Raw genomic sequence first — 72,089 nt, 5'->3', positions numbered from 1 at the left:
TTATTTATTTATTTTAAATTATATATATATATATATATATATATATATATATATATATTATTTATTTATTTTTATTTATTTTATTTTATTTTTAAATTTATTTTTATTTATTTTATTTTATTTTTATTTTATTTATTTATTTATTTATTATTATTATTTTTTTTAGATCAGTCATTTGATTTGCATAAGAAGAAGGTAATTTATGATGATCATCATGAGGATGATGACAAAGAATCACATCTTGTACAAACTGCGTCAATTTTGAAAATTGATTTATTTCATGAAGATTCACATGCTTTAATTTTGTCTCCTGAACACAAACTTAGTTTTGATCATTTTGATGAGTTAATTTTTGCAAGTTCCTAATGTATTTCATTTTGATTCTCTTTTAGAAATTCACATTTTTAAATTTTTCAGGGAATGTCCTTTTAGTGGCAATTCATTGACTGAAATCCATGATAGGTTCCAAAATTGGCTTGTAAATTATTTTGCAATTTTAGCTTTCATAACAATTTAATTGTTGTTCCATCCTTTTATTTTCTTTTCTTTTCTTTTTGCAAGCATGTTAAATTTTCAATATTAAATATGATCAATATTTATTAAGTGAAAATGAGGAATTTGTTTTTCATAATTCTGAATATCAAAACTTATTTCGTTTCCAATTTAATTTGACATTCAAAAATTCATTCCAATCATTTCATCATCAGTCAAATTTAAATCTTAAGAGTGTTCTTCCTTCACAACTTGCTTTGCCATCATCTCCTTTGGAAAGTTTTCATTCTCTAACAAATATTCATCCATTCTTTGATGATCCCATTGATATTTGTTTAGAGCATGCTTTCCAAAAAAGATGGTTACTAACAGGTTAATTGTAAATAAACTTGATTTTGTACATAATTTTACATTAGATGTAAATAATAAATTTTATTTCATTTTGATTGTTTTCTTTATCTTGTTACTAACGTTTGACTTGTACATATAGGTAGGTAATAAAATGAGAGAATGGTTACATTGGAAGTATGATTATACATAGTCATGTTTCCTTCATTAAGTTAGAATTAGGAGTAGATTAGTTTAGATTAGATTCAATAAATAATGATTTTGATTTAATTGCCTTGCATTGGAGAAAGTTGTATTTTTTTGGTAATATTAAATCAAATTCTTCAATGGTAAGTGTCTTATACTCACTTTCATTCATTTCTTTACTTTTTAGATTTAGTTTAGTTTTCTTGTTTTTCGCTAATATGTAACTCTCTTTTGCAAATCTTCACAAACATTTTTACAACTTCACCAGATCAAAACTACGAGCTTAAAGAAATAGTAACGCCTTTTCATTGAATCAACCAAAATGGGGAATTTCTAAACCTTAATCTTTTTCTTTAAAAATCATTACTTTAATTTGAAAATGGTTTTTTTTTTTTTTTCCCTCAAGTTTTTCTTTTGAGAAAGATAAATAAATAACAAATTTCCTCAATCAAACTGAATTATTACTAAATGCTTTTAATGTTGGCATTATGATACATATGTTGTACTTGATGGCAACCCACTCATCTCAGATAATAAATTATAGTGTAGAGAAAAGTTCACGCACTTATATGCAGAGAAAAGTTTATTTCATGAAGATAAAAGTTCACACACTTTTATGCAGAGAAAAGTTTATTTCATGTAGAGAAAAAGTTCACACACTTTCATGCAAGGAAAAGCGCGTATATGTTGGAGAACTTACCTTTGGTCCATGGTAGTTAGTCCTTGGTATTTGAACCTATGAGGAAAAGCGCATATATGTTGGAGAACTTACCTTTGGTCCATGGTAGTTAGTCCTTGGTATTTGAACCTATGAGGAAAAGCGTGTATATGTTGGAGAACTTACCTTTGGTCCATGGTAGTTAGTCCTTGGTATTTGAACCTATGGTTTTGGACCATGGTACGCACTTTCATGCAAGGAAAAGCGCGTATATGTTGGAGAACTTACCTTTGGTCCATGGTAGTTAGTCCTTGGTATTCGAACCTATGGTTTTGGACCATGGTACCTCGTCAAAAGTGTTGATCTCACGCAATTTCATGGTTGGTTCATGGTATTAGTCCGATAGTTTTTGATCCTATGGTTTTGGCCCATGGTATTGCATCCAAAAGTGTTGATCTCACGTACTTTCATGGTTGGTTCATGGTATTAGTCCAACAGTTTTTTTGATCCTATGGTTTTGGCCCGTGGTATTGTGAAAGGCCTAAGACTATAAAAGAGAAAGGAGATCATTTGGCAAAGCATCTTCTGAATTATCGAATATCTGATAAAGTGCTAGATCTGGAATATTGTGATTGGGTTTTGGTGCAGATCTGGATCTGAATGAAGAAGGAACCTGAGCGTAAGGAGAAGGATAAGTTCTATTGATGGGTCAAAATCTTAAGGCTGGAATAGTGGTATCTCTATATGATTTTGATCTGTGATATGTGGCATATGCTTGATCTATAAATCTAATAATCTGGGTCTGAATTATTGATGCATGTTTTATTTTACACATGTTATGATCTGGGTATGTCTGATGTAACAACTACAAAGTTATAAGGAAATATTTGCAGATCTGTATGCGGGTTGGATTTGGTGAAATTAGAGATTGATGATGCAAGTATAGTTGATGGGTTTTTGATGTTCTTGGATCCAGTTTGAAAATTTATGAAAAGTGGTCCTTGAAAGAAAAGAAGTAGGGGGTTGTAGCTCCCTTCCAGGAGACACTGGAAAACGAGAGAGAGTTGTAGCTCTCTGCAGGTTGCAGCCTGCATACTGGTAAAGGACTGCACCAGTACAAAACCATTGTAAAAGGAGTTTCTAATTTGAAAGAAGATAGAGACATATTGCAGCAGGTGGTTTTCACCCACATTGGGTTTCCACCTTACATCTTGTGTTCTTTGGTGTGACTATCTGTTTTCTTTGTTCATGCTTATTATTTTATGGTACTGACATGCAAAAATAATTCAAAGAATAAATAAGGAAGATTTATTAAAGGAACTTGATAATACTGATTCACCCCCCCTCTCAGTATTATTTCCAACAATTGGTATCAGAGCAGGTCCTTCAGAGAAGCTTGATCGCTTGAAGGAAGATCATTCATCATGAGCAACTACGAGAGGGAAGCATCAATCAGGCCACCAATTTTTGATGGGACAAACTTTAATTATTGGAAGGTAAGAGTTACTGCCTATCTTCAATCTCTTGGTACAGAAGTTTGGGATATGATAGATACAGGCTACACTTTTCCTTCAGCTACTCCTATAGATACGGCCGAAAAGAAGAAATATGAAACAAATGCTAAAGCAGTCAATACTCTGCTGGGATGCTTATCTCAAACAGAATTCGTGAAGGTTATGCAATATAAATCCGCAAACGAAATATGGGACAAGATTGTCTTGAGCTACGAAGGAGATGAACAGGTAAAGCGTGCTAAACTTCAAACCCTCAGGATTCAGTATGAGAATCTCAGAATGTATAATGATGAAAGTGTGGCTAACTATTTCCTTCGGGTAGATGAGATTGTTAATTGCATGAAAAACTTGGGTGAAGAAATAAAAGAGGCTATTGTGGTTGAAAAAGTTCTAAGATCACTGTCCCCCAAGTTTGAATCTAAAGTGTCTGCAATAGAAGAAAAGGAAAATCTACGAATTCTTACTATGTCTCAGCTACACAGAATTCTAACTGCTTATGAAATGAGAAAGGGAGGTCCATCAGACAGAAGAGAAGCTGCTTTCATGGCTTCAGGCAAAGGAGACTATTATGAAGCAAGTCACGCGCCAGAACAAGAAGAAGAAGAATCAAATTTTGTCAGAAATCTTCAAAGGGGAACTGGAAGGTTCAGAGGTAAGTTACCTTTTAAATGCTTTGCTTGTGGAAGAGTAGGTCATTATGCTGCAAAATGTCCTCATAAGGATAAAGGAAAGGAACCTGCTAGATGGAACAAGAAACAGATTGCAAATAAGAAAAGCTACTACACTCATGAAGATAGTGATGGTCTATCAAATAGTGACGAAGATGAACGAGGTAATGACTATAAACTCTTAATGGAATTTGAAGATGATGATTACATGGATGCTATAGATGTGGATAGCTTTTGTGAAGAAATTTCTAGACTCAAGACATGTATAGAAGAAAAGAATAGGATCATTGATACTCTACAACTTCAAATTGATGAAAAAGAAAAATATCTTGAAAATTTAGAAGGCGAAATTGTTGGTCTTAGAAAAGAGATTGAGAAAACAAAGGCTATTAATCTTAAGTTTGTCAAAGGATCTGAAACTCTGGATGAGATCATCAATGTACAACGCTCTCCTCTAAACAAGACAGGTCTGGGCTATAATGGAGAAACTTCTCAAGCATCCACCTCAAAGAGTTATCTTGATGCAGCAAGAAGGAATGAGCAAAAGCACAATGGAGATCACCAAGTAAAGCAGGGACCAATTACAAACAAAGACTATCAGGTAAATCAGGGGCAATCTGTCTTAAGGATGAACAAAAGCTACAACCAGCCACATGTAAAATCCTCTCAATTTGCTTCAAGAATGAATGACAATAGAAATTACAATCGTTTGGCCGAAAGATTTGATAACCGTAGAAATTTCTTCAATGGAAAATGTTTTTTGTGCCATAACTTTGGTCACAAAGTAGCTCAATGTGTTGCATATAAAACGATCATGACTAGAGAAGCTCAAAAACAAAGAAGTATGACCGAGATTACAAAAAGGACCTATAAAAACTTTTCGGTTCTTGAAAATGAAGTTGAATGTTCTATTTGCAATAACTTTGGTCATGAAGATTCTGAATGCAGGAGCAGGTTTCAGCAGACAAAGGAACAAGCCTCAAGCACCAAAACATGGAGAATAAAGGAACCACAAACAGAAAGATGTGGGATAGCATTTTATGCAGAGGGACAGGAAAATCTATGGTACATTGACAGTGGATGTTCAAAGCATATGACAGGTGATAAAGAAAAACTTGAATCATATTCTGCTCTAGAAAAAGGAAAGAAAGTTTCTTTTGGAAATGATACTCCTGCAACTATAAAAGGAAAAGGCACTGCTCAGTTAAAAGAAAAGGTCAAAGTTGGAAATGTTTTGTATGTTGATGGATTGAAACATAATCTTCTAAGTGTCAGCCAGATGTGTGATCAAAGAACCGAGGTGATATTCAGATCAAATGGATGTCTTGTTCGTGATCTTGATACAGGTAAAACAGTGATCAAAGGTAAAAGAACTCCAAATAATCTATACATATTTGAAGAAGGACAACAACAATGCTATCTGAGCAAGGATGATGAGCACTGGTTATGGCACCGGAGGTTGGGGCATCTAAGCTTTTCACAAATAAGGAAAGCATGCAAATATCAGGCAGTTCGTGGTCTTCCAGATATCAAAGTTCCAGACAACATCATATGCAAATCATGTCAGTTTGGAAAGCAAACCAGAACTACCTTTCCGGAAAAGGAAGGATTAGCTAGCATGCCTCTTGAGCTAGTACATACAGATACATGTGGTCCATTCAGGAAAAGGACACCTCGAGGAGAAGAATACTTGATATTATTCATTGACGATTTCTCCAGGTTTGTCTGGTTAGGACTTATGAAGCACAAAGATGAAGCATTCGAAAAATTCAAATCCTTTAAAGCCTTGGTTGAAAATGAATCAGGATACAAAATTAAGTGTCTTAGATCCGATAGAGGTGGGGAGTTTACCTCAAATGAATTTTTCGATTTTTGTGAAGAACATGGGATAAGAAGAGAATTCTCTACAGCTAGAAATCCTCAGCAAAATAGAGTGGTGGAAAGAATGAACAAAACTATCCAGCAAATGGCTCGTGCTATGCTTGATGAATTTGGAACTCCCGCAACTTTCTGGGGTGAAGTAGCACATGATGCGGTTATTATTCTCAACAAAACAAATGTCCGAGTGAACAGCACTCAAACCCCTCATGAGCTCTGGTATGGTGAGACTCCTTCGGTAAAGCACTTCAAAATCTTTGGGAGCAAATGCTATATTAAAAATACTGATGAGCAACTTGGCAAACTTGAACCTAGAGCAGATGAAGGCATCCTTCTTGGTTATTCTCCACACAGCAAAGCATACAAGTGCTATAATAAAAGACTTGGAAGAATTGTTGACAACATTGATGTAGTGGTTGATGAGAAGGGATACATTCCTAGGCAAGTAAATCATGAAGATATCGAAGAAGATGAAGGCCATCCTCAAAGATAGAATGATGAAGAAGAAGAACCTCAAGAAGAACCAGAGGAGAAGATAAGGATAGAAGAGAAGACTCCATCCAGATATGTTCAGAAGAATCATCCAGAATCTCAGATTTTGGGACAGAAAGAAGCAGGTGTACAAACAAGAAGAACAATTGCAGAAGCTTCAAGCTATTTGGCATTACTCTGTTCCACTGAACCACAAAATGTGAAAGAGGCATGCAAAGATGAATGTTGGGTCAAAGCAATGGATGAAGAACTTGAGCAGATCGAAAAGAACAACACTTGGGAGCTGGTTCCTAGACCAAAGGATAAGAATGTTATAGGAACAAAATGGGTCTTCAAAAATAAATTGAATGAAAATGGAGAAGTAATTAGAAACAAGGCCAGACTTGTTTGTAAAGGGTATGCGCAGCAAGAAGGAATAGATTTTGAAGAAACTTTTGCTCCTGTTGCAAGACTTGAGGCCATCCGAATGTTCCTTGCTCTCTCAAGCTTTCAAAACTTCAAAGTATTTCAAATGGACGTGAAATCAGCCTTTCTGAATGGAGACTTGGAAGAAGAAGTATACATTGAGCAGCCAGATGGTTTCATTCTTGGAAATGATCCAAATCTTGTATGCAGATTGAAAAAGGCTCTCTATGGTCTCAAACAAGCTCCAAGGGCTTGGTACTATTGTTTGGACAAATATCTTCATCAACAAGGTTTTTCAAAAGGATCAGCAGACAACAATCTTTATATAAAAGTTGAAAATGACAAATTGTTGATACTTGTTGTGTATGTAGATGACATTATCTTTGGCAGCAATGAAGAAGCTATGAGTCAAAGCTTTGCCTTGGTGATGCAGAAAGAATTCGAAATGTCCTTGCTGGGAGAACTGACATATTTTCTTGGTTTGCAAATCCAACAAAATGAAGGAGGGATCTTCTTGTCTCAAACCAAGTATCTCAAGCAGATTTTGAAGAAATATGGTATGGAAGAAGCAAAACCAGTATGTACACCCATGGTCATAGGATGTAACCTCAGTGCAAATGATGAATCGGCAGTAGTGCATCAACCAACTTACAGATCTATGATTGGAAGTCTACTTTATTTGACAGGTACCCGACCAGACATCATGCATGCAGTGGGAATAGTTGGAAGATTTCAGGCAAATCCAAAGGAAACTCATCTTCAGGCAGTAAAGAGAATCTTCAAATATCTTCAAGGGACTCAAAACTATGGCTTATGGTATCCTAGAGATACAGATCTCACACTTCATGCTTATACAGATGCAGATTGGGCCGGAAGCGTGGATGACAGGAAAAGCACAAGTGGTGGTGCATTCTTTATGGGTTCTAGATTAGTATCTTGGTTCAACAAGAAACAGAGTTCGATTGCCTTGTCTACAGATGAAGCAGAATATGTTGCTGCTCCATCTTGCTGCACTCAACTCCTTTGGATGATGCAGACCTTGCAGGATTTTCAAATCACTTGTACACCACCCATCTCCATCTTATGTGATAATACAAGTGCAATCATCATTTCAAAGAACCCAGTCATGCATTCAAAAACCAAGCACATACCAATCAAGTATCACTTTCTGCGGGAACAAGTGCTTGAACAAAAGGTCAAGTTGGAGTATGTTCCTTCTAAGGAACAGGTTGCTGATATACTCACCAAACCATTGCCTAGGGAGACCTTTGAATACCTCAGGCAAAAGCTGGGGGTTGTTGATGCATCATCTTGTTGTTGAATCTCTTCTGATTGTTGGTTGTACGCAAGGTTCATCTGAAGTATATGCGTACATGTGCTGGGTTGCGGATTGGTCAAAGATCGAATGGCACAGGTTCAGGGGGAGCATATCATGCATTGTTGGCATTATGGAGGAAGTACAGAAGGAGATCATGGATGCTGGTCTGAATATTGCTGCAATACGTCTCTATCCCTTTCATGGTCATGGATTATGGTTCTTCTTTGCAGATCTGGTTTATAGTCATGGGGAGCATGTTCTTAGGGGGAGCATAACCCTTTGCCCTTGATGTCAAAGGGGGAGAGTGATTGGTTGTTGTTGCCATCAAGTCCAAAGGGGGAGATTGTTGGCATTATGATACATATGTTGTACTTGATGGCAACCCACTCATCTCAGATAATAAATTATAGTGTAGAGAAAAGTTCACGCACTTATATGCAGAGAAAAGTTTATTTCATGAAGAGAAAAGTTCACGCACTTTTATGCAGAGAAAAGTTTATTTCATGTAGAGAAAAAGTTCACGCACTTTCATGCAAGGAAAAGCGCGTATATGTTGGAGAACTTACCTTTGGTCCATGGTAGTTAGTCCTTGGTATTTGAACCTATGAGGAAAAGCGCGTATATGTTGGAGAACTTACCTTTGGTCCATGGTAGTTAGTCCTTGGTATTTGAACCTATGAGGAAAAGCGCGTATATGTTGGAGAACTTACCTTTGGTCCATGGTAGTTAGTCCTTGGTATTTGAACCTATGGTTTTGGACCATGGTACGCACTTTCATGCAAGGAAAAGCGCGTATATGTTGGAGAACTTACCTTTGGTCCATGGTAGTTAGTCCTTGGTATTTGAACCTATGGTTTTGGACCATGGTACCTCGTCAAAAGTGTTGATATCACGCAATTTCATGGTTGGTTCATGGTATTAGTCCGACAGTTTTTGATCCTATGGTTTTGGCCCGTGGTATTGCATCCAAAAGTGTTGATCTCACGTACTTTCATGGTTGGTTCATGGTATTAGTCCAACAGTTTTTTTGATCCTATGGTTTTGGCCCGTGGTATTGTGAAAGGCCTAAGACTATAAAAGAGGAAGGAGATCATTTGGCAAAGCATCTTCTGAATTATCGAATATCTGATAAAGTGCTAGATCTGGAATATTGTGATTGGGTTTTGGTGCAGATCTGGATCTGAATGAAGAAGGAACCTAAGCGTAAGGAGAAGGATAAGTTCTATTGATGGGTCAAAATCTTAAGGCTGGAATAGTGGTATCTCTATATGATTTTGATCTGTGATATGTGGCATACGCTTGATCTATAAATCTAATAATCTGGGTCTGAATTATTGATGCATGTTTTATTTTACACATGTTATGATCTGGGTATGTCTGATGTAACAACTGCAAAGTTATAAGGAAATATTTGCAGCTCTGTATGCGGGTTGGCTTTGGTGAAATCAGAGATTGATGATGCAAGTATAGTTGATGGGTTTTTGATGTTCTTGGATCCAGTTTGAAAATTTATGAAAAGTGGTCCTTGAAAGAAAAGAAGTAGAGAGTTGTAGCTCTCTGCAGGTTGCAGCCTGCGTACTGGTAAAGGATTGCACCAGTACAAAACCATTGTAAAAGGAGTTTCTAATTTGAAAGAAGATAGAGACATATTGCAGTAGGTGGTTTTCACCCACATTGGGTTTCCACCTTACATCTTGTGTTCTTTGGTGTGACTATCTGTTTTCTTTGTTCATGCTTATTATTTTATGGTACTGACATGCAAAAATAATTCAAAGAATAAATAAGGAAGATTTATTAAAGGAACTTGATAATACTGATTCACCCCCCCTCTCAGTATTATTTCCAACATTTAACTTTGCATTCAATTTATCTAGATTTCGACATAAGATGGAATGTTTTCATCATTATCTTTTTCCTCTTTTGTTAAGAAATTTGTATAAACAATTTTGTAAAGTTTTCCTTTTAGATTTGGTTTCGAATGGTTATATAATCATAGTTGTGAATGGTCATATCTTGAGAATTCAATTATCATACCACATTTACTTTTTTATTTTAGATAATAATGTTAAATGACATACTCTTGGCCTTTCATCAATATCTCTTAAAATCAGTTTGTGATTTTTCAATTTGAAAGTAGGTATTTTTTAGGAAGTGGTTATGAAAATTGAAAATTAGAAAAAAATTATAGAGCTCTGAAAATATGTTCCATTAAATTGTAAAATATTTTAAACCTCAAAATCATAAGATCCTTTTATTCTAATATTAGTCAAGAAAGATTATCTTTAAAAAGTAAAGACTATCTTACAACCTAGCAACTTCAACTCTAATTTGTCATCGAGAACAATGATTCTCCCCATTCATTAAAATGTCATTTTTAGAGTGTAATTCTAAAATATAATAAATCTAAAAAGATAAGAGGTCTCATCACGAGGCTACTTACCATGATCATAGGGAAATAATAAAACTAACATTACCAATACTAAACACCAAATCAGGGTAATGGCTTATGATTGTTTCAATCGTAAGACAATGGGTCTCATCACGAGTCATCTTGTTTAGTTTAATTACTACCAGTGAATGGCATTGTCATTATCTGACCACCAAACCATGACAATGACTTTTATTGTTTTTTTTATTTATGAATTTACCTCTAACTTTTGCGCTCTTAATTGGATGGGATACTAAATCATTAATGGTTAAAAGGCTTTACCTATGACAAATGAGTACATCAAAAAGCTAAGTTGTAAAAGCCCCCCTACATTATGTTTATAACTTATTAATGATTGATATGGATAAATAAGTATTTTCATTCATGAGAGTTTCTTAAGAAATTACAATTTAATGAATTTTTATGATCAGAGTAATTTTATTTATCTAATGTTTCAAAAAGCAATTTCCCATTCCTGAATTATTTTTACTTAATTTTTGAAATTTCGTTTTCATTCATCAGAGATAACTAGTTCTTTTAGTGAATCACGAATTTTTGTGCTATTCAACAACCCCCATTTTTCTATTTTATAAATTTCCTATGAAATTTATTTGATTAAAATGGGGACCCTTAATAAAATTTAAAACATAAAAATTAAAAAGGATTTTCTTTGTCTTAAATAATTTTTTTTTTTAATATCCCCTGAGACCAAAACTATACTTAGGCCTTAAAAAATCCTTAAGTATTAAATAATAGGGTTTATTAACAAAAAATATGAATAATCAGAGTCTTATTCCTTATCGCTTCCTCGCATCACAAAAAGCACCATAAGGTAAAGAACCCTCCACAACTCCATTGTGATTGTGATATCATCCTGGAGCCGATAGTAAAAATAATGAAATTTTATTGTCCCTCACGTCCGCAGATCACAATGATCACAAAACTTAATTCTTAGCCTTAACCAATTGTGATATGCAGTATAGCCAGATTTGTTAGGATTATATATTTCAATCCATAAATCTCTTGTGTTCACTAATCGCAAGTTCCAAGGGTCATGTCTCCTGCCTCATGCCGATTGCGATTGCGATTTGTGACGTAACCCGGACCCAACAGAATGATTAACTCCATTAGATAATCCGTCCCACCTCCATCACATCGCAAGTTCAATAACATCCGCCACACCATAACCCTTTGCGAAAAGTGATTTGTGATTTCCGATGAGAGCCATCTCTACCACGTCATCCATGACGTCATACTCCATGCCATCTGCCACATAATGACCACTTCATCTAGCATGTCACATGCCACATCACCCACCACGTCACATCATGATGTCATTCGTGACATCACTGCCACGTCACCCTAGGACTTCGTAATCACAAGTTTCAATAGGACACCACTTATAACAAATCCTTCACCCCATCTGATTTGTGATTTTGCAATTACCCTCATGACATCATGATGACATCATTTTTTATCACAAAAAAATGATCATTTAGCAATAGATTACTAGATGGATTGAAGTACACCATGTAAGGCCAATTTTACCATAGTAAAATTGCTTTCACTTTGATAAATTACTTAATAAGCCACATTTGTTAAGTCATTTATAATTAAACCCATGAAGAATAATTAAATAAATCACTATTTATTTAATTATCTTCTAGGAATAATTAATTAAACCATTGTTTAATTAATATTCCTTGTCATATTTGACCTAATTATGAGAAATAAATAGATAAATCATTAATTATCTTATTTTTCTCTGGGAATAATTAATTAATCACTAATTAGTTATTCTTCCTTGTCAAGTTTGACCAAATCCCTAAGGAATAATTTAATAAATCATTATTTGTTTATTATTCCTTAACCATATTTCTTGAGATGATAAATAAATCATTTATTTATTTATTATTTCTAAATAAAAGTTTAAATATGTTTTCCCTCTAACCAAATATAATAAAATATTCCAAATGGTTATTTCTAGAATGGGGTTATAATATTTTATTATTGCTCATTATTCAAAGATAACCTAATATTGCATTATAAATAGAGGGGTTTTCCATTAATTATTCACCTTCGATTATTTTCATTGTTGCACTCGCTGTTGCAGCTCTGATTATTATCACCGTCACACTCCATTTTTCTTTTCCATTTGAGTTCTCATTGAGATCAAACATTTTATTTGATGGGTTTACACATTATAGAGGTAAGAGACTCTATAAAAGATGAAGACATTTAAGGATAGCCAAGAACCCATCCCATAGAGGGGGTCTGGTAACATTATTTGTTCCCTTCACAGGTGTTGTTTAATAAAATATATTTTTTATATATATGGTTTCCATTGGATTACTGGAGTTACTTGCACTTATTTTACTATTCCATTTTGCTGTTCAGCTATGATTGTGGCATAGATTAGGGCTTCGGCAACTTTTGTTTCTATGATTTGCTATAGATCTACAATGTTTAGCATCCATTTTCATTGTTAGGATTGTTTATCATCCACAACCTTAAGTGATTTTTTTTCATACACATTCGAGAGGAAAACACAACAACATCATTCATGACGTCACCCCGCATATCGCAATCACAAAAAATCATAAGGTTCGTTTCATAGCACTACATAGAAAATTACAATTTGCAATTACGATTTCTTGCATCACGTCATCATCACATCACCACTCAAGATTTGTGATTGCGATTATTATGCTTCTATATGTTGCTATGATTATGATTTAATTAAACAGCATAGGCCTTTAGCTGCTTTCCACTTCACACCCATTCCTTTGTCTCCGCTCCATTAGCCGATTGCTATATAACTCCACCATATCCCTATTCATGAGAAGAGACATAGATAATACTCATCATATAACCAACATATAACCAGAAAATAACCAACATAGAAACCATGGCAACTCAAACATAATACCATCAACATAAACACTAGAAATGCACATAGATCATAATAGAAAAATGTCTCATATTAACACGTGAAAATACAAACCAATTCAGGGACTTCCACGTACCACCCGACCATAGATTGGGCTAGACCAAATCTCTCTTTCAGCCAATCACCCCCATGCTATATTCCAAGAATGAATGCAGCAGGATCTCATGGAATAAACCCAAGATAAAACTAAACCAAGGCTTCCAGAGGCCAAACAACGTCAACCCTCAACCACAATGATTCCACCTCCATGGTCAGACATCACTAACACCAACTAGATATGTCTCTACCCAAGTTGTATATGGCTGCAGGAACTAGTAACTCAACCCACAACCTTCCAAGGCTCCAGAGTGTTTTTCCAACTTGGTTCTAGGGACTAGTAACTCAACCCACTAAGGGCTCTAGAGTGTTTTTCTCAACCTAGGCTCTAGGTCTAGTAACTCATCACAAGTTGTTCTAGTGCTTCCAGAGCATTTATTCCAACCCACAACCATAAGGAATTATGAGCATCAATCATAAAAAAAAATTAAGTGGAAAAAATCACATCACCATGGCTATCTAGGAAATGTCAAGGTAATACACTTTCAATCTAAGAAAACCTTTATGCCAATGTTAGCACATAACCAGAAAATCACATACATATGCCATGCATCTAGAAATCAACAAGGAAATCACACATGCAACTTGTTACGTGCCAAGCAATCCAGCTGTAGTGGTTGATCCAACTATTCCCTTATGGTTTCTTTCTTTCCTTTTCCTTCTTTCCCCAAATCCAATCTATGCCAAAGTGCTCCAAGAATGTTTGAATAATTCTCTAAGTGTGCAAGAGTGTGAGAGAATGAAATGAGAGCTCCAAGGATGAACAGGCCAAAGCTTAACTAACAAAAGCTGTGAATTGATTCTTAGAAGCCTTTTTATCATTGAAGCCTCTATTTTCTTCATTTTCCTTCATTTTTCCTTCATTTTCCCTCTAATTTAGATATGTGTATCTTCACCTTCCTTTTCTCATATTTTCTTTTATTTTCATAAACAATTGCCAATTATTGCCACTTTTCCTTGGCCAATGCCTTTACTAATTTCCATAGCCATTAATTAATCACCAGTGATATCCATTACTATTTTTTTTCCTAACATTCAGCTTGGAATATGGGTCCCATGACCTTGGTCTTATTTTATTTACAAGGAAAATCAACCAAGGGCTATTACGGAGGAGAAGCCATGAAAAGATTAGGGCACATAGTTCTAAATCTTGGAAATTTAAAGACATGGAGTCCTAGTTATATACAATAGGTCAAGGGGAAGAGTCTTGAATCTACTAGGATGTGGAATACTAGGTACAAGGCAAGGACGTGGAGTCCTAATAAATATGGAAGGGTATACAATTGGGGTGCAACATCCCTATTCTCCAATAGAAAAGCACCCCTCAGGTGCATATATCAACCAAGTGAACCAACCTATGTCAAAACTTAGATTAATTTAATTTCACAATACCCACTTTGAATGGGCTTTTAAGTTAAATATTATTTTAATAAAAATGGTAGATTTTTTATTTTAAAAATAATAATAACAAATTATCTAGAAATGACATGTGGGAATGTTGAATACTATATAGTTTAAGTATTTAAAAATTTTAAAAAATTGAGGGATTGCCACATCAAAGGATGGTGATAATAATATGAAATATTGAAAATTAAAAATAAATTAAATTTTCATGAGAGGGATGATATGTCACCCCACTCAGAGCTTATAAATAGAGAAGGATCCCCATGGTTTTGTGGGGGTGACCTGGAGAGTACCCAAATGCTGTTGGAATGGTTGTGGAATTTTTAACTTAGACATCTAGGCTGATTTATTTGGTTGACTGTGAGTTGAGTTGTGTTAGAAGGAACAGAGGATTATTCCTTATTTGCATGTATCTCTTCTATTCAGGTACTATTTGTGCGTTGAGTAGCTTGGGGGATTCAAAGGGAGAATTTCTCCATGGATAAGGTTGGGTGGAAACTGGGTGGGTCTATTGCAGTTGGCAAATGAAGGTATTGAAAAAATTAGATCAATTGAGCATCATGTATAATTTCAATTTTTTTACATTTAGCATGTTAATTATGAGTTTAATGGTTGTAGCTTTCATGGCTACAAGTGTATTAAAATTCCAATAGTTGTAGCTATTCATGTTGGTAAAGTGTTTGTATAAATGTCTAAATGAAAATTATGACAATGCATAGTTTTCCCATGGGTGTGGCTTTCAATTCAAATGACATGGGTGGACATGGATGTTAGTTTTGTTCCTTCACTATAGATAAATTTTGTTTTGTTCTATATTCATTAAGTAATATCAATGTCAGAATATTGTTGTTGGTGTGGGGGTTGTTTCTAACGTGAGAGAGTAATGATAGAGGTGAAAATAGTTTGTACTCCGACATTTGCAAGCCATTCTTCCTTTGCAATATTTTACCTCATATAGACTTTGTCAAATAAGTTTTCTTGTAGCATTAAATTAATAGATTATGTTGTAATTGCTAAATTTTATCCTGAAGATTAACATGTTAGTGTCATATGGCCACACACAAACAAAAGACTAGTAAAGGTTATATGGTCTCATGTCATACATTCCTACCACTTTTGATGAAAAATCATGATGGCATCCTCACCATCCCCATGCATAAATATGATGCAATAATTACATTCCATGGAACTGTATTCCTCTCATGAATTTTCTTAAACACTTGAGTTACATAGCCTAAACACCCACATTTAGCATACATGTCCTTAAGACCATTCCTTGCAACAAGTTCTAACTCGATACCATTTCTAATTACATAATAATGCATACTCCTACCATGTTGGACACTTAATAAGTTAGCACATGCAGGAATAATACTAGCAATGGTGATTGAGTTGGGTTTGAAGCCCACATGTTTCATTTGGGAAAACAAGTTCAAAGCTTAGTTGTCCCTACAATTTTGAACATATCCCAATATCAATTCAGTCCATGAAACAATATCTAGAGTTGATCCTTCCCACTATATTTGATTAAAAAATTCAAGGATTCATCAGTGTTGCTAGTGTGAGCGTATCCCAAAAAGAGTACGTTCCATGTGATCAAGTATGGCTTGAATCGTGCCAATTGCATTTCATGAAACACTTCTATGGCCTCTGGAGTATGTCGATTCTTAACATAGCCATCGATCATTGCATTCCATGCAACCAAATCTCGTTGATGCATGTTTTCAATGGTTGGTGAGCATAAACAAGAATATCACATTGAGTATACAATTTGATAAGTTTGGTGTCCAATACAATGGTTTTGCTTAGTTCCATGTTTAAGCATAAGGGCATAGAGTTGCTTGCATTCTTACAAAACTTCCATGTTAGCACATGTCGCAGGAGATAATCATAGTGATCAATGTCTCCCTTATTTAATACCTCCAATACTCCATTCAATACAATACTCAATCTAGGTTTAAGTACATCAATGGTGCTATACTTGTTTTTTGGGCAGAAGATAACACTTGACATGGGGTTTTATTTGGTTTTTTATATTAACAATTTCTATCATTTAATATTAAATTAGTCGTTATGTTTAATGGTTGAGGAACTGGTTTGCATAAGTTGTTGTTGGATTTATTTCTAGCACCACTAATAATTTAGAAATAAAAAGTGTTAGGCCTCCAAAATGTCATCCTCTTTTACCCTCATTTCCATCATTTTACCATATTCCATAACTCTTTACCATATTTTGTAGCTCCATAACCCTACATTAACAACAATTTTCATGATCATATGGGTTATCATCATTATTTTCCAAGTAATTTATTTTAAGTATTTTAAGAGAATTTGTGATTAAATATTAGGAAATTAACATGTTTTCATATATATCTAAAAGTGGTATGAGTTGTATGATATTGTAAGCCTATCTGAAGATTCAAGAAGGGTCCTATTTGGCCACTCAACCACAAATTCGAATTTCAATTCCAACTCATGAAGATTTGTGGAATAACTGTAGAAGATTTGGATTATTGACTAAGCAAATTCAAAGGAGAATAATCATGGATGTTTTGATATGTGTCTCCTATCAAAACTAGGAGAGAATTTTGAGAGGATTTGTATGTCATATTTTTAGGTGATTGGTTGTAACCACAAGAGATAAATGTGGATTTAGGAGAGATTTGAGGATATATATTTATTGATTAGTTATCTTAAGTTTTGTATAAATAGGAGTGCATCCTTCATACAAAAGAGTTCGAGTTCCAAGTTCCATCCAAGATATGTAATTTGTAAAGTGAGGATAGAGAGGAAGAGAGTTGAATTATTGTAATATATTTGGAGCTTTTCTCCAACTTCATTTAATGGAATACATATTTCTTCTTAGATCTTGAAGGTTTGATAATCGTTCGGTGTGCTTGCTGAGGATTGGAGGGCCCCCATCAACCACAGTTTGCACACCTTTTTCATTTGTTGTACATATTGGTAACATTGTGTAATTATGTTATTTCATTTATTTTCATTTTAAGCAAGTGTGATTTTCAATTCAACAAGTGTGATTTTCATTTCAAGCAAGTGTGGTTTCATTTATGCAAGTTTAGTTTAGTTTCTTTCATGTTATTTTGATTCATGTTGTTTTTTTAAGATTGATTCAATTTATTTATGTTTGGATTGGATTGATTTAATTTTATTTGTAATTAGTTTCAAATTTCTTGCATTAGATTAATCTATTCTAAGAAATAATCACCTAGTACATATAGTACACGTATACCTCATCAGTTCACAAACCCCAGGTTGACAATTTAATGACATGGATTTAACTCACAATTAAATCACCCAACATTTTGGCACCGTTGTTGGGGAGGTATACATAGGTGCTTATTTTGAAAGTTTAGACAACTCATGATAGTTGCATTCATTCTTAGATGCATGGTTAAAAGCATATTAAAATCATTTATGATGCATATTCAATAATTTTTCAATACTTTGTACTAATCTGTGTGCAAGACAGGAATTATCAACCAGTTGGAGTAATTCATAGACAATTAAGAATTTGAGGAATTTCCTCCAAAAATCTTTCTCGAATCCTAACAACAATTGGGATATCTACCTCTCAGGAAGAGTATATTTTAACTTCATTTAGCAACTTGTCTATCTCTCCACATCCACAAGAAGATCTTCAAGTCTCTTTTGATTCCTCTTGTCAATATGTTGAAGATACTAAAGAATCATGGAATAATTTTGATGAGGAGCAACCACTAGAATCTAAGATTGATGAATGCATAATAAAGGAGGATATTAAATGTGATCTAAACTAATAAAGGAATCAAGAATGTCATAGCTTTAGTGAGAGATGGTTCCAATCAAGGATCAAGTCACATCACTCTTTCATTCTTCCTTACTTCTTGATTGCATTATCAAAACAACTAGTCTTTGATGCTTTGATGTACTTTAATACATATTTTTCAAACCTAAGCATGAATATCTTTTTACTCCTACTACACACATGGTTACATTGTAAATATGCATACACTTGAACCAATTTTTATATTTCCAGTAGAGTAGGACAAAATCAATAAATAAAACCAAGTTTGATGATGTTTTTAAGTTTTTTTTGTTAAGCCATATTTTATTTTATTTGCAATTTTACTTTTGGTGGTGTAGTAAGAGCCACTTCACTTACTAATCATTTTGTAGGAAAATCTAGAAAAAGAGGAGAACAAACAGAGTTTTGAGAGCCAAATTTTGAAGTTAGAGATCGAACCCTTTCTGCTTTATTTATTTATTTATTTTAGATTTCAAAAGAATAAAAGTGTTGAGGAAATTTCTGAGTATGCTCTCTTCCTACACCTTGTGCGACTTGGAAGATCAGAAAGAAAAATTGAATAAAGTTAGCTTTGAAATTTTGCATTAAAACTCATAGATCTAAAAATTGGATAGGAGATGTCCACTTGGGGTAGCTCAATTGGAAATGGTCATGAAAATGAAGTCTCACCGAATCAGATGTCTTAGGTTCAAATCTTGTGCTATCCCCCTGATTAGGGTGATAAGTTGGACATGTTGAAGATGCAGTCCTACCAAGCTTACAAAAAAAAAATGGATAGGAGATCTAAATTCATTATTTATTTTAAACATACTCAAAATTTGCTAAAATTTTCTCAATTTTCTTTTAAATAGAGTCTTTACTTTTGAATTAGAAAAAAAATAAAAAATAAAAATTATATTTTTCAAATAATATATATATATATATTGCAAAAATTAAACTGAAGATATCTCACAAACTAGGAATTGGGTTTTCGTAATTTTTGGATAGGAAGTGCATAATATTTTGATGAACAATCCCTGTAAATTTCAGCCCAATCTGCTTCACAGTTTTCGAGAAAATGAGTATCATCACCTTCAACCATTTCACTTATATCTTAAGATCCATGCATTGGATCAATCTGATTTTTGTTGTGCAAATGCATTGGGACCATAGGAACCTTCCTACAAACAAAATTTTAGCTCAATATGATTTGTAGTTTGTGAGAAAATCATTTCTGAAGTTTACAACAATTTTGATTATATCTCGAAATCTGTGCATTGGATGGTGTTGATTTTTGGTGTGCATAAACATTAGAACAATAGGAACATGTCTACAAAATTTGAGAAAAATCCAATGGATAGTTTGTGAGAAAATGACCCACGAATTTTGCTGTAACACACCTTGTAGCAACCTGCAAAAAAAAAAAACTGAGTTGTAACTTCAATGTTTTCCCAATTTTTATAAAATAAATTGGTTGTGAGATCCATTCTTTTTGGCAAGAGGATGAGTTCAATTGAAAATCAAATATTTTGGTGGCATGAAATTGATTGATAAGTGCCCTTAGACACTTGATTTTCTCCTAAAAATCTTGAATTTTGTTTTGTTGGGTATTTGTTAAATTGTTGCCTCGTTAGTCAAATTTGTAGAATGATTAATATTTTTAACTTTAATTAATGTTTTTATGGCTTATATTTCACAAATTTGAATTGTGGTTTATTGTTAAGTATTTGAATTTGTAAAAGAGAGGTCATGAGTTCAAATTGAGTAAAAGCCAAAATTTGTTAATTGTTCTACAATTTTGACAATCCTTAACTAGGCAACAATTTTGCTACCATGTGGCAAGGTCCACGTGGCAACATATTATTGGTCAACATTACACAGACATTGCCCCATTGTCCACCATGTCACCTTGAACAGTCAGCTCGCCACGTCTGCATGCCATGTCATCTACCCACTTTAGCATCCACATCAACATCATGTTGCCACATGACATCCATGCATAATTGTTTTTTTCTTGTTTCATAAAAAATTTAAACAACCATAACTTTCTCATACAATGTCCATTTTTGATGATTAAATTTTCATTGAAAATATCTCGACAAAATATATGCAATAAGAGAGTTTTAATTAGCATTTGAGACAATAAAAAAAGAAGAAGTTACCAACAAAACCTCAATAGGTAGTCCAAGGTACCACTTTCCAAACATGTAAAAGTGCATTTAAATTTTCTTCCTTGAATTTGTTTAATTAGTACTATTTTTTATATTTTTGTGTATATATCAGATGAAGAGAGACTAATCACCTCTCTCTCTCGATAGTCTTATATTTTATTGCAGAAAAGTGCTAGGTTTTTGTAGGTTCGAGGACAATGAAAGAAGATCACTATATGCATGAGTGACTTTTAAAGACCAAATTTCTTTCAGAAAAAAACATGTTTATTCCATGTCAAATCAGATCCATTACATCATTGCTACTAAACAAGGCCTCTCAGATACTATTTTTAGCATCACTACGCATTCTAAGCCTACAATCGATCCATAAATTTCCATCTCCTTATTGCCAAACCATGATGTCAAAACTCATTTTCCCTTTGCAATATTCATACTTTCCTACTTCATTTTCACTCACCCTTGACCCAAAAATAAACTTATTCAACTCCCTTACAAAGTTGAGTCACCCCATTTCCTCTTCTTTTCTAAAAAATAAAACTTGCTTCATAATGAAAATCTTTCATCTATGGTCCTTCAAATTATTATTTTATACTCGTGTTAGATGATGGAGGATTCATTAGCGCATCCCTTCTAACAAGTCTTGACCTATCGACTCCAACACATCATCTGGGATTAAGACTAGAGATATTTCAAGTACCTTGAGGCTTGCATGCCTTAATGGCAAGTTCTCTCACCAATAAAAAATGATAATACATAAATTCCCCTTGTTTGTTAGATCTCCTAGGTGACCCAACTATGACACATCTATTCGTACCTAGTAAGATGTACTTAGGCATCTTGACTCTCATTGACATCAATGGTGAGTAGTCTCGTGTTGGTTAATAGTATTCATTAATGACTAGTAATCCAATAATTTATTTTATATGTTCGACATCGACACATATATTCACATAGATAAGAATTATGTCACTAAGTGGGAATGAATGAAGACTATATGATTTCAGCAGCTTGTAGCAGAACTCAACTCAGAATTCAATAGTCGAAGCAATAAAAATTCCAATTTCAGATCAGATTCATCCTCATTTCATACAACCAAGAGAAAGAAAAAGAAGATCAGATTCTCTTACTTCACAGTCCATGATCCAGCAGCAGCAACCACACTCTTTTATATATATAACTTGTTCACTTTTTCAGGTAGGCGAAGGTATGTTGTTTTCTAATCTTTAATCATGTAATTCCTTAAATGCTGAAATTGTGATTTTGAAAAATCCCTCACCACATTTATATTCCCTTTCTCGTTTGCCAAAAAATGAAAGCACCTTTAGTTGGGGGGAAATGATATTAATTCATATTCACATTTCACGTCACATGTCACATTTCATTTCATCCAAACCAACATATTTTTTCCCTATCAACTATTATTGCATTGTGATTCCAAAAGTTTATATGTTTTACAATAATCAATTGATAAGCACATTAAATGGCTGACTAAACCACTATGGGGCCTTAAGAATAAATTCTCAATGTTTTCAAGTATTTTGGTGCAAAAAAATAATAGATGTATTGTAACACAAGAACCAATACCCATAAAGTTATGGTTGTCACACAAGAACCAACCATAAGAAAATATGTTGCAATCAAATGTCTTTCAAAGTACACTTTGCAAAGAGATTAAAGTTATCAAATGATATGATTATACAAAGTTAAAAGAGAATCAATACAAAACCAAAGTTCATATAGAAGCAAAAAGATAAACTTATGATTAAGGGAATCAATGCAAAATTGCATGAGGACATGCAACATCTTCAGTTTTGGGGGGAATGTTGGGCTTCCAAAATGTCTTCCTCTTTTACCCTCATTTCCATCATTTTACCATATTCCATAATTCTTTATCATATTTTGTAGCTCCATAACCCTACGTCAATAACCATTTTCATGATCATGTGGGTTTATCATTATTATTTTCCGAGTCATTTATTTTAAGTATTTTAAGAGAATTTGTGATTAAATATTAGGAAATTAACATGTTTTCATATATATCTAAAATTGGTATGAGTTGTATGATATTGTAGGCCTATTTGAAGATTCTAGAAAGGTCCTATTTGACCACTCAACCAAAAATTAGAATTTCAATTCCAACTCATGAAGATTTGTGGAATAATTGTAGACGATTTGGATCATTGACTAAGCACATTCAAAGGAGAAGAATCATGGATGTTTTGATATGTGTTTCCTATCAAAACTAGGAGAAAATTTTGAGAGGATTTGTATCTCATATTTTTAAGTGATTGGTTGTAACCACAAGAGATAAATGTGGATTTAGGAGAGATTTGAGGATCTATAATTATTGATTAGTTATCTTAAGTTTTTGTATAACTAGGAGTGCATCCTTCATACAAAAGAGTTCGAGTTCTGAGTTCCATCCAAGATATATAATTTGTAAATTGAGGATATAGAGGAAGAGTGTTGAATTATTGTAATATCTTTGGAACTTTTCTCCAACTTCATTTTATGGAATACATATTGTTGCTTTGATCTCCAAGATTTGATAATCATTTGGTTGGCTTGCTGAGGAGTGGAGGGCCCCCATCAAACACAATTTCCACACGTTTTTCATTTGTTGTACATATTGGTAACATTGTGTAATTATTTTATTTCATTTATTTTCATTTTAAGAAAGTGTGGTTTTCAATTCAGCAAGTGTGATTTTCATTTTAAGCAAGTGTGATTTTCAATTCAGCAAGTGTGATTTTCATTTCAAGCAAGTGTAGTTTCATTTATGCAAGTTTAGTTTGGTTTCTTTCATGTTATTTTGATTCATGTTGTTTTGTTAAGATTGATCCAATTTCTTTATGTTTGGATTGGATTGGATTGATTTAAATTGCTTTCTAATTAGTTTCAAGTTTCTTGGATTAGATTAATCTATTCTGAGAAATAATCACCTAATACATATAGTACACATATACCTCATCAGTTCACAAACACCGGGTGGACAATTTAATGACAGGGATTTAACTCACAATTAAATCACCAAACAAAAATATGGGAGAAGTTGGGCCATGCCCAAAATAAGTTCCTAAACTCACCAACATATGGAGATTTCAATCAGTATGTAGTGAAATTTTGTTCGAGATTCATTCCACATCTTGGAGTTTCTTTTGAATTTTGATATTGCAGGTAAATCATAATTTTGTAGAGTGGTGAAGAAAGAAGAAATAGGGAAAGCATGGACAATTTGATGAAATAGTGCAATTAAATTTGTTATGACTTTTTAATAAATTTGTTGTTTTATGGTACATAGATTTCCTAACTAAAATTGAGTCTTGTTAAGATTGGAGCTATTTCATCATTCCCTTGAAAAAACATATATTTTGGGTAACTTAGTTTATAGACCTAGTTGGAAGTTCAAGGTTCTTACAATCTTGCTAATCTTCTTCAGCTATATCTTCTACCTCTAACGACTTCAAAATTTCATATCTATTATCGAAGGGAGTATGCTGATGAGATTCAAGAATACTAGAATGAGGCCTCTTAAATGGATGATTCTTGTACTTTCTTGAAACTAGTTTCAATTCTCCTTGCTCATCATTACTTTGAGAAGAAGGTAGAGGGATAGAAGGAGACTAAGATGATGGAGTTTTTAGTTAGTTTTTTGAAAAGTGTCCATATTCATGGAAAAATTGCATTTAAAAGGAATATTCTCATAAACTAGATCCTAAAGCTGAGATCAATGATCCAAGTTAAGTTGAAACATCTCAAGGATTCCTTTCGCAAAATCCATTTCAACACAAATTCTGGCACAAGATAAGTTATTTTCCTTTCCCTAAGAACTAGTAACATAACAGCCCAAGTTGTCATATGTGGCTTTGAAAATAACATTGCCCTAGAAAATAAGGGGAAGATACAACAATCTAATCCAAATAGGTGCATAAGATATTTCCATAAAGGGATTAAATCCAAAGTCCAGTGAAAAACATTCTCCAGGAGCCCATGAAATAGGGCCTAGATTTGTAGATTAGAGCCTGTCTTCCTTGCTTTTAAAAACAAAAATAAAATAACCATTTCCACAATAGAAAATACCAATGGGCTCGTTATCTTCCCAACTTTTAGAGATCCATTCTAAAATGAAGTTGTAACTAGGCCAAAGTCCAATGAACTTACAAATCAACCCTCTCTCCATAAGGGTATTAATGTTCTTCTTTGCAAAGTGAACAAACCCCAAATAAAGACGAGGAATTATGTTTTCCATTTTTACAAATATACAATGGGGTAGAGAGTCATAACCATGCACATTAGGGTTAGATTTACCACCCATTGAACAAGTAATGCACTGAACATCTTGCTTGTTTTAATCATGAACAATGCAACAACACTAGGAGATCTTAAAAATCAACCTAAAATAGGTCAACCAAGTGAGCTGGGGAAACTGAAAACTAAAACTCCAAATTTCCATCAACAACAAAACCACCACAAACTCCCTCTCACAACATATTATTCAATATTCTAAACTCTTGGGGAGAAGCAACAATGACTAGAAAACCATAGCCACATGCTCCGCTAGCTGTATTGGCTTTGGTTCCATTTCGTCCCATACACAAAATAATTAAATAATTTTAAAAAGTAGAGAAAAAATGGATAACCAATAAATAAAGACACTGCATTAAGGGTTATTTCTACGCACAAAGTATAATACGTGTATAAAAAATAAATTAAATAATAAATTATTATTTTAATATTTTATTTAATTAATAAAAATAAAAATAATTTTATAATTTTAAGAAAATATATAAAAAGTGATTTAAATATTTTTTAATATAATAATGATTTTTAAATATAAAAATAAAATAAAATAAATGAAAAATAAATTAATTAAAATTTTAGAAATTAAAAAAATATATATTAATATTATTTTAATACTTTATTAAAGGAGAAAAAACATTTTTTAACAACCTAAAAAAAATTTAAAAAGGGGATCATACAATTCTTTCCATGCATTAGGCATTCCTTGGGATATCTAGGAAAAGAGATAAATGACAATTTAAATCCATATATTTTTTTCACTTTTGGATGTTTAAGAATTATAGTTGAATGTCACTTTATATGTCAATAAATATGTATTTTTATTTTTATATAAATTTCTCTATATTCTATATTCAGAATATATATGTTTTGGTTCTTAAGGGACTATTCATTCTCAGAGATAAGGCTCAAAGTCATTATGTCAAAGCTCATCATTCACTTGCAAGGATTGAACTTAAGTGGGGAGGATAATATTTATACCCAAGATAAACCCAAATGACATGTCAATAGATGATATTATTAACTCACGTTTTAAATTTAATGCTTAAATCATGGCAGCGATTAACTATAATTGTATATGGTTATTTATGGTTAATACTATCCATGACTTGACCATTAATCTATTGAGTAGTTTGACTAATAGATGAAATGACCCTTTCCCAATCATTTTTTTCTAGCCAATTTTGTGCAAATCCAATACAATTTTTTAAAAATAATAAGTTTAAGTTGTTGAATCTACAAAGATCAAGTGCCTCAAGGGTTTTTCAAGGCACCAAATCCATTTATGTCTTCAAAAGTGTATTTTAAACAAAAAGAAATCACAATCTCACAAAAAATTGTATTGCTAGATTTCGATCAAGAAAGTCAATTTGTCTATTAGTTAGACTATGCATTAATCTATGATTTAATAACTACTAATAAGTATGATTAATTATAATTAACTATAAACATTTTTTTCAAGGGAAATCATCCTCTCTCTCAGTTCAAGGGGAGAGTGAGGGTCAATACAAAAACATTCATAGGCATGTAGCCATTACAACAATATTTCTCATCATCGTGTCACTCATATGGACTTGAACTTGGGTGGGGGAGATAACAACCATTCTATCCAACCACCTGAGATAAAGCCAATCAACAACCATGAACATTTAAAAATTCTCTTGTGATTTCTACTGAAAGACTTTGTTTAATCATGAACATTTAAAAACAAACTTAGTAAACAATTTGTTATTAAATATATATATATATATATATATATATATATATATATATATATATATATATATATATATATATATATATATATATATATATAGATATACGATTATCTTTTGAATTAATTTATTTGATTTTTTTTCCAAAGAAAAAAATCTATTATATTCATGAGAATTCAATATACATATTCTAGTCTTGAAATGGATTGATCTGTCTTAAAATCATTACTAAAATAGACCTCTACTACTTTACCATTCTAATTTATAATGCTCATACCCTACTATTGAAAAATCCATAAATAATCCTTGTCCTAGATTTTCAAAAAATAGGGCTTACTTAGCAAACAGGCCAATTAAACAATTACGATAGAGAAATAAAACATAAAATGGTGCATATAGTAGAAATTCCATAGAATTTACCTCCTTTCCATCTACGAACTCATAGATACCAAAAGAACCCACTAGCAACAAGAGAGCTTCTTTCGACACATTGTCAACCTTTTGGTTGAGCTCCCAAAGAAAATTCCCGAAAGAAAGCCAGTCATAAGATAATATTGCCTCCTAAATATCATATAGTAGAGGATGCAAATGTTCATAATTCACTAAGACTTTACTGAAATCCCAATCAATGACCACCTTCAAATCACCCGCCACATGTAATTTCTTTACTTTTTTTTTTTGAGGCAACAAAAAGGTGAGACCAAAGGGCTATAAATTCAGCTCTATTATTTAATTCTTTGCTTGGAGCATACCTATTATTGTAAATAATGATTATGCCTCAAGAAAAGCATAAAACCAACCTCAAATAGCAGATGATGGCCTGGACTTGCACCATAGCAAAAGGCCAATGAGATATCATAGTCCAAACAAGGTGTAACCAACATCCTTGGCTTTTTTTGCTTGGGATCAATTATGTATTCCTTGGAGAGCCTGATAATTAGACCTACAACAACCTTAGGGGGAATATCAACATCTTTGAAAATGCTAAAGTTGGGGGCCAACCAAATACCATACACAAAGGGATATGGGAAATACTTGAACTAATTTATTTATCTCCCAAATTTTCTTTCACACAATCCTCCGAAAATGGCTTCAACCAACTTGCACATTGTTTGACTTCAACAAAGACAATCTTCGAAACCTACTGTACATAAGGACAAATAAAAAAATGAGATATGGATTCCTCATTAATTTTAATGCATAAAGGGCATCTATTTGGACCAATCCAACTCCTTTTTAAACCATCTTCCTAAATCAAAAGCACGTTTTTCAAGAGTAGCCACAAAGTGATTTTGGCTTTTAAGAGGAGCATGAAGCTTCCAAGGATGACCCCACTACCATTTTATTTTCCCATTAAACAATTATTCTACCAAAGAGGAACACCCAAATTTGGTAGTAAATTCTTCTTTCCTATGATTTTTGGACCAACAAAACTCATCCTCTTCTTATTCCCTATATCTAACAAAGTTGGAGACTAATTTAAGAATGTAGTAATTCCATTTTTATTCTTCTTTGCCTTCTAGCACAAGATCTCCTATCGAATTCCAATCTAAACTTCCACTTAATTGAGGGGATTTAGCTTTAGTGTATTCAAGGGAATAAATGTTATCCTAGTGAAGAGATTGAAGGGTTAGGCCAAACAACTAAAAATACTCGCCATCCCTGAGCCATGAGTCCTCCAAAATTTTCACCTGTCTACCATTACCAATGCATCATACAGTCCAATTTCCAACCATGGGAATTCCAATACTACAACTTTCCATACCAATGAACCACTAGCCAATTTCCTCTAGAGCATAAAGTAATCTTCCATAGAAAGGTCACTTAAATGTTTAGTTTTCATCATTTGAAACCATAAGGAGAATTTGTGAGGGAGCCTCTAGAGGTGTCAAGCAATAAGGGATTTTTTAAATAAGAAGATATTTATGATTCCCCACCCCTGAGTGGATTTGGTGAAGCAACCTAATTCCATTTTACCAATGGAATGCTATCACATTGCCTTGATCCTAATCAAGGAAAATGAAATCTCATCCTTCTAATCTTGATTATAATATGTTTTGGCACTAGACCAATTGACTTCCAATAAATTGAAATGCTTTCCAAGATAGAATTAAGCGAGACTAGGCACCCACCCCATCATAGGAGCTTATTAATCCATAAATATTTTCAAGTTTCAATATTTTTATATAAACACAACCAATCAAAAAAGAAATATCTATTTGGTTTTAAGAAGAAGCCAAGATACTTAAAACCTAGCTCCATATCTTTGCTTGGGAAGGGAAACACATTTCTAATTGTTAGAGAATATCATTAGAAAAATAATTTGGGAGGAGACAAAAAACATATGAGAAATAGATTCTTGAGTTGATAAATTAACTCTCCTTAGAGCCCCATTATTCTTGGCATACTTTATCAACTTACAAAGACCCTCCACCACAATGAGAAAGAGGAAAAGGGACAAAGGAATGCCTTGACAAAGCCCTCGATTTGACTTGAATAATCTTGAAGAAGCCTCATTACCATTATCAAAAGAACAAGCAAAAGAAAGGTATAGCTAACCTAATCATAAGCTTTGGATAGATCAAGCTTTTGGATGATTGTTGATTGTTTTGATAATTTCATGGAGATAATGGCTTCTTGAGTGAGTGACACTATGTCATGGATTTTCCTTATTTGTAAGAAATCAAATTTCTCTTCAAAAATAACCTTACTCAATATGGGATTGAGACATCAAGCAATGTTCTTTGCCACTATCTTATAAATAGCATTACAATGTAAGATAGACCGAAAATCTTCAAAGAAAACCTCATCTTGCTTACTAATTTTTTTCAGTGATTATCACACCATAATTCATTTTTCGACGCGTTTTGAACCATCCAATGTGGTTCATTGTCAGGACAAGATGGAGTGGCATCAGATTAAATAGAGAGAGTGTGAAGTAGAGATAATTAAATGTAATGGCTAGAAAATAACGACTAACTTTGAATGAAGAGAAATTGTTTGTTAGTAAGAGATAATTTCATAAAATTAAATTAAAGATAATAATAGTATTAAATAAAATGAAAATAAAAAGTAAAATAAAATGAAAAGAGGGCCAAAATTAATTAGCAAAGAATCCATCGAATAAATGAGAGTGAGAATTAACGACCAAACAAAGGGGAGAAATCAAGGTCAACCCTAATAAATAAATTAAAAATAACAACTAATTCTCGTTAAAATGAAGGAATACTATAAATATCAAAAGAGAAAGTGAAGATTAATAACTAGGGAAGAGACTAAAAAAAAAGATCGAAATAATTAAGGAACATAAAGTCAATGAATTAAGTGATTGACCCTTCTTTTTTAAGAAATAATTAGGAAATAAAGAAAAAGCTAAAGAACCAATTCCAAAATTAAGATTAAAATAAAACCATTTTTGAAATATTAGGAGGATAATAGAAGTTAATTAATAATAAGAATATTTATAAATATGAACACCTATATATAAATAAACAATTCCAAAATTAAAATTATAATATAACCGAAAATTAAAATATTAGGAGTTAATAAAAGTTAATTAGAGTAAATATACTAAAGACATAAGAATTATTAAAGAATTATTATAAGAATTTGAATATATATATATATATATATATATATATATATATAAAATAAGTCAATGACTAAAAGAAAAAGACAAACAATAAAAGGTTATAAAGGAAAGGAGGTCTTAAGAATATAAAGTTAAGAAGTAGGAATACTACGATTAACTAAACAAATGCGAAAATAAGATAAAATAAAATTCAAAACTCAAAGTTATAAAAATATAAAAATAAAATAAAACATATAAAATAAATGAGTAATACTTCAAACTAAAATAAAATTAATTAATAAATAAAATTAAAAATGAAAGATATAATATATAGAAAAATAAAAATATATAGAAATGAAAATCTATAAATAAATAAGTAAATAATTAAATGTATAAATACATAAAGATAAACACATAAACTTCAAGAGGAAAGGGCAGGGACCCAACAACTACTAATTTTCCTATCATCATCCCTATTTAGATTACCTGACTTCCTTTCAATCTCTATGGCCTCCGTAAACTCTTGGTGATGAAAATTATCATTCTTAGAAATGGCCCGAGCCTCTTCAACACATATGTGATGTTTCTTCTTTTCCGCTTGTTCTGCCAAAGTTGAGGAGTGGGTTCTCCCATGTTTCATGTTTCTTGTGTGCTCATGAATTCTTGATTAATTGAGTGATCTGTTTCACCAATGTAGGGTGTCTTGAAAGAGCATGGGATTACATAAACACCTTTCATATTCTTCAGATCCACTAGGTCTTTACATATCTATAGAGCTTCAAATCATGTTTTGGGGACTAAAGGTTGAGGGAACCTTATGTTTCCTCAAGATCCTATCAATCTTGTCTATGGTCCCTTAGATAAAAGGAAGATGAACCCCTGGAATCTGATCTTTGGGGTATTTTTTAATCACATGACCTTTACTAGCTTTAAGGAAAGATTTAAGACCTTGGTGCCTACTCTATCCATTATTATTGAAAACCTTAAGGATACGAGTCTTCTCATTAAATAGGTGATTTTTGTTAGAAATCCTAAGAGCATGAGTAACTAAGGTGTTGAGAATGCCCAACTTTCGAGTAGGGAAATGATGGGACCTAGCATGAAGATACTTCTCAGTATGAGTTTTCTTCCAAAATGCTTGGGGATAAGGGTGAGGAAGGTCGAGTTAAAATCCTTTAGCATTTTCCTAGATTACTAGGATTTTTTAACCACCTTAAGAAGATCCTCCTTAATAAGGTCATAAAAACCCACAAAGAATTCCATCATGAGACCATAAGGAATAAGAAATTTCTCCTTTTGCATGGAGGATAGAGCAACCCAAATTCTAGCTTCCTAGACTTCCTCCTCTAAGGACTTATTCATCTCTTTAGAAAACACTAGAGTGAATTTTGCTAGCACCTCAAAAATTTCCTAGATAGGGCATCCTATCAGTTCTTTATAAAGGGATTCAAAATAAATAGCACCCTCACTTGCCTTATCCTTAAATGAGTGAACACAGGGTCATTTCACAAATTTGATTTCCTAAATAATATTTAAATTCTTCTAGAAATTTTCATGCTAGTAAAATAATTTTGTATTTTTGTCCCCCTTCTTTTAACCATATAACATGGCTTTGACACATTTAACTAGGCTTAGATCTTTCCATTGAAATGGATAAGCTATCTTTTAACAACATCTTTGACCATATAAATGTTTACTACAAATTGGAGCATGTAAGAGGAGGGATGAGAGGAAGTCAAATGAACCCATTAATCAACAATAAGGTTTTTATAATCTTATTCATATAACCATGAGTTGTTTAATTTTAAAGGAGAAGGCAGATTTTCATTGTCTAAAACCATATGAAATAGGATCATGGGGTGATTTGGTGGACCTACTGAGGACACCAAATACTTCAAAGAAAAATAAAGGCCTAACATAAATTCAAAAATTAGGAAATAATTAAACCTTTTTTAAATCACATCACTATTGACATATAAATTCCTCCATGTTAGAGAGAGTTTGACAATCTCAATGTCCATGAAATTATGCTTTTCAAAAAAAGAAAAAAAACATACCTCTCTATGAATCATATTTGGGGTTCACCCCCACACTTCCCTTAGAGAAAGAGTTAAGTTTATATCCCCTCCAAAGATAATTAGAGGACCATCAAGAACACCTAACTCCATCAAGCTTCATTGCAATGGGATTTTATTAGAATAAGGATTGTAAATGTTGATGACCTTCAACATGATACCCAACTCCTTCACTTCCAACAAGACTAAGATCAAATAATTAAACAATGAAGAGGATATAAATTTAAAAGAAGGGTTCCACCCAGTAATCAAATCTTCAAATTCATTCTTTGCATATATAGGATAAAAGGATTATTTTTAATCCAAGGCTTAAAAAATGCTTTGGATTTGTTACCATCCACCATAGTATGCTGATGGTTTTCAACATTACACCCAAATCCTTCACTTTCAACAAGACTAAGATAAAAGAATTAAACAAGGAAGAGGATATAAATTTAAAAGAAGGGGTCCACCAGAATTAGTATCAAAGAATTCTCCATGCACTACATCAAGGAGCATTCTCTCACATTCTTCCCACAAAATTAAGTCACCAAAGTTCCTCCCAAATAGCCTAGGATGCCATTGATATTGAAGTATTGCTCGACCACCATCACAAGTATTATAGACCTTTCCCTATTACATTTATTTCTATGAGGGGGAGCTAAAGGCTACAAAATCTCTTCTCCATGTGAAATCATTGACTACAACATAGGACCATATTCCTTTGACGAGGACACTGAGTGAAAGAGAGCACCATCAATGGATATAAAGGAGATACATTACTACCTGGGATGATAATATCAATATGAAAGGAAACATCAATTAATTCACTTACCTTTGCACAAGTAGATGAAATTTGAGAGTCCTTTGAGGATCCATAAATGGATCAAGTTCCCTTGAACCATTTCCCAAATCAGCCTAGAGCTTGAAAGTTCAAATTTTGACATCATAGTTTAATTAATTCTTAAAACCTCATTCAAAGAATGAGATATATCCATAATATAGTAGGTACTTGTTGGAGGGTCTAGTCGACAAAGTTGACTAGCCCAGTCGAATCAATATACTAAATATGTATTTTAAGTTAGTTGACTCCTCTGTAAAGTCAATCAACCAAGTCAGTTAAGATAAGTTAGTTGAGATAGTTGAAATTTTGTAACTATCTACGAGGAGATAAATATGTATGTACTCAACCCCATGAAGTTAGTCAATTGTCTATTGAGAGATATATTTAATAAAAGTACGCTTTGGCTAGTTCTATACTAATTTTGTGTCTCTTTTTCTCTTCCATGTGATGCATATTACTCTTTAAGTTTAGTTGATGTTCCACTCTACTGGCAACTAATGCATACTTTTCATTAGATTACAACATTGGTTCCATTGTCAACATTTTGGACATGAGTATATACAATATGCTCACATAAATGCTAACTCTAGAAGAGATACAAGATTGGTGGGAGAGAAATATTAGTAATTGCCTAAAAAATTATGTAAGGAGAAATCAACTATCCATCATTGAAGCCAGGGTTCACTTCTTCACTAAATCACGTGAGAATTTTATTGAATTAGTCCCTATTGAAATAAAGAGACATAATGACCAACCGTATAATGCGACAAACTAAAATTGATGGCCAGTTGTTGCTAAAATTGACCAACGGTGAGAGAACAAATTTTCATGAGTGGGTAAATAAAATACTGGATAATTTTTGTAAGGAACAAGCAATAGAATAACACACTCATGTTGAAAAATTTGAAGCAAGGTTCTACGATGACTTTTACAAAACCTTCTTTTGTACCATACCTAATTTATCAAATAAATTTCTACTTGATAAAGGAGTCAATCATATACTCAAATATAGACCAACCTTTAAAACCCCAATAAATTATGACCATAACAAGCGACAGGTTGAATGGGAGAAATTCCTTGACACTCATTGTACAAACACAATAGAAGCATGGGATTAATTTTTGAGTAAATGAAAATGTTTGATGAAATCCTTGTCACTGACCAAGAGTAAGTTGGGTCAACAACGGGGAGGGTAGATGTTCATGAGACATAATAAAGAATAAGAAGAAAGAGAAGTGAGTAAATCAGGTGTTAGAATGGGAGGAAAATGGTCAAACACAAGAATATGATAATATATGCTTGATGAGGAAATAGAATGAATAACTCAATCACATATGCAATAATATAAACAATTGACCAATATTCAAAAGATAAAAAGGGACAAAAGATAGAAACAAAGCCAAGAGATGAGGGAGGAAAACACTTTCCAGAATTTAAGACATAAATAAGATCTAGAGTGACAGATCAAAGATGCATGGGACTCCTCAAAGGTTAGCACAAAGTACCCAAAGTGGAGAGGCGTAGCCCCAATGGCTCCGAGGAGAAGTGATAGTATACAATTAAGCCCTAGTAGACATGTAGACAGAATGGAAGTTGTTGATTCTAGATTGAAAGTCCCATGATATCCTGTAGAAAGTATAACAAGCCCTACCATAAGATAATTCCTCTGGCAAAAAATCCATATTGAATTATAACCTTATATGGTCTGGTATGAATAAGATGTGCAAGGAAATTTAAAAGACCATATCCAAATTGAAATACCAACAGTTAAATAGACACGTATTAACAATAAGGAAAATGATGATATACTTCTCCATATAGGGAATATCACATACATACAACCACTGTTAAGACTAATATCTACAAAGGACGAAGAAGATAGAAGTCGAGACTGTTGAAATGTGTGACTAGGTTCAATCTTCATAAATATGAAATGTACTCTTGATTGTTGTATATTGTAATAGGAAAGAAAAAAATATTGTTATTATTTTTATTTGTAGCATGGGTTTCATGCTCAAGGTTATATGTCAAGCACCCATTGAGTGCTTCTAGGGTTTTTCATAGAGTTAAGAAGTTAATTGAGTCATTTTCATATATGGCAGAACTTATTGGGCATGTTAAATCATGTAAAGAAATTTTATAAAGAGTCATAAAAAACCTCCAAGACCTTGTCCACAATAATACAACAAGTCGACCTTCAAAGGATGACAAGTCAACCTACCAGGAGGAATAATTCGACCTATTAGGGAACTTAAGGAAGCCTACAAATAGAAGCACTCAGCCTCATTCAAAGGACATTCATTTCAACTCAAGACGTTCAATCATAAGCACAAAAATACAAGGAATAGCTAGTGAGGAAGAGGGAAGACAAAAGAAGGAGAAGAAAATGATTAAAAGGGACTATTTTGGGGCTGAAATCTCTCACATGTGTGAAGTAAATTAGGGCATACATCTACTGCAAGTAGATTGAATTAAAGAGACATCGATCTGTAATGTTTTTGGGGCCAAGAAGACTAATTCATTCAAAGGACATTCATTTCAGCTCAAGAAGTTCAATCATAAGCACAAAAATACAAGGAATAACTAGTGAGGAAGAGGGAAGACAAAAGAAGGAGAAGAAAATGATTAAAAGGGACTGTTTTTGGGTTGAAATATCTGACATGTGTGAAGTAAATTAGTGCATCCATCTACTACAGGTAGATTGAATTAAAGAGACATCGATCTGTAATGTTTTTGGGGCCAAGAAGACTAATTTATGAAGCCAAATTAAAAATAAAGAAAGTTATTTCCAAGGTGTAGTGCTTGTCAATCATGTCAATCACCGGTGATCAAATGTACTCTTACAATGTTTTTTATTAGGGTTTCAGGTCAAATTTTTATATTTTCAAATAGCTTTTCAAATAAAAATTTGGTCACTAGTTAGGAAGGTTAGTATTTACTACTCCTTTTAGTTTCATGGTCAAATAATACCATCTTAGTCAAGTCAAATCACTGTTAGAAGAGTCCCATAGTCATTATGGTCATAATTAATCTAATAAGCCCATGCTAGGTCACCACTCGGTCATAAGGTTAATTTCTGAAAATTAGTCATTTCACCATTGAAATCCATTTTATAAAGGAGTAGTAAAGGTTAAGTTGGAAATTAAAGTCTTAAATAATTTTTTTATTTCATTTTTAATGAAATACTTTCATAAAGTTGTGAAGCTGCAAAATGTCAAAGTCAAGTTATAAAAGTGATGGTGGGTCCACTACCACTTGTAAGTTAAAAATCCATTTCCACAAGTTATAAAAGAGTCTCACTCACTCTTCATTTTCTCATTCCATTTTCCAAGACACCATTCCACCCAATAAAGTCGAATTTGTCAGATAGAGATCAATTTTTGCATGCCAATGTCAAGTTTCCTTTCTGTGCTATGCAAATCCTCAGGCTGTGCTACACAAATCCTGGCAACTGTTGCATTTTCATCCAAAGGCCGAAAAGTTCTCTGCAGTGATTTCTTCCATCAACTTTAAGCTAGGTTGCAGTAAATATAGGTTGGTGGATTTTCATTTTCTCAAGAAAACTCTCAATTGTGTTGTTATGCTTCATTTCCGTCTCCTCGAGTTTTGAAAACAGTTTTCAAGATTTCATGATTTCCATGGTCAATTGTTATTAAAACTTGTATTTGATGTTCATAAACCTTCTCCTATCCTAATCAAACCTTCTTATACACCCTCTATCGAGACCCTCCTCAAATTCCAATATTTTCACATAAACCCTAGCTAGAGCACACTTTCCTAACCTTGGATTGTGTTTCTCTTCTTTGAAACCCTTCCCCTCACCCAAATTTGAAAATTTCACCTTCCTTAGCTCCCTAACATCCCTCACTATACCCCCAAATTTTCCCAGAATTTTTCCAGTCCCCTGTCCCTTTCATTTCCCTAATTTCCTCAAGTTCCCAAAATCCCCTGTTTTCCTACAAGTGAAACCCTAGTTTCTCTCCTATAGAGCTAGGTGTTATCATGGAATCTGAAACCTCTGAACAAAAGAGACATAGAGGAGGGCATGTCATCAGATATGAACCTACCTCAACTCAAGAGATATTGTCATCTCCTTTCATTAGAAAATCATTTGAAGATGCATGTTGTATTTCTTTTTGCCAGAGAATTGAGTAACTGAAGTTTCATGATCAACTTACCAGTGCTTTTTCCACGAAAATGAGAAGGGATAAAGTGAATATTGTAGGAGTTAAGTTCACTATTTCAAGGAAAATCATCTCCATAGCCACAGGGATTCTAAACACTGGAGAAATTTGGTTCAAGAAAAGAGACATTGACCTTCAAAATTACAAGATGTACCTAAAAGCACCATATAAGACAACTCCAAAACATGTTTTTCATTCAGAAATTTGTTGGACAGATATGCCCCTCTCATGGAATTGATCATGAAGTATTTTACATGTGAGGGTAGGTATTCAAGGCTACATAAATATCACACGAGGCTTTTGATGCATTTCACCGGTGTTCAACAACTCAACTTATCTTACTATCTGTACAAAATCCTAATAAAAATGACAGAGAAGGTACAAAAGATGGGAGAAAATCATCACACTAGTCTATTTCATCATGGCTTGGTAAAAGTTCTAGTTTTTCACCAATTAGCATAGGTAAATTTATCTTGGGATATCTTTTCCAATTCAGATTTTCCTCCATCTTCTCCATCTATATCTAGTGATGAATCAACACCTCCAAACCCACTAGTATAGCAAGAGGTTGCTTCTTCAAGCAGGCCTACAAAGAGGGATCATAGGGCAGAAGGGACTAAAAGTTTTTCCAAAGGTGAAAGGCTTGTGTTTTCTCCAATGATTGTTGAAAGGGCCAAGCCTACAGTAGGTGAACAAAGATTATCCCCACAGCATGAGGAAGTCACTCATCCAAGTACAAATGTGACAAATGTAGAGAAAGGCCATGAGGACAAAGTTACAAACCAAATCATAAGGGATAAAGAGGATGAGATCAAAAAGTTGGTAGACAAGTTGACATAGGAAAATTCTTTAATGGCATGTTTACAACAAGAAAACATACAATTAAAAGTAAACCAAATGATCCAAAACAAACACACAACCTATTTGAAGAAAGACGATGTAAAAGGAAAATCAATGGTTTAGTTGGATGTTTTAGAAGGTAAAGGAAAGCAGAGCACATCAGGGAGACCAAAAACAAGAGCATTCAAGAGAACCCTTGAGCTACAAAAATAAGTTTCTCAACCTAGATGTCAGAACACTGTAGATGACTTAATCACTAGAGAGATCAATGCAAATAGAGTATATTGGATTGACAAGGTTAATGGACACCTAGAGAAGCTCCTCAAGAAGGCAAGTAGAGACAATAACTTGCAAAGGCATATGGCTATGCATTACTACACAAGAAACAAGGTATCTCAAGTCAGAATTAAACATTTGAAGAAAAAGCTCAAGGAAACCCCAACATGCCAAAAGGACAAAGAAAATATTGATCTACTTGTTGAGGTCTTTCTCATGGCATGACATATCATATGATGGCTTCACTTGGCAATTTTGAGGAAATTTTGAGAACTTTTTGTCATTTTGAAATTTTTGATGGTTTTTAGCCAGTTTTAAAACACAGAGGCAACTATATGCGCAGCGCCTAGGCACTATGCTTTTTCCTCAGCCATCCAAATGCCAAAAAAATTATATGCTTGGATAGATAATCACTCCTACATGTCAGCTATCCACTTTTTCAAGTTTATCAATAGATAGATTGGGAGAAAATGCTCAAAAACAGGTCAAAAAATCACTTTCTGCCACTGCTTTGAAGCAGGCCCTCCACATATAGGAGTAGTCATGGGAAAATAAGTTTTCTCCTTTTTGGATTGTCCAAATCACCTTCTTGAATAGTCAAATGACAACTAGACACTCACATATTTCTAATGAGCTATCAAGTTCTGAATTTGGAGCATGGGAAGGCCTCCAAAATTCTCTTGCAAGTTGGCACTACAAAAATTCCTAAATGCGCTACGCAAACGCCTGAATGTGCTGCGCATAGCCCTGTAACAATTTTTTCTCAGCATGTCTTGAAAAAATCTTTACTTGATGATGTAATTTTTAGGAGTTCGATGTCTTGATGATGTAATCATGAATAAATTAGCATAATAGGTTGTTTTTATGTTTAATTATGCCTCATTAATGAATATAAACTCAAATCAAAGTCTAAGAGAAGAGTTTGTTTTCAACCTTCTCACTCTCACTTATTGGTTGAGATATTCTTGGAAATTGTTCCACCACTGATGGATTCTACCCATGAAGGTGGGGAAACTGTTTATCTTAGTCTATATGTATCATTGTCTCAAGCATAGAGAAGGGTTTGACATTTGAGGAGAGAAATCTTGTAACTTATGCTTCAACATTTTCAAGAAATCAAGAACAGTTGCAGCTGTTATATAGGAATTCATGTGCAGTGAGTTTGTGATATTATTTCTTCTCTGTTATAGCTTCATATGATAGATATTAATCTCTTCTTTCTATTTATCAGTTTCTTTAGTGTTTTTCCTAAGTTTATAAGCAAAATTCTTTATATCAAAGCTTTGTTTTGTTGAAATTATCATTATATGTTATTTTCTTTCATTCTTAATGAATTCATGACATATATTCTCATTAAGTCCTCTCATTTCTTCTGAACACTACACTACACTACATTGAAAAAACCTAATCCATCGCAAAACTACTGTTACCTTGCTCCTTTATATTTTTGTTGTTGTTCCCCTTTGATTTTTTGACCTAGTTACCTGGTTTTCATCCCTTGTTCAACATCAAAACCCTAAATTTTCAAACCTATTTGAGCCTAGCATATCTAGCCCAAAATTATTTTATATTCCACTTAAATCTTTGGCTGCAATCTCATAGAGAGAGCCCTCTCTGGTTTGGTAGGGCTAGCTACCAAACTAAAACTTTGGTCTATGGTTACCTCCGTCGATTCCTCTCAGCCAGGGACATTGTTGGGGATAACACAAGGTAAGGAAAAAAGAGATCAAAATTCCCAAAAATATGTCACATGTGCAAAGTGCAGTAATTGCAGGAGGTTGAAAGTTGCAAGTAAGAAAGGTAGAAGTTACAATCAAAGTTGCAGGTCCAAAATCTTGGTCAAAGGAGAAGTGGAAGCTGCTATAAGGAAAGCTTGACTTGGGTTGACTTTGTGACAAGGAAGTGCTTTAAGGAGAAGTTTGACTTGGTCTTGGAGGGGTACTTTTCAAGGGTGACAAGTCTTGTAATTTTTCATTTGAAGTTTTATAAGAAGAGAAGAATTCTCGTGGGGTTTCCTCTTAAGAGGAGAGGTTTTGGCCCTGGCTTGCAACCTACATTTTATGTCCTCTTTTCTCATTGATATTAATAGTTTGATAGTTGTTTTATGATAAGAACAGAAATAATAATCAATTGAAAGAAGAAGCTAATCAAGTTAAGTAAAATAACATCACAAATAGTTATCAAAGAATGAGAAATCACCTAATTTATATGCCCCTAGATTTCTCAACATGGTATCAAAGCTAAGGTGAATACAAGAAGAAGAAGAGGCAACTTGAGGATCACATAATTGAAGAAGGATACATAAGGGCCAAGCATAAGGAAATAATTAAGGGAGACTAATAAGCACCAAGGAGTACTCATCTCAAGGATCACATCATCACAAGGAGAAGAAGAACTCAAAGACCCTACCTCCACTCAAAGAAAGAAGGATTTTAGCATTATACATTCTACATATAAAGGAAGCAAGAAAAAACATTTCCATCATCTCAAACAAATCAAGGTGATATCCCTCTCTTTGAAAGGATCACATCTCAATCATATTTGAAGAAAGTCTCTAAAAGAAGAATTATTGTCACCTTCAAGGAAGCAAACATCATCAACCATAATCAAAATCAAGAAGGTATCAAGTTGAAGATATCATCATCAAAGGGGCATTTTCACTTGACAAGTAAGTATCTTTATGTATATGTTTGAATATAATATCAAAATGACTTCATTCTGTAAGGAAAACAATAAACTAGTTGGGTCATAAAATTAACTTGCATGGAAGAAGATGATATATTTGATCCTCATAGAGAATGAAGTTGTTAAATATGTAAAGGGATCCATCTCGAAACCATCTCAAGAGAAAGCTCAAGCATTATCAAAGTATATGAAAGGGGAAATAAGGGCTCAAAGAATCCTTATAGAATCAATCAATGATTCACTCATCCCTTATGTAGCAAAGATGGAGACATCAAAAGAAATATATGAAAAGTTGGTAGAATTATTTTTTGTAAGCACTGCAGGAGAAGTTATATCTTTGAGAACCAAATTGTACAAAATGAAGATATCAAATGAAGAAGGGATATCCTCATACCTTATGATGGTGTCACAAATAAGAGACCAACTACAAGATTTAGGGGAAATAATGCTGGATAAAGAAATGACCACCATTTTGCTCAATGTACTACTTGATGAATGGGGAAATTTTGTATCAAGTATCTATGGGAAGAAGGAATCCACTCCATTCAATGAAATTTGGTCATTATGTAAGATTGAAGAAACCATGTTGAAGGAAAAGAGTGATGTTGGATCAAATGACAAAGTTGAAGAATTTTCTACTAGTGCTAAGAGAAAAGGAAAGTTTGGAAAGTTTGATCCTTGAAAAAATAAGAAGATCGATATATCAAATATCCAATGCTATAAATGTAAGGAATATGAGAATTTCAAGAGATATTGTCCTAAACTCAAGAAGGGAAACAAGAAAAGGATAGAAATAAATGAAGCTCATCTGACTGAGGATGTAGAAGAACCTGATGAGAAGAAATCTAAGAAGGAAGAAGTGATAGACCTTGACTATTAAGGTATCTCACACATTTTATCTTCAACAAGGAGAAGTAGGAGGTGAAAATTCCTTTACTATGATTAAATATTGTAGTAATGATGATAATCATTGTAAGTATGATAGTATGCATCATATTAGAACCATACGATTGAAGCAAAAAATATCTCACGACATCATTATAGAAGGATAAAAGGATAACTGAAGTATAAATTGATATAAACAGTCATCAAAGAATGAAAGTATTTAATGACATGGAAGGTTATCCGAAGTAGCAATCTGAATGGCTAGAGTAAGTAATCTAGCAAGAATAGAAAGATTAAATCTTGTCACATCATCATCATTAGAATGAAGAATTTACAGATTGAGGATCATCATGATCCTCCATGGAATATTTATAAGAAAGTTCGTCTCAACCTGGAAGAAGAAAATGACACATAGATGACATACATAGTATGATCTACAATTTAAAAGGATGATGGTATGATGCCAAATTTATGCAGCATGTCAAGTTGGTTGAAGTAATTTCATCTTTAGGCAAGGAAAGGAAGCTGCTAAAAGGAAGTATAGATGACCAAAAGAAGGAATATATATGTGTATATATGGTAATAGATAGATAATGTCATGTCATAATATGGTTGCAGATAGAATGGTTGAATGTTCCATCTCATGAGCATGATCGAAGAAGAAGGATCTCTTCCATTAGAATGATGCATGAAGGCATGTAGACAATGTGCCTTGAACTCTTCTACATATTGATAAGATGAAATCAACATAATATGACCTCATTGGAATATTAGGTGATTGAAAATCATGGTTCCTATGCTGAAAGAACCATGTAAAGAAGATCCCTAGGAATGCAATATGTGAAGAAAGGAAGAAGAGTCCATGAAATATGCAACTATAGTCACATAAGATAAGTTAAGTGATCAAAATATGATAACTAGAAGAATTAGCTATGACAACTTCATGGAGAAGGTATGAAGACCCTGATAAAGTTTGAAAAAGAAGGAGACCCTTGATATTAAATGTCTTGAAGATGGAGTCACTCACGTGCAGGTTGTTGATTTTGAATGAAGTTGATATCATGATGAAAGGCCATCATAAAAAGGTCATTTTTATTTTATGGTCATTTTTATTTTGAAATCATCTGGCTGGGTTGAAACAGGGCTACCAAAAGAGAGTTATAGATGTCACCTACAACTATTACTCATGTGATTGGATGGAAGATCCAAAAAGAAACATGACTTGGAAGAGGTAGTTGTATGAAAAAAATCTAGATGTGGACTAGAAGATAACTTTTCAATGAAGAGAAGGATGACATGAATATTAGTTCAACACTATGGTTTGTTGAATGGAAAGTGATGGAGAAGATGGTCAATGCCCTATAATAAAGTAATGATGAAGAAGATGAAGATCACGACATGAAGTAGAAAGAGGATCCCTACAAGCAGTTGATACTACCATGATCTCCACCAAAGAATTAGGGGAATTTTGAGGTCTAAAATGGAACTCCCAAGAAAATTATAAAATAATAGTGGAAATAATAAAATAATATTAGATTGCATCATCAAATTTTAGAGGGAAAGAAGAAAAAACTACTTTTTCAAATCGTATTTTCAAATTATCTCCCTATGGGTTTACTCAAATTTTGATCGAGAACACTCGTTGGATGAAGAATTTGATTCCTCATCCAAGGAATACCCATGTTGCATACTTTCAATGGACCTTGTTGTTAGTGCTCAAATCTGCCTCAGGCTGAGGAAGGCAAAACTCAAGGCCACATCAAACCAAGCTCAGCCTCGTAGCTAGCCCTACGAGGACAGGAGAGGGATCTCTCCGGGTCTATCTTGGAAAAAGGTCTTCAGAGGGGCTGAGATGACTCAAAATTAATACTGATTTTAGGCTAGTAAAGAGATAGGAAAGTTTGATTTAGATTTTTTGGGTTTTTGTTGGAGAAACGGGAAAACCAATTTTGGGTGCGGGGATTAAGGTCAGATCTTTGCAGAATTCGAGTTGGGGCAAGGTAGGCAGTAGTCTTGATGGTTTTAATCAGGTGTATGGATGGATCAGAATGACAAGGAGTTGAAGAGGGCAAAGGAGAAACATGGATCCTCTCCAAACTGGCGAAAACATATAAAACTAAACAAATTTAAAGGAAGAGCACTGTAAACAATGAATTCAACCTCATTTACTCATTCATTTAGTTTTAGAAGCATAAGAGGGAATGACATACATGTAAACATGAATAAACTTACAATAACTGAGAAATAACACCATCAAGAACTGAAAGCCACAAGAATCCCAACAGATGCTGCAAAACCTCTGATCTTTCCTTAGCCAAAATATGAAAAATATGTACAATAGTGTGCCAAAATCTTCCCAAGAGTCCAACCCTTTCTACTAACTGAAAATTTAAATAATATAGACCAAGCTAACCCATTCCCTAACCTCTAGAGGTCGAGCTCCTCCTTCTAAGCAGTTTCAACCAATTCTAAACAAGGAACTGAAATCTAGGCAGTCAAACAACTAACCCTTATATGCTAGGAAACTGATTCATTACATTAAATTTTTGCTATTTTGTGGATGAATCATCTAGAATAGGTAAATAAGTACCAAATTTACATCATGTACATTAAATTACATCAATCTAGGTCAAAAATCACATCAAGAGGTGAAACTGGTCATGACTGGCCGAAATTCTGAGCTGGAAAGTGAAAAATTGACCAAAAACCTCTATGCATAGCGCACCTTTCAGCCTATTTTTGGGGCACTTCCTGACATCCAAATTGAGCTCATGATAGCTCGTTGGAAATCCCTGGATGTCTACTTTCCAACCCAAGTGGAATTTTTCAATTTGGAGCTCATTTGCCCCTCCAAAACTGCATTCTCCCAGAAGTACTTCCTGTTGTTGCAAAAGGTGGCAGCAAGGTGGTTTTCATGGCGTTTTTAGGCCTTTGGATCATCCAGAACTTGATGAAATGCTTCAGAAATAATTGAGCATGCATAACATACCATGAAAAACCCAAAAATACAAAGTTTCCCTCCAGCAAGTGTCCCAATCAAAAGCGAGCGCGTCGACGCGCTACTCGTAGAGCTAAAAAAACTGTTTTTGGGACCAAAAAATTTCAAAATGACAAAAATTTCTCCGAATTCGCTCAAATTCAGAGCGAAGACCCTCCATCATGTGTCATGTCTAGCCAGTGAAGCCTCGGCCAAAACTCGAAGTGGATCCAGCCTCTTTCGCCGTTTTAGTGCTTTGCTCAACCTCCTTTTCAAAATCTTCATTTTTGCTTTGCCGACATGCATGCGAGCGCAATAGTGATGTTTCATGTGACAGAGCATGTCTTTGTCTCTATTGGCCTTTGCCAACAAATTCTCTAAGTGGATGTTGACCCTCTCAAGCCAAAACTCTCGGTTAGCCTCTACCTTATAAACTGAATCTGTGTCTGACATGGCTTTGAAAACAAGATGTCTGCAATATGTATGTTGATATAGGTGTAGTGAAATCAAAAGCTCAATGTATGCTCAAAACCTAAACATGTTACATGTGTACCAAAGCATCATAGGAAACAAGCCACAGTGGTAATAGCTCTGTTTAAGTAGATTGGCATAAAATAGTCACTGCTTTGATCACAAGGGAATTTGACAAATGAGCAAAAAGTGTAATGTGCACCCTTTTGCAATGTTGGCTAAAACTTTACAAATGAGTATGGGACTGTATTTCACCAATGGAGAATGGGAAAATCTTCACCAAGCCACCCACATGTCTTTAAAAACCCTAAGGAATTATTTTGGTATGTGCATAGGGTTTCACTTTTCTACACCCAACACATCAAATTTCCCACCTTAAACACACTACAAACATTTTAAAATTGATTGAGCAGCCATGAAAAACCTACTTGCAAGCTTTGGAGTCGATTTGGCAAGATCTGGTCGCATTAATTTTTTTTTTTTTTGGGGCTGTGACTGAGTGCGTAGCGCCCGAACCCAACGCGTAGCACACACCTGTATGCGTAGCGCCTTTGTCTTTTTACATTGGCCAGTGAGGCCCAGTGCGTAGCGCACACCTGTGTGCATAGCGCATTTTGTAAGAGGCGTTTGGAGGCATTCCTAGTGTCAAAATTGGGCACAGGATAGCTCGTTGGAAAGATCTCTGAGTCTACTTTCCACTACAACTAGAATTTTTCAATTTTGAGTTCATTTTCTTTGTTAAAAATCAAATTTCCCAAGACTGGTCAAAATGTGCCAAATGAGGCTGCCTCAAGGCAGAGTGCTATTGCAGTCAACTTTTGAATGCCTTCCTCAATTCCAAATTGAGCTCATGGTAGCTCATTGGAAATATATTTTTGTCTAGTCATCCTTTGACTTATCAAGAAATTTATTTGGCCAACCAAGCTAGGAGAAAATTTGATTTTCCCAAGGTCACTTCAGAGGTGCATCAATTCTCCCAAGGAGATTGGATTTTTGACATTTATCCAAAAAAATTATACCTGTGTAAAAAGTGAAGGAGGTTTTTCTTCATTTGCCTATTCTGGACAAAAACCTCTCTCAGTTTTTCCAAATTCATCTTTTGTTTCTCAGAAACATCATTTGAGTATAACCTATCCCGATGTGTGAAACAAGGGATTTTGTCGAAATGAAGCGAAATGAAGGGGATAAGGGGCTTCTAAATTCTTGGGGAAATTTTTGGAAGTATGGAGGGATGTTAGGAAGCAGGGGAAAGTGGAATCTCAGAGATCGAGTGAGGGGAAGGGGTCCAAAAGGGCAAAACATAGGCCCAACTTAGAAAATTGCCAAGTTGTAGCAAGAAACTAGGGTTTGTGGAAAAATGAGGAATTTTGGGAATCTTAGTGATGGGAAGTGTTTAATAAGGTACATGAAGGATAGCGGAAGGTGTATGAACATCTGGATACAAGTTTTGCTAATGATTTGACCATCCAAGTGAAATTACCTCCAAAACCCTAGGAGAGGGAAATGGACCTTACCAAGGCACAACTGAAGCATGAATAAGCTGTAAAATGACCCAATGGAACTTGACATGATGATAACAACCATATGAATGATGATAGACTCAGCTGAATAGTGACATAGATTGACATTTGGGCAACTTTGAAAAGAGTGAAAGCAAACCCTAGACCTAATGCCTAGTGACCAAATTTTGCTTGAAGACTCTTTGAAATGACAAAATTGACCTTGACACCTTAAAATCACTTTGTAAGAGCATATTTGATCACTGGAGGAAGGCTACAAAGGCTGGCACTAACACTTGTTACACAAAAAATGGGAAATACATGAAAAGTGTGATTGCAATCACGTTTTTTCATGTATTTCTCATTTTTCGTGTAGCTGGGTCCCTCAAAAGTATGCAACATGGGTATTCCTTGGATGAGGAATTAAATTTTGCATCCAATGGGTACTCCTGCTCGAAATTTGAGTAAAACCTTAGGGAGATAAGTTGAAAATACAAGTTGAAAAAGTAGTTTTATTATTTTATTATTTTTTAATCTTTTACATTTTTACCCCAAAAATGGTGAGTCATCCCCCATGGTTGACATCATCATCTTGAATCTTGTTGGTTCTTATAAATTTTATTTTGGTTGTAAATTTGATAAGAAGCTTCCCAACCCAAGAGAATTTATATGATATAATGTGAAAATAACATACCAAGTGACCAAAACCATGGGTGTCAATGTAAAATACCACCCAAGCAAGGTCTGAATGCCTGCAAATGCATGAGAAGATGCTAAATAAGGGGAGTGATTCCCTCTATCAAGAAAATAACTACTCACAACATGCCTCATCCTAGCCCAAACTATAAATATCCATTGGCATTCTTCTAACAAACCACAACCACTTTTCCCTGTCATCAAGACGTCCACCAAAAGGGACATCAATTATGCAACAAAGGGTGGGCGTACTACTTCAAGGTTCACTAATCAAAATTACAAAACAATAATCCAAGTGAAACCCTATGAACACATGCAAACATGCTCAACAACTAATTCACTATGTCAAGGAGAAACAATTAACCAACAATACTTAAGGAAACTCTTAGTTGATGGATATCCCTCATCATAAATGTGCTAAGGGTAAATCAAATGTTTGAGAAATGTTATGCAAGGTCCTCAATCACATTTCAAACACCATATGTGCTAAATGCAAGCCTCTAAAATGACTTGTAGAAACGTAGTCTAAATCTTAAACCACTAAATCTAATGTCATGTTGAAAAACTAGGGAATTAGAGAAGTTATTAACTATGAAATCCATGCACGAGAGGTGGTGTCAAAAGATATCATGACAAGACCTACCATTTGACCATTAACAATCTCCAAAATGACTAGCTCTAGAAACTACAAAATCGAGAAGATCTTTTTGTTCTAACAAATGAGATAAACTTGAAACAAAAAAAGGGAAGGGTAGTGAAAATTAAGTCACAATTAGCTTATCTAGAAAAAGAAGGAGACACTACAGTAGCTTAGTTTTAGTGTTCATCTTTGAATGTCTCAAACATATGCATAGGCTATAAAAAACAAAGACCATAAAGATAAGTTGTAAACAAAATTTTACTAACTCAAAATTTTCTTGGAAAAATGGCATACCCCAATTCAAGGGAAGTGTATATTCACTCAACCCCTATAGATTCAAAATACAAGTCTTTTAAATAGTATTATATGCCTTGAACGGAAGCAGTTTTCTTAAGGGCCTGTCAAATCCTGTTCTGATGGGGATTGGTTTAAGCCACTGCAAAATTCATTAAAGGCTTAAAGATTTTATTTTTTTTTAAACCCCAAAAAATAACATCTAATCTTTGCAGTCCCGCAATGGATAATAGCTCCTTGATCATGGCATCCAAAGAAGCAACTAAATCTAGATGGTCTCTACAATCTAATGTCCAGGTGCTAAAATGGCTAGAGGATTTTATGGAAAGGTTGCAAAAGAGGGCAAATAGCGTTACTGATGAAATGCATAAACTGTTAGAGTAGACTGAAGTTGTTGAACAAGATTTTTATAATACATTCAATTCTTTCAGAGGGCTCTCAAATATTCAGTTCATTGAAAATTGTGTATGTGAAGGTGATGATATGACTGCCCTAAATTCAGATTCTAGCATCCAACTTTCATAAGTTTATGTACCCACTCGAAGATATGAAGAGGATATAGTTCCAAGATACAGAGAAGCATTATTGAGTGGCTTGAATGGCTACAAGCAATACATTTAGAGAAATTATAGAAATACTTTTGAGCGATTCCTCACAAAGTTGGGTGGAGCAATGGACAACTTCCTCATATTATTGGCACAGAAGAATTTATGTGGGATAATAGTTGTGGGCTAACAGAGGATAGGACTTGGTATGGATTCTTTGGAATTAAATGCTGATGCAGAGGGGGAGGGGATATTTTTGGCTTCAGAAATGGCTAGGACCAGAATTCTTTTAGAGGCTGATTGGTCTAGAATAGAATCAGATAAAGACGATTAGGTTGGAATGGAGCCTACAGTTTCAACTGCTCTCGATTTCAAAGTTATGCTTGAGGCTACACTTCATAGTCCATACATACTTTATGATGATATTTTGTCCAATTCCAAGATCATTTCTGGTTATGACAACAACATTGGCATTGATGCTGCTGCTTCACAGGTTGTTACCCTCGATAGTCTCAGGTATCCGGAGTTCCCAATTCCCAGTCCATCCTTGGTAATGAGGAACCTCAGTCACTCCTATACATGCAAGCATAACTAGAAAATCAATGGAAGCAACTGCACACCAGGTTGTTTCAAGTAGTTTTAACAGAAAAATTCATCCAGATACGGTTGCAGGAGGCCTCTTTGATAGTGAAGCTGCGCTATCTACCTCTAAAATAAATGAATACCTTAGTTTGTACTCACAGCCTGTGGATGGTTCTCACAATGTCAACAGTGGTAGTTTCAATGAAAAATCAAAACTAAAAATCTCAACACGTCCTAAAGAAATAAACTCTTTTGTGGAAGGTCAACAAGATCCATGCCAATCTAGTTCAAATAACATGAGCAGCAAAGTCAATGTAATAGCAATTTCTCAAGCATTTTTGGATAATAAGGAAGTTTCAACTTCTTCTAGATTCAATGCATCTACTCCTGTGTTGTCACTGCCTACTGCTCAAATTTCTAAACAAACAATTGATTCTGAGAAAATGAACTCTCGGAGTATTGGCAACAAGAGAGAAGAAGGTATAGCTAGTCAGGAACCCGGTAAGGATCTTTTTGGTTCAAGCAATTTCATTAGGAAATTTTAAGGGGCATTATTTTCAGGTGGACTCTTTGATGATGAAGATGAGTTAGTTTCCTCTATTCCATTGGAATCTACTCGTCTGGTCACAACCATCTATTCTAGAGAGATTATATGGTTCTAATTCAGATGCAAATAAAAATGAACTAAGTCCATCTAGCAGCATTAGTAGTATTCTAGATTGAACCGCATCTAATTCATCAGATAAATTAATCACAACTGATACTCAAGTCTCTACAGAAAGTAGCTCTCAATTTTCAAGTACAGAATAACTTGAAAAGATATTGGGTTTAAATAATGAGTTCGCCACTGGTGGACCTCAATTTCCAAAAGCAATTAATGGTAGGCAATCTCTGAAGGAAAGGCTATCACTATTGCATAAAGATCTCTTTGATAGTGGAGAAAATGATGAAGATGATGATCCTAGTGATCCTTTTAGGGCACCATCTTCCATGGGGCAAAAATTGAGATTAAATGATAGGGCCCTTGATAGTGAAAGTAATATTCTGCAAGAGTCATCTAATGATGGAGTTGATTTTAATATTCAAAATACAATGCTTACAGATTCTTTGGACCCACATAAGGTTGAGCAATTTCATATTACAGGAGCATCTGGAAGAATTCAAGGCACATTAACCATTGGTGATTATCATTCAAATATAAGTGGAGTAAAAAAAAACAGGAGTTGAAGGAATGTGATGCCCATTTTGACAACCTTGTGGAACCCCTCGACAACAATTAGAGTTGAAGAAAAATTCAACTATCCGGAATGAAAAATAGCATTTGAACCTGGATATGCTACAAGGTGGTACCCAAAAAAATTTAAAAAAATTGGCAAGCCCCATTGAATAAATGGGCAATTAGGCACACGACAGATTTGAAGCTTTATAATGTATGTATCAATGCAACTATTCAATATATTATGATATTGCTTGGCCCAACTTTTACTTCAAAAATTACCCTTTAATCTTCAAACTTCTCTCATACTCTACTATAGAAAACTTGCTCCATGACTACTGAAAGATTTACTAGTTGCTAATAGACATATTACCTAACTATCATTGGCCTTGAACAAAGTTATTGGTGTTGCTCTACTCATATTCAACTTAGAAAAAAAATATCTTTTGCAAGTTTGAATATTCTTGTGTCTTAAGTACATATCAAGTTGTCTTAACCAATAATCAAGTCTATCAACATCTATATCTCATATAAAGCTATGGATTTCCAAATTTCCATCAACTTGAAACAACTAGGATCACAAGTCTCATTTCCACAACTAATATATATAGTTGTATCATGTCATTTGCATTTGACTAGTAAGAATATTGTTGTTTGGCATATTGGGGTGACAACAAATCATATTGTCCTAAATAGTTTGCAGTTAGTTGCTGCTACAACAGAGAATGTGGCTGCCATATTTGATGTCGAGTCATGATTTCATATATCCTATCTAGATATATGATGAATCATATACCAATTCATTTGTTGTGCTGGAATGCAACTAGGGAATATGTTGTATCTGTAAATGGGCATGATCTGACAATTTCACCAATGGCATCTAGAGAAGGTGCATTTAGGGGAGTAGCTACACTGGTAGCTTGTTTCAGCTGGTGTTTTCCATCCCAATTCTCCAATACTTCAATTATCAGTCTCCACCAGATGTTTCAGTACTGAATACGGCATAAAAAAAAGATCATGTCATGGAAAGCTTATAATATTTGCACCTGTCTTATCTCAGTCACCTGCAATGGTGATGGTTGCTTCTGCTAGAGTCAGAGTATCTATAGCTATAGATAAAGGCATGAAACATTATAAGCAGGACCAGATTGCTAATGCGTAGAAAGGAGAGATGGTTGGCATCTCCCTCGACAAGGATGGGAATAATCTTCAGACTTTCTTATCACACGTGGTTAAGGTTCTCCATCCCTTTACCCGGATGGATCTTACCACAAGTTTTGATTCCTTAGAGGTTTTCTCATCATAGGACTTGGTGATTATATCACACTATTTCAAAGGGTTCTTTCAGGAAATCTAGGTACCAAAATGATGAAGTCTTATCATGAAAAACAGATGTATGTCCGCTTGATGGAACCTGTAATTAAATGGATTACTAGATGCATTTTCAATCATGCAGATCAAGAGACGATTATTCAACTTTTAAGAGATTTTGGGGTTCAACCAAATGAGTGGAAACCAACTCAAAGCATCCATCTAGTTTCTATTTTCGTGCATTTCTTGTTGAAGTGGAGAATGTTGAGGTGGATGTTTGTGGAGGCGAAGAATGTTGAGCCCATCATTGCTTATCAATAGGTTTTGGAAGGTTTCCATTCCATATTGGACCTCAAAGGATAAATTTCAGGCTAGATTACAACTCACTGGTGTATTTTCTCTCACCCTAGCCGCTACAGGAATCAATGTGGGATTCAATTTTATTAGGTGTGATTTTTATAATGCCCTTGCAAGCAAATATCAGGAGCAGTTTACAAAACAACTTCTGTATTACCTAGGAGCTTTTGCTGGAGGAATTCCGGTGAGCAAATTGTTGCACCCTTATAGGTCTTTGTACTGAGAGATTATGGAAGGGAAACACTTGGACTGAGATGGTGGGCATGGATGACAAGATACTATTTGGGCTGCTATTTTGAGAACCAAATTTTCTATAAGACCCAATCACAATCAATCATGGATAACCCAGATCAGAGGATTGTTGATGACCTTAGTTCTTTCACCGGGACTTCTTTGCATTTGTATTAACATTGTTTACAGTAGCAGTGGACTTGATATCAATCAACAACATATTGTTTGGAATTTATCCACCTCTATTTGTGGTGCTCATTGTTTATTCACCTAGGGAAACAACCATCAGTGTCCTTGTAGGAAAGGGACTTGTAAACCTAAACTTCATGCAAGAAAAAGAAAGAGGTAGATTTTTGTTATGGGCTAGTGCACATCTGAGAAAGTGGAGAGTCAATTGCTTTCTATGGAGGTGAAGAGAATGAGATGCAGCTGCTTCTCCAGCACTTCAAACAAGCTTTTGAGAATTTAACTCAATTATTGATTTCATCACGGAACTTGGACTTCTTCACCAGTGGATACCGATACCTAATTCAAATTTTACCTGTAGTTGTTGTGGCTCCCATGTATTTCTCTGGAAAAATCGAATTTGGAGTGATCAATCAGTCTTACTCCACTTTCAATCATGTCTTGGGCAACTTCTCACTAATTGTATATCAGTTTCAGGCTATCAGTGCTTTCTCAGCTGTCATTGATCGGTTAGGTGAGTTCAGTGATATTTTGGACCAAAGAAATAGTCTATTGATAGAAGACTCCAAACCAAAGATAGCTTTCTTGAAGGTTGATCAGTTTTATGGAACTGCTTCGGAATGTAATGAAGCAGATACTTTTGAAGTTTGTCCAAAACTTTTGGAAATTGAACATTTAACATTACAAACACCACAGTACACCATGACTCTTATTGAAGACTTTTCATTGGTGGTCACTAAAGGAGATCACTTGCTGATAATGGGTCCAAGTGGAAGTGGAAAAACATCACTATTGAGAGCTATTGCTGGTATATGGTGCTCTGGTAAAGGAACTACTAGATTCCATATAAAATAGAGCAATAAAGGATCTGATAGATCTATTTTACAAGGAGCATTAACAATGATGGCCCAGTGAATGGAACAAACTATCGTACAGAAGACAAAGAACACCAACTCGTACATGGAACAGAAGGAAGTTCTGGGGCAATATTTTTCCTTCCTCAAAGGTCTTACATGGTTTTAGGAACCCTACACTAGTAGCTGCTTTATCCTATGTGGATTGAAGATCTTATTGCTGTGTCAGAACCAAATTCTCTACCATTTTCATTGAAAAGTTTGAGATTGACAAACACACGATGTGAACTTAAACCTATGCCAAATGAAGATGATCTTGTTGGGGTATTGAAGGTTGTATGTCTTGATCATCTAATCACATGCTACAATGGTTTGGACTCCAACGTTGACTGGTCATGTGTACTTTCATTGGGTGAATAGCAATGACTCGCATTTGTTCGGTTGCTACTTGCACAACCAGAACTTGCTCTGTTGGATGAGTCTACAAGCGCACTAGCTAAAGCTAATGAGGTTTGTCTGTACACAAAAATTGCAACTGCGAGAATAACATATATAAGTGTCGGGCATAGAAGGAAAGGTGACAAGACTACCTACTCCAGTAAAACTGTTTGGACAAGCTACTGCATTCTATGGCATGAACAGAAGATGAACAGTTGGTGGTAATTTCTTAGGTTCTGGTGGTAGATATAAATATTGGTTATGAGGATGTTGTAAATACACAGGTCCTGGCTTCCAATGGAGTGCATGAAAAAAAATCTCAAGCATCTTGCAGACATGGTGGAAAACTGTGAGGATGAATTTCTGAGATATGACCTGGAGTACCAACAGATTGTTGTTTTGGCGAGAAAAAAAATAATAAAAGAAAAAAATCGAAGGAAGCAACTCCCGATATTCTTGCAACACATTGCATACCTTCCTCTATATCTAGTGATTTGAAAACGTGAATCAGTTTTCCAGAGTTGACATTCCTTACATTTTGATTTGATTATTCGGATGAATATTGTTTACTACTTCCATGACATGATAGGAAATATGCTAGGTTGTGGATATCAAGAGAGTACTACTCTTTTTGGTTTTGGCTATGACTTTCGATAAATGAATAGGTTTCCAGGCCTAGATTTTGAACCTAGGCTCTGATACTATGTGAAAGATCCCATCCTAGGGTCTTCTACCACATCTATATTCTCTAAAATTAAATGCAATAAGAGGCAATAATTTATTTTCTTACAAGACATTTAAACGATGATAATTTACCATTTAGAATCTAATTCCTACAATTTAATTAGTAAACATTTCGTTTCAATCACTTACATGAGTAATCTATGCATAGAGGAATACCTGTACCGATGGCACGATAGAGATGCCCTTGAGCTTCTTCTCCCACTGGAACACTCCTCTTGACTACTGACTGGATTTACCTCCTAGCCAACTAGGAAGTAATTCCTGGCCCAAGAAACCTCCATAGGTTCCCTAGCCTTTCGAGCCCAAGTCCAACCAGATGTAGTGTGTGTCCAAGACCAAAATAAACCATACTCCTTTCCTCTCTCTCAACAATTCCTCCAAAATCACAGCCAACCAAAACCAAAAGCAAGACCCAGCATCCCCCTTCCTCTCTTCCTCCTTCCCCTTTTATGCCCCCACTCTCCTCTCCACCTCAACTACCTCTCATTAATGTCATAACTTCTCCCTCATCCTTACAGTTGACTTCTCTTCTCCTAAGTAAACATGAGAGGAAATTTGGGAATGTGATAAGAATAGAGTACATTTTGGGGATGAGAGATGAATATATAAATTGGTAATTAGTTGGAGAGGACCATGTCTTCTCCCAAGTAAATGTGAGAGTACATTTTGGGGATGAGAGATGAATATATAAATTGGTAATTAGTTGGAGAGGACCATGTTTTCTCCCAAGTAAATGTGAGAGTACATTTTGGGGATGAGAGATGAATATATAAATTGGTAATTAGTTGGAGAGGACCATGTCTTCTCCCAAGTAAATGTGAGAGTACATTTTGGGGATGAGAGATGAATATATAAATTGGTAATTAGTTGGAGAGGACCATGTCTTCTCCCAAGTAAATGTGAGAGTACATTTTGGGAATGTGATAAGAATATTTAAATTGGAATAATGGAAGGAGACCATATCCTATCCAAGATTAAATTTGAGAAGACAATTTGGGAATTGAATAATAGCAATAATAAATTTTATATCAGTAAATAAAATTTATAGTTTACCAAATGAAGGTATTCACCAATATTTCTTGATAATTATAAGACAATATTTTCAGGTCATGTAAACATTAATAAAATTTTCATGATAAGATTAAGTGGGGCATTATGTTGGGTCCCTATAATACTAGTGATTACCCCATTACTATTGTAGTTATACCCCTTATTTATATTGTTGTGCCCCTATTACCCCCATGTTTTTATTTCTGTCCCCCATAGATCCCTCTATTGTTATTTTTGTGGCTTCATATTATTATTGTTAGGTCGGCTGGATTATATTGTGACTCCTTAGACTCCTATATATGGAAAAGAGGTTTTGTCATTTGTATCATCAAAGAATTGTTCATTTATGTAATGTAAGGAGTTTTCCCCCTCGAAGAGGCTGAATTCTAAGGCGTTGATCTATCTTTTCTATCTTTTCTTGAGCTGGTTTCATAACATTTGGTATCAGAGCTTTGGATTCTAGGGTTTCGCTGCTCCAAACAGGTCATCGTGGAATTTTCGCTATAACTTTTTTCTGTGACGTTTCAGAAGTCGCAAAAAAACCCATTTTAGAAGAAATCGCGCTGAACCTTGGGTCCAAATTTCAGAGCTTTTCGCGCGATATTTGCGGAGATATGATCTAAGGAAGTTGGTCTTTTTGCAGACTCCTGAATTACATTCAAAACAGGTGACCTGGGGAAAATCGTCATAACTTTCTCTCTGGGGATCAGATTGAAATTTCGTAAGAAGGTATAGAAAGAGGATGGACTGTAGTTTCTTGTGTGCGTGTTTCAGATTCAAAGGTTGAAACAGTGACTCGTGGCACGTCGTACAAGTTTGCTCTACTGAACTAGTCTAAAAGCAAGTCACTGTGGGAGATTTCACATAACTCTTCCTTGGAGAATCCAATTTGGGTCAGACTTGTGGCATTGCAAAGAGGATGCAGAAGGCTACTATAGGTTGCAATTTTAGAACTAGATGATCTAAAATTACAGAGATACATCAGATTCAATATCAGGCTTCTATAAAGTGAAAAAAGGTGTGTAGTTTTTTTAAATTTTTGTGTAAGCTTGGTTTAACGGAATTCAAAGGGCATAGTAAAGCATTATTATCGGTAACTGATGCCCCAAGGAAAGAAAATTCAAACACCTAGTAAGGAACCTGAAAGCTCTAGCATGACTCATGAAGAAGAGGAAGAAATGCTACATGATATATCAAAATTACAAGAACAAGTGCAACAAATGTCACGCTCACAAAAGCTAATAGAAGCTAAGATAAGTGGCGTGGAATCTAAGATAAATGGCGTGGAATCTAAGATAAAGGGCATGGAAGATAAGATGGATGATTCGAAGATAGATTTTAAGAGAGACATGGCAGATTTGAAGACATATTTGAAGACAGACATGGTAGATTTGAAGACAGATTTGACAAATTTTCTACAAGAAATACTTACTAATGGTGAAAAGGTTGTAAAGGAAACTCATGATGTGAACAAAAGTAATGTTAATCATGATTCCATAGATGCTAATGTCGGATCAAAGACCCACCATATTCCAAAAATCGATATGAGGAAGTTTGATGGCAAGGATCCCGCCACATGGATATTACAGATGGAGCAGTTCTTCGATCTGAATAATGTGCAAAACACAAAAAAGGTACATATGGCATCTGTATATTTGGAACCAAATCAATTTGTATGGTATCAATGGCTATTCTCTCATAAAAATTTTATCACTTGGGCAATTTTTACGGAAGAATTGATAGCACATTATGAAGATACAAAAAGCAACACTTTTTTTAGCCAATTGATAAGTCTCAAACAAAAGGGTTCAGTAATGGAGCACATTGAGGAGTTCCAAAAATTGAACATAAGGGTAAAAGATATTCCAGAGGAGCATAGGATTGATGTGTTCATAGGGTCTTTAAAGGATAATATCCAACATGACGTTCGCCTTTGGGAACCTGATTCATTAGAGAAGGCATTCAGGTTAGCAAGAAAAATGGAAAGCAAAATTATGGCAACCAGGAAGCATACCACTCACAACTATAAAGACGGAAGTGTTGTTGCCCCTAGTCTTCCACAACCTATAAGGTTGACACCACAACAATTGGAAGAAAAAAGAGTGAAAGGGCTTTGTTACAGTTGTGATAGCAATACACTAAAGGTCATAAGTGTGTTGAGAATAAATTATTCTACATAGATTGTGAAGAGGAAGAAGAAAAGGAGCAAGAAAGGTCAAAAGAAGAAGATATACTCCAGGAACAAAGCCTAGATGAAGAACAAATAAATCCAACCATATCTTGTAATGCATTGGCAGGAATTACCACTCCTCAAACCATCAAGATAGAAGGACAAATCAAGAAGAAAAAGGTAATAGTGTTGATTGATTCAGGAAGCACCCACAATTTTATTCATTGTAGGGTAGCAAAAGAATTGAATTGCTTCCTATATCCAGCACCAGAGTGTCAAGTGATGATTGCAAATGGAGGAACAATAAATTGCTCTGGAAGGTGCCATAATATCAAGCTATCCATGGGAGAATATGTATTGACTAGCCCAATGCTTTCCATTCCAATGGGAGGTGCTGATGTTGTACTAGGAGTCCAATGGCTACAATCCTTGGGTACAATAGCTTTTAATTTTCAAGAAATTTTCATCAAATTTTCTACGGAAGGAAAGGAAGTTGAATTAAGGGGTATTGTAAGGAAACCAGGAAAGATAATCAGCTTTAATGGTATGACAAAGCTTCTAAAAAAGGAGCAAAGAGGTGTAATTGCACAATTATGTTCGCTAGATGTTTCCACATCAGAATCATCTATTTCTCCAGATCTCCAAAAAGTCCTGGACAATCATTCCAAGGTATTTGAGACTCCCGAAGGTCTCCCACCTATGCGTGATCATGATCATGCTATTCATCTGATTCCAGGAAGTGTTCCTCCAAACATCAGGCTGTATAGATATCCCTATGTCCAAAAAGGTGAAATTGAACGTATGGTTGCAGAAATGCTAGAGGCTGGTATAATTCAACCAAGTCAAAGTTCTTTCTCTGCTCCAGTAGTATTGGTGCACAAGAAGGATGGATCATGGCACATGTGTCCGGATTATAGGGAGCTCAACAAGCTCACTATTAAAGATAAGTTCCCCATTCATGTCATTGATGAATTACTGGATGAATTGCATGGATCAATTTACTTCACCAAGTTGGATCTTCGTTCGGGATATCATCAAATCAGAATGAAGATTGAAGACATTCCGAAAATGGCATTTAGAACTCATGAGGGTCATTATGAATTTTTGGTCATGCCTTTTGGCCTTACCAATGCACCTTCAACATTTCAAGGTTTGATGAATTCAATTTTCAAACCATTCCTTAGAAAATTTGTGTTAGTATTTTTTGATGATATACTAATCTACAACAAGTCTTGGAAGGATCATGTTGAACATGTTGACAGGATGCTACAACTATTGGAGGAGAAACAATTATATGCAAAAAGATCCAAATGTTTCTTTGGAGTCCAGGAGGTGGAATATTTGGGTCATATTGTATCTCATGAAGGAGTTAAGGTAGACCCTAGCAAAATTAAAGCCATTAAGGAATGGAAAATCCCCACATCCATAAAGCATCTGCAAGGATTTCTTGGGTTGACAGGGTATTATCGCAAGTTTGTTAAGAATTATGGAGAATAGCAGCACCTCTAACAACATTATTGAAGAAAGATGCATTTTCATGGACTCCGGAAGCAACAAAGGCCTTTGAACATCTTAAAGAGGCAATGTGCCAAGCACCGGTCTTAGCTACACCAGACTTCACAAAAACCTTTATTGTGGAATGTGATGCTTCAGGAAATGGAATTGGTGCTGTTCTAATGCAAGATGAAAGACCCATTGCTTTTGAAAGTCGTCCAATCAAGGGAAAGTTTTTAAGCAAAGCTATTTATGAGAAGGAAATGTTGGCAATACTCCATGCACTTAAGAAATGGCGACCCTACCTAATGGGAAGACACTTCAAGGTAAAAACGGATCATGATAGCCTTAAATACTTTTTAGAACAAAGATTATCCTCTGAAGAGCAACAAAAGTGGGTCACAAAGATGTTGGGTTATGACTTTGAAATCATCTACAAAAAAGGGAAGCAAAATGTGGTGGCAGATGCACTCTCAAGAAAGGATGAGGATGTGGAAGCATTGTTGTGCGCCATTTCTATTATCCAACCAGATTGGATAAAAGAAGCAAGGGAGGAATGGAAGAATGATGAAGAAGTGTGGGCACTTATTCAAAAGCTACAACAAGATTCCAGTACGTCTGATACATTTAGCTGGCAAAATGATTCATTATGGTACAAAGATCGCTTATACCTCTGTAAGAATTCCCAGCTAAAACAAAAGATTCTTATGGAATTGCACACTTCTCCCTTAGGAGGGCACTCAGGATTTTTAAAAACTTACCACAGGGTTAAGAAGGAATTTTTTTGGCATGGCCTTAAATCAGATATTCAAAAGTTTGTGGCGGAATGTTTGGTTTGCCAAGAAAATAAAGTTGAAACAATTAAGACACCGGGTCTATTACAACCTTTATCCATTCCAAGCCAATGTTGGGAGGAGGTTTCAATGGATTTTATCACAGGTTTACCCAAGTCTGAGGGAAAGAGTGTCATCATGGTGGTAGTTGATAGACTTACCAAGTATGCACACTTTTGTGCATTATCACATCCATTTAAAGCCAGTACAGTTTCTACTGCATTTATGGAAACAATTCAAAAGCTACATGGAAACCCAAAGATTATTGTAAGTGACAGAGATCCCATTTTCACTGGAAATTTTTGGACAAAATTATTTTCTTGTCTTGGTACTCAGTTAGCTCATAGCTCATCTTATCATCCTCAATCTGATGGGCAAAGTGAGATAGTAAACAAATGTTTGGAAGGATATCTTCGTTGCTTTGTATCTGATAAACAGACACAATGGGTCAAATGGTTGCCTCTGGCTGAATGGTGGTATAACACTTCCTTCCATACAGCAACAAAAATGACCCCATTTATGGCACTTTATGGGTATCAACCACCATCCATCACATCATATTTAAGAGAAAATTCTAAGGTTCAGGCAGTGGAACATCACATCGAACATCAACAACAAGTCCTCCAACTCTTAAAGGATAACCTCGTGTTGGCACAAAATAGAATGAAACAACAGGAAGATCAACATCGCAGTGAAAGAAGTTTTGATGTAGGTGATTGGGTATTCCTACGGCTACAACCATATAAGCAAATGTCCCTAAAGCAAGCTAAGAAGGATAATAAATTATCACCAAAGTATTATGGTCCGTACAAGGTGTTGCAAAAGATTGGTACTATGGCATACAAATTGGAGCTTCCTGCAGCTTCTCGATTGCACCCAGTTTTCCATGTTTCATGTTTAAAGAAGGTTATAGGCGACAAGCTCCCAATTCAAACAATATTGCCAGAACTTGATGAGGAAGGAAAAATTATATTGGAACCGGAAGTAGTCACAGAAACAAGAACTCGACAGCTACGAAATCGATCAATTTCAGAGTATCTTATCAAGTGGAAGAACTTATCCGCTGAAGATTCCACATGGGAGGATGAGAATTTTATGTAGAAGTATCCAGAACTACTCAAGTGTTGAGGACAACACTTTTTTGAAGGAGAGGGGCATGTTGGGTCCCTATAATACTAGTGATTACCCCATTACTATTGTAGTTATACCCCTTATTTATATTGTTGTGCCCCTATTACCCCCATGTTGTTATTTCTGTGCCCCATAGAATCCCTCTATTGTTATTTTTGTGGCTTTATATTATTATTGTTAGGTCGGCTGGATTATATTGTGACTCCTTAGACTCCTATATATAGAAACGAGGTTTTGTCATTTGTATCATCAAAGAATTGTTCATTTATTTAATGTAAAGGAGGTTGCCCCCTCGAAGAGGCTGAATTCTAAGGCGTTGATCTATCTTTTCTATCTTTTCTTGAGCTGGTTTCATAACACATTACAACCATGATATCCACCAAAGAATTAGGGGAATTTTGAGGTCTAAAATGGACCTCCTAAGAAAATTATAAAATAATAGTGGAAATAATAAAATAATATTAGATTACATCATCAAATTTTAGAGGGAAAAAAGAAAAAACTACTTTTTCAAATTGTATTTTCAAATTATCTTCCTATGGGTTTACTCAAATTTCGATCGAGAACACTCGTTGGATGAAGAATTTGATTCCTCATCCAAGGAATACCCATGTTGCATACTTTCAATGGACCTTGCTACACGAAAAATGAGAAATACATGAAAAGTGTGATTGCAATAATGTTTTTTCATGTATTTCTCATTCTTCGTGTAGCGGGGTCCCTCAAAAGTATGCAACATGGGTATTCCTTGGATGAGGAATTAAATTTTGCATCCAATGGGTACTTCCACTTGAAATTTGAGTAAAACCTTAGGGAGATAAGTTGAAAATACGAGTTGAAAAAGTAGTTTTGTTATTTTATTATTTTTTAATCTTTTTACATTTTTACCCCAAGAATGGTGGGTCATCCCCCATGGCTGACATCATCATCTTGAATCTTATTGGTTCTTATAAATTTTATTTTGGTTGTACATTTTTCTAAGGAGGCCCATTTTAGACCTCAAAATTTCTCTAATGGAGAAGATGGTTGCTGATTGGAAACAATTCCCTAGTTAAGAGGGAGCCTGGGCAAGTCCCTAAGTAAGAGGGAGCTTGGGTATATTCCTTTTATAGGAATGTGTAGATCCTTCCTATTTGAGAGGGAGAGATAGAAACATCATTCTATATTCATGTTATGAATAAATAATGGAGGATTGGGTAAGTGTTTGGTTTCCAATACTCTTTGAGGATGTGGTAGGGAATCCAATAGGTCGAAGAGGAAATTCCTCAAGGATGTGTTATTCCAAGATATGAATTGTACTAAAAGGACATACCCTTTGAACACCCGGGTGCGGTATGTGCCTTGAGAGACAATGATGACGGTGTCTATTAGTCATTTTCCTCACTAGCATTGCGGTCTGATCTTGTGGAGAGATAGAGCTATTAGTCAAGGCCTTTGTATGTGAAAATGTTGGTTGGTATAATGAGATGCACTGGCATAAAATAAGAAAGTAGCTTATGAGATGACTTATCAATCCGACACTTCTTATGATAATTCTTCAGTTTGAGAATCTCTAAGTACGTTTTATAGATTATGGATACCTCCCTAGTTAAGAGGGAGTGTTGAAATGTGTAACTAGGTTTGGTCTTCATAAATATGAAAGGTACTATCGATTCTTATATATTGTAAAAGGAAACAAAAAAATATTATTATTATTATTTTTTGTAGCATGGGTTTCATTCTCAAGGTCATAGGTCAAGCGCCCATTGAGTTCTTCTAGGGTTTGTCATAGAGTTAAGAAGTCAACTAAGTCATTTTCATATATGGAAGGCCTTATCAGGCATGTTACATCATGTAAAGAAATTTTATAACGAGTCATAAATACCCTCCAAGACCTTGTCACAGTGCTATAACAAGTCGACCTTCAAAGGATGACAAGTCAGCCTACCAGGAGGAACAAGTCAACCTATTAGGGAACTTAAAGAATCCCATAAATAGAACTTAAACTCATTCAATGGGCATTCATTTTAGCTCAATAAGTTCAATCATAAGTACAAAAATAAAACGAATAGCTAGTGAGGAAGAGGAAAGACAACAAAAGGAGAAGAGAAGGATTAAAAGGGACTATTTTGGGGCATCCATCTGTTGCAAGTAGATTGAATTAAATATCCTTCAATAATTCTCATTTTTTGTGCCAAGAAGACTAATTTAGGAAGATGAATTAACAAGAAAGAAAGTGATTTCCGAGCGATTTAAAGAAGAGGTCAAAATACCCCAAAATCTATCACACGTAAAAAGTGAAATAATTGCAGGAGGTCGAAATTTGCAGGTAAGAGAGGACGAAGTTGCAGTCAAATTTGCAGGTATGAAATCGTGGTCAAAGGAGAAGTGGAAGCTTCTATAAGGCAAGTTTGAATTGGGTTGAATTTGTGAGAAGGAAGTGCTTCAAAGAGAAGTTTGACTTGGCCTTGGAAGGGTCTTTGTCAAGGGTCATAGGTCTTGGAATTCGTCATTTGAAGTTCTATAAGAAGAGAAGAATTCTTTCAGGTTTTGGCCCTAGCTTGTAACCTTCATTTTGTGTCCTCTTGTCTCATTGATATTCATAGTTTGATAATTGTTTGATGATAAGAACAATAATAATAATCAAGTGAAAGAATAATCTAATCAAGTTAAGTAAAACAACATCAGAGATAGTTATTAGAGAATGAAAAATCACCTAATTTAGTTGCTCCAAGATTTCCAATAGGGACAATGAATTATCACATTCTCTAAGAAATCTGTTTCTTGAGTATATAGATAAAGGGTGTAAAAGTGACGACATATTCATAACTCTTGCAAGTGTCGAAGTTGAAAATAAAGAGTGTAACCCACAAATCGAACAAATACTTAGTGTTGAGGTATGAAACTACATAGTATTTGAGACTGTTTACCTGAATCAATAAACTGAGGAGCATATTGTCCCAGTAGGTCAAACCCTAAGTCCAAAGAAAATAATATACAATCCACCTTCATTAATATATATATGGGGTTGAGTGATATCTCCTCAATGAGGGATATTGGGATCCAAAAAATCACTGGTACATTTGTGAAGAGTTCTAGATGACCAATGATCTTACAAATGAAAAATAATCAAATGGCACAATTTGCAGTAGCTCTTCAGAAAATATCCCTAAAATGGTTCATTAACTTCATGGAGAGCCATACCAAAAGTAATACTGATATTAAGAAACAATTCCTCTCCTTCTTTAAAGCTGAAGATGCTAAGTGCCTTGCAACATAGAAGCTCAGAGAAATTAAAGAAAGGAAATGAGGAAACAATTAGAGTGTATGACAAAATAGTTAAGGATTTCTCTAGTCAAACCCCATACACCATTGATGAAACTCTCTTAGTCCAATGGTATGTTCTTGGATTATCGAAGAGAATATGAGGGAAACTAAGAATGCATGAAATAACATCATGTGAGGAAGAACTAAAAAATGGCCAACATATCGAAATATATGGTGATTAGCAGTTGACCTCCTTGTCAACTGCCAAAAGAATAGAAGAAAAAATTGAATAGTTGCAACAATCTCTTTTGAATATGTCAATGCGAAAAATGATTTGTGGTGCACCAATTGTATAACTGAAAGGAACACAAATGATAAATATAAATTTAGAGACTATTTTGAAAAGGATGTATGACATGTTTAAATAGACATATATTGAAAGATATGGTAAGTCTCGTTGAGTAATACCATAATAGAGTATTAATACAATTTGAGAATTGCAAAAGAAAAGTGCTACGATATATCTGAAGAAAATACTCACTCCTCCTGGGAATTCCAATTGAATGGGAGAAATAGAACCAAACTATCATATTTTATATACACAAGCTTATGACTAATTGAATGATCTAATAACACCAGGAGGTAGAGAAAATGGATATTAAGGAAAGGGAGGATTTGGTGGAAAAATGTGAGGATTCAATACAAGAGGTTGAGTCCATAGTTGAGGTTGGGAAGAATATATTTCTTTACATGTTCATAGGAAGGCCATATTGGGCCTAACTACCCCTTGAAGGATAAAACCGATTTGTGTTTCTACAACATGTGCAGATTAGGTGACCACTCTTTAGAGGATTGCCCTAAAATATTAGAGAAAGTAATGGATAATTTTTTTTGTTTATTTGACCTATTTCATTCCAAATCAAGAGGTATCGAACTCCAAAAGCGTACATGTCTTCATTGGATTAGGCACAGGTCAAGAGAATAACCCAAGAACACAATGAATCTTTAGACAACCAAGAGGTACTATCCAATGTCCTAACATGTAGTAACATGATGACATGACGAAAGACGTAGTCAAGTTCTTTAAGAACAAAATTGGGTAACAAAAATTTGGCCAAAGACAAAATATTAGAATATTTTTTCCAATTTCTAAAAGAAGAATAATCAGTCAGACGATTGATTGAACTCCTCCATATACTTAATGGCTATAACAAGGAGAAACAACAATATAAGAACTTACGATAAGTATATCATGACAAAAAATTAGTTGACTATAACACTCAAGTAGATCTTGAGATAAATGGCTACATGGTAAATCAAGTCGTAGTCGATTTTAGGTCGCAAGTTAATATTCTTCCTAGTGAAACATGGATAAAATTGGGAAGACTGACCTGACAAAGAATGACTAGTTATCTGGAATGAGTAGACTAGAGATTTATTGAACCTATCAAAATAGTAAGACAGATGCAAACATCAATAATGGGTATTATGACTTTGGTCAAATTTAAAGTAATCAACTTAGTTGATGGTATACTATCTTATGCAACCTTGGTCGGAAGACCATGGGGTTGGAAAATGAAAGCAACAAGAGAAAACTTATAATACCTCTTGACCCAAATGAAGGATAACCCAAGGCAGAACCCTACGATGATGACACAAGATTAGAAATATTATATCAAATTTTGTTTGAAGAAAAAGACAACATGAAGCCAAATTCATTTGGAGAAATATTATTAGGTTCACCACTCTGCATTAGCCAAAATTCAGACACTAAGTTATATTATGGAATATTGTGAATTATGAATCCAAAGCAAAAAAATGTTGGATGATTAAATCTATACTGAATCATAATGTCCAACCATGTTTCACAATAAAAACAATGCTTATTGTACAAGAAAAGATGTTGAGTCAAACTTCAACACTGCTACCATCTAAACTAAGGAAGGACTGTGGTACCCCACTAATATTTAAAGAACTATAATCTCATGTAACCCATTTTGAGGAAGTAAGTAAGTTGATAGGAGAGCAAGGAATAATTCAAAGTTTAGACTAGACCTTCACTAAACAGGTATCAAGATGGTGGGATACCCATGCCCCTTGAATCCAAACATGGATGGAAACAACTACATATTTTATTGACCATTTTGAAGGGAGGAAACTGTCAATAGCCAACATTATGACATTCAAACATGGCCATAACCTTGTGGAAAATATTCATCTTTGTGAAACATAATGGGAGGGGATTGGCTACATGGATGAGAGAGCTTGGCCTCATATGTTTCCTAGTAATCTCGATGATTTGTCAAATACATGGTAAGATAGAGTAATATCAATGTGAAACATTATAATGGAGTGAATTAAAAAGAAATTTTATTAAATATTTTCAATGCCATCCCATGGAGAAAGAATTGGTCGAAGAAACTCAACAAATAAAGGATTTTTTAGAAGGATAAACTTCTACTAGAAAACTAGAAAAAGGAAAAATGAAATCTGAATTCTCATCAGCTTCCACACGCAACCTTATATCATGCAAGGAATCAGAAAAAAGAACAATTTACTACTTATAAATGGAAAACACCAATATTCTAGGGTATAGTTTTTGTTGGAAAAAAGAACATCTAGATAATTTTAGAAAATTCAAAACAATATTAAAAGTATCTAGAGAAGAAAATTAGAATCCCAACAAACCAGATTATCTGCTTACCTATGAAGAAGTAAAAATAGGATACTAGAAGCTTGATGAGTCGAAGGCTCCCAAATGGGTGGACATGGAGATAAAAATTAAAGAAATCAACATATCAAACGATGACTGACAAAATAGCTTGACTTAGTGATTGTTGGTAAAGCAAGCATGCCACATAATTTATTGACTTATTAAAATAATATCAAGAAGTATTTGCACATGATTAGAAAGACATGAAAGGACTCATAAGGAAACTGGGGAGACAAAAATTGACCTCATTCAAGGAGCCAAACGCATAAAAAAATCCATAGGAATTGGCTCACAAATACAAACTTATTGTACATAAAGAAATATAAGGGATGTTGGCTACCAACATCATCTATCCAATAGAAAATTCAAAGTAGGCACATCTCATGGTTGTGCAACGCAAAAAGCATGACCTGGCAAGGCTAATAATTTGTGTCGATTTTCACATCCTAAATAAATTTGTCAGTAACTGACTCATCCTCCACTCCGTTCACTGATGAAATCATAAATGAAGTGGAAGGACATGAATGTTATTCATTTATGGATGACTTCTTAGGGTAAAATAAAGTACCTATTGCAAAGTAAGATCACGACAAAACTACATTTGTCTCAGAATTTGGTTCCTTTGCATATAGAGTTATGCCATTTGGTTTTAAAAATGCTCCAATAGTGTTTTCTATAATACTAGTAAGAGAATTAGAATATATATATATATATATATATATATATATATATATATATATATATATATATATATATATATATATATGGCAATTTATTTTGACAACTGGACTATTTACACACTTCTCAAAGATCATGTCCAATGGTTGAGGCTTATGTTGGAAATATTTAGGTAGATTCATATGTGTGTTAATATAAAAAAATGTATCTTTTCTATGCTAATAACAATACTACTGGGACATATAGTATGAAAAGATGGAATTAAGGTAGATCTGGAAAATATTAAAGTGATTATAGACCTAAAGCCCCCAACAAATCAGAAGCATATTAATATATTTCTTGGGTATATTAGATACTATAAAAATTTATTGACATTAATTTGACATAACATTTCCAATTGATGAGTTGCTTAAGAATTTATTTCCTTATAACTGAAGTAAGGAATGCAATTAGTCTTTTGGATTACTAAAGAAGAAATTGGTATAAGTTCCTATATCAAAATTTCCTAACTGGTCGAAGAAATTCCATGTGCATGTTGATGCATCAAATGTGGTATTCATAATAGTACTAGCACAACCTGGCACTGCGTCCATAGGCCATCCAAATGCTTATGCCAATTAGAAGCTGAATAAAGCTGAAAGAAATTATTCGGCGACAGAACACAAAACACTAGCCATTATTTTTTCTTTGCGAAAATTTTGCCACTATCTCCTAAATAATCCTTTTATATTCTTCATATATAATCAAGCCTTAAGATACCTTGTCAACAAATCGACACACCAAGGGAAATATGTCAATGACTATTAACATTTCAAGAATTTGAATTTGAAGTGATAGTCTAACCTGGGAAAAATAATGTCATGCCAGACCACTTGTCTAGACCTTAAGGAGGGAAAGAACCAACATAAATCGAGGATGACCTTCCATATGCACATTTATTTAAGGTAAAAACAACCCTTATTTAGTTTGCAGAAATTGTGTAGAATATGCACTCAGGAAAATCATTAGACAAGTTATCTTAAAAGAAAAAGAAAAAATTGGCAATGAAAACAACTCCATTCACACTAAACAATGCAAAACTATATAAATTTGGGACATATGAATATTGTGAACACATGCATTAGAACATGAGATAAAGGCTATAATAGATGAATCATATAAAGGCCCCGCTGGTGGACATTACCAAGGTGACATGACAACTAGGAAAATTTTGCAAGCAAGATTATGGTGCCTAACATTATTCAAAGACTATCGAATAGAATTCCAAAAGTATGACATTGGTCAAAGGATAGTTCGACCATTTTCAAAGAATGAAATGCCACAAAATTTCATAAAATTGACCTCAACTTTTGAGATTTATGCTATCTTCTTTATCAGTCCATTCCCTAAAAGGGATAAAATAATAGGTACAAAATACATTATTACTGCAGTGGACTACTTAAAAAAGTGGGAAGAAGCTAAACTAATTGAATCTTGTGTGAAAAAAAAAGTAGCAGCTAAATTCATATATGAAAATATAGTAACAAGATTCAGAGGCCACTTGACTATAATCAATGATAGGGGAATGCATTTTATCAATGCTACAATTAAAATACTACTAAAATTATTATGATTGAGCATAGAAGGATGACCTCTTACCATCCACAAGCCAATAGTGTGGTATAGTTGTTTAACAAGGCCTTGCACAATGGACTCACCAAGATATGCAGTATTGATAGACACAAATTAAATAATAAATTCCTAATCATATTATGGGCATATTAGACAACATATAAATGATCGACTAAACACAGACCATTTAAACTAGTCTATGGACAAGAGAGAATAATACCATTGCACTATATAATGAATGAAACAAGAGTGTTGAATGTGTTAAAGTACAACATCAAAAATGTCAAAAGAGAGTGACTTCATTATCTTCATAAAATACAGGAACACATATTACATGCACTCCACCAAAAACAAGGGCAAAAATAATAGTAGAATGCTTATAATGACAAGAATTTAAAAAATCATTTAAAAGTAGGAGATTTACTGTTGTTGTATGATAATAAATTAAAGGGGAATCCAAGAAAACTAGAAATTACATGGGTAGGCCCCTTTGTAGTAGAAGACATATGACCTTCAGGTGGAGTGCAGATGAAGGCACTCCAGGGAACCTATTTGAATCTAAAGTAAATGGTGCCCAATTGAAAAAATATATATCTTGTCAACTTCAACATGTTACTAGTGAAAACATTTTTGAGGTGCCAGTGGGAATAAGCTAGACTAAAAACCACTTCATGGTAATCTCACCTCATGAAATTATGTATAATAGTTTCAAGTTTAATTTAGTAACTAAGATAAGTTAGTAATCATAATTATTATCAAAGGAAACATTTATAAAAAGTAGATATAATAACAACCATGATAACAATTAAGTACCATCAAAAGGATCAAAATGCCAATTATATATCATAATAATGGAGTGATTCGAATATTTGAGAAGTTTTCTTAGCAAAATATCACATAAAAACTTAGAAGAATATTGATGACTACAATAGTATGAGAAGAGAAAATACCACTGATAAAGGTTTCGACAACATTTTAGGAAACAAGGTGAATTCAACTAGAATAGAAGCAGAGATGAGTGACCACAAATCGAATTCAAGGATCAAAATGATGAAAGGACTCTACCCGAATTATATGTCAAAACCAATGGAGATACTACACCTGACTCAAAGTGCTTCTATGATGACTTGGTGTATTAAAAAGGCACACGAACCACCAAAAATGTCAAGGCATCCTAGCAACGCATGTTGCACGAGCCAAAAGTAATGGAAAGGAAGAACATAAATTTTATTGGAAAAACATAATTGGATCCCTTAGATAAAATTAATAATGAAATACTGATACCAAGCCCACACACAAAATCAAGGAGTGTTGCACAAAATATTGTCACCATGACATTCTACAATCAGTGTGAGTCTATCACCACTCATACTTTCCTCCTTTGCAAGTCTTGAACCTCAGCTCTTCATGTCAAGCCTTGAAAAATAAGAGAAAGCCTTTAAAAATCTCTAAAAATCTGGTTCCGCACTTTCTCTTAGCATTACCTGTGGTCCCGCACCCACTGTTCATGTCCCCTGCGTACCTAACCACTCTGTCTCTGTGTAATGGGTGCGAACCCTGGTAAAAGTAAAAAAGGCACAAGTACATTATTAAAAACTCACTTTGGGTTATTTTTGGAAGCTTCTAGAGAGAATATTGAGGTGGCAAGTTCGCTCCTTTAGGGTTCATGCATCCCATACCTTAAGGAGCTAACCCCTTGTGTCACACGGAATCTGTCAAGGGTGCGGACACGACTGACCTTCCTAGAAGTCTAAGACATTCTAATGACAAACAAGACAAAATGGAGTGATCTTTCTCTAAATACACCTTTTACAACATGAAAACTACAAGTGTTTAGGCTTACCTTATTCCAAAACGCTGTTGTTGAAGTCCGTTCTTGACGATCCGGATGAGCTCCTCCTTCAAGTCAATTCCTGCAACCACAAACAATCAAACAATTACCAAGCACTTGCATTTCATATAATAAAACATATATTC

The 72,089-nt window shown here is 34.4% G+C and overlaps 1 non-coding gene and 1 pseudogene across 1 annotated transcript; both read left to right on the top strand.

The window, feature by feature from the left end:
- Positions 1–52,217: 52,217 nt before the first annotated feature.
- On the top strand, positions 52,218–52,345 carry LOC149166792 (U6atac minor spliceosomal RNA). Its single transcript, XR_016261047.1, has one exon. It is a non-coding gene; the product is annotated as a U6atac minor spliceosomal RNA (small nuclear RNA).
- A 323-nt stretch (positions 52,346–52,668) lies between these two features.
- LOC149166791 (ABC transporter D family member 2, chloroplastic pseudogene) lies at positions 52,669–54,667 on the top strand (annotated as a pseudogene).
- Positions 54,668–72,089: the final 17,422 nt, after the last annotated feature.

Source organism: Pinus tabuliformis, chromosome 5_1, assembly GCF_031772625.1.
Source record: "Pinus tabuliformis cultivar Carrire ecotype Pingquan chromosome 5_1, CPIR1, whole genome shotgun sequence".
NCBI classification, from domain to species: domain Eukaryota; kingdom Viridiplantae; phylum Streptophyta; class Pinopsida; order Pinales; family Pinaceae; genus Pinus; species Pinus tabuliformis.
The sequence above is the reverse complement of the archived record's forward strand: the minus strand, read 5'-3'. Positions and strand labels throughout refer to the sequence as shown.